Below are 50,860 nucleotides of genomic sequence, written 5' to 3'. Positions count from 1 at the left end.
GCCACGACCCAAGCCGTGACATCCAAGCTTGCACGTGTCCGAGCCCAAGCCTCGCATTCGCATGCATCACGCGCTGAACAGCCTGCTCCCGCCAAGCAGCATACTCTCGTGGCCCAGCCTGCTCCCGACGAGCAGCCCATTCCCGTGGTTCAGCCTACTCCCGCCGAGCAGCCCACTCCCGTGGTCCAGCCTGTTCCCGTCGAGCAGCCCACTCTCACGGCCCAGCCTGTTCCTGTGGCTTTCCAAGCAGCCCAAGTCGGCCCAAGACTATCTCAACCATCCGGACTTACCATCGAGCCGGGGGCATTCTCACCATTTTTTTTCACGGATTTGACATTTCCCAACTCAAATCTCTCGCACCGAGTCTACCACCCTTCCACTGCCCAATTAGGCGTATTCCTTCCAAGCTCTTCCAATCCAAATGGCTAACAACACTTGTCTCGACAAGTCAAAGAATTGACGAGCACCCTTGCACAACAGACAACCTTGGTGAATCAACTTTTGCAACGTATCGGGATCCAACATGCCCCAGACGAGGTATCCCGAAGTAGGACAAGGGCAAACGAACCTTTTCAGCAGCGTCCCGGTAAGCAGCCATTTGACCAGCCACGAGCCGAACGTTCAGGCAGTGTACATTCCCAATTGGGCCCCCAAGATAGCGTATACTCCCGTCTTAGAGCGCGGAGGAGCGTGCACTCTTGACTAGGCCCACAGATGAGCACACATTCACGGTTGGGGTCATATTCTGATAGTCAACATAAGCAATTTTTCTGGCAAAGTGTTCATTCGTGGCTAAGCCCGTAAGGAGCATCATCCACCTCACATCAGAATAGGCAGCACAACGGACGGAGAGAAGCAGTCACTCAATCCTGCTCAAGTTCAACCAGCAGCCTGTGAAGAACTCGTTTGCCTACTAGGAACGCACCACATACACTGCATCCGCGGCATAGACGAGCCAAACATATGGAAGAGCAGCCTAGACCAGCAAATCATGGCTGGGGGCAGCCGAGAGCTCAGCTACCCCAACAAAGGTAAATTCAGAAAGAAGTAGAGAGACTATTGACCAAGCAATTGCATGATTTCCAACACAACAAGGTCACCGACGATGCACTACGACGAAACATGACCAACATAAGCAGGTCACCCTTCACAGACGAGATCGAGCAGGCAGAGCCTCCACGCGAGTTCAGCATGCCACATTTCACATCTTTCAAAGGGGATGAAGACCCGAAGAGACACTTACCGAAGCGCAATGATCCTTTATCGAAACAACGATGATCTCATGTGCAAGATATTCGCCACCACTCTATAAGGCGAGGCGCAAGATTGGTTCTACACCCTGCCGCCACAATCCATCCGGAATTTCTACAAACTTTTTTAAGTTTTCACCCTAGAATATTCATCTTATTGCTCGATAAAAAATAAGTCTGACCATTTGTTCGACGTTAAGAAGAACCCAAAGGAGTCGCTTCACGACTATGTGAGGAGGTTCAAAGTAGAAAAGGCAAAAATAGTCGGATGCAACGACTCGATAGCTAGAGCAGCCTTCCAAAAAGGACTTCCAACAGACCACCCGCTATTTGGAAAATTGATCATGAAAGAAGATCTAACTCTGGCAGACTTTTTTACTTTGGCAGAGAAGCATGCACTTTAGGATGAGGCTCGCCAATGAACATTCAAGGACTTGAAGAAGTACCCAACATCACATCCCTAGAAGCAGCGGAGGACTTATTCACATGTTTGACAGTATCTAAAGTAGCAATAAGCTCTACTATCATGCGAGAAGAGATGGGGGCCCGACTACCTGTATTCTACAGTTCAAAAGCTCTCCTCGATGCGATTAAAAATTCAAAAGCTAACTTTGGCGATAGTTGTTGCAACCCAGAAGCACAAGTTTTACTTTTAAACGCATGTGGTCATCCTCATGACGTACTATTCTGCCCAATCCAGACGCGCGACGATAAAGGTGTAAACCCTGGCAGATGTAAAGTTTTTTTACGAACGCAACATTGGAAGGAAACACTCGGAATCAAGTTTTGTCCTCGTCACCCTAAAAGATTCTACATAGGAGCAACATGTACCGGCAGTTGAGTACCACTTCTTGCTGCGCACCACACGGCCCTAGTCGACCCTTGCTCAATGATTCAACTCTAGAGTGGCCCAATACCGGTAGTTGAGCATCTCCTGCTGCGTATAACATGGCCCCATCTCCATAGCTCCCTACTGCGCCTTCACACCGAGCCTAGGTGATGCAACAGAACGACCCAACGATGCCTCAGAAGTAGCCGAGCATACTCTAGCCGCGCCTACTCCACCCGATGGAGATTTCTGGCATTTGCATGCCGACGGCGCAGAAAAGCCTTCATCACTGCCCGCAGAGAATGCTCCAAAAAGATGAATCTCATCTGGGAAGGTCTGTACAAGAACAGCAGAGAAGGCGGCAAGAGTAATTACACCCTCGCCACCATGAAACGGCAAAAAGATTGAAAAGCAGTGGATGGCCTACAATCTGAAGAAGTACCATGTGTGACCTCCCACTACATCAAAGCTCGAAGACTCAAGAAGCTGGACGGGCACCACCTCACAAGCCAAGGACTATCCAGTTGTTATGCAGTTCCTACCTTACAGCTAAGTTCTCGTTTGTTTCACTCATTTTTTTTCAATGAAGAATTCAGAAGTAATCACAAATTGGCTCGGCTACATACTTACAACGACTGATCACTCCTGCACTTCAAAATAAGATTGCGCCCTACTTAGGGATTCATCGCAGGAATTACGCCCTCAAGGGACCAACCATGTTCTCCAGTGTGAGAGGGTAAACTAATTGCTCTCCAGTGCGGGAGGGTAAACCAATTCCCCGACACCCATATGGGTCAGCTTTCCAAGACGGGAGGATAAACTTTACACTCCGAATATCCAGACGTGGATAAGCCTGGCTGCCCTAGTATAACTAGATGCACGATGGCTTACGCCAAGATTCCTAGAAGTAGCCACAATGGTCTTTGTCAAGACTTAGCTAACTGAAGGATTTTTTGTCTCTTGGCCTAATCTGTAGGAAACCGGGCTCTAGAGACGGAGGGGGCACATTACGCAGTACGCCCTACAGACGGCTGCCCTGGAACCCTAAAGCTGCTACCGAGTGCACTAAGGTAGCCTACGGATTCTGGAAGACTACCTATGGCTTGCCCTTCGAGCAGTAAAGCCGCGCTAGACTTATACAACCACACATTCTTGTGAAAGGTTAAATAAGCTAGCGCGCATATACGAAGTTTTATCCACTACCGACATGCTACGTAGTCGATAAGCTTCACCTCTGCCAAGCGCAGAACAACCTACACCAAGTCCTAAAGTGTTGTGATACTTGCTATGTAACCTACGAAATTGGAGAAAGACAAGGTTAACAGCCTAATGGTTACGCAGACTTGTCTGCTTCTGTAAGTAAGGCATCCGGCTGCCAACCCTATGACTAACAACTTTGCAAAGTTCTACACCAACACCTACGGCTGCATAGGCTACGCGGGCTTGTCTACTTATAAAAAAATAGCATGCCTACCACTGGTCTATCAAGTCTAAAGGTTAGGGCATGAACAAAAGAAACGAAGGAAAACATGTTTATAAACAACTAGCAAAGGCCGAAGGAGTTTAAGCAAAACAAGAGCTACAAGGAAAAACAAATAAAATCCTAAAGGCTACCTAGAAGACTATAACAGCTTGGACATCCCACGACTACTCGGTCGCCACACCTTCAGCAGCCGCGACGCTCTTAGCAGCGGTATCATCCGGCGCTTCACCCCTGGCTGCCCCAGCCTGGGCACCAACTTCTCCAACTACTTCACTAATGCAAGCCTCAAGAGTAAAAGCAAGCAAGTCTTTCGGAGATATAGATAAGGTCTCGAAACCCCGAGCCCAGCCTTTTCACCTTTCAGCTGCTCATCCTCCTCGAGCAGACCAACATGGATGCTTTGCAGCTCATCCACTTCCTTCTTCAGACTTTCGTTGATCTTCAGTACACCTTGAAGTTCTAACACTTGGGGTTCAAGCCTATCGACGATTCTCTTGAAGTGGATCACTTGATTATAAGCAGCAATCAACTTTTCATCCTTTGCATAAGCAGTGAAACAAAGCTTAGAAACTGCAAACTCGAGATCTTGAATCTGAGGTATGTAACATCCAATCTCCTTCTCTGCATTTTCATGCTTAACTTAGATCGCGTCAAGCCTAGTCTTCAAGTCAACGATCTTTTGGCGAGCGGTCTCAAGCTGCAAAGAAGTGGGGGCAGAAATATTAGACCCATTCAAAGCAACGAGCTCAGAATCTGCCATACTATTTACCGTCTCCTTAGCAGCCTTGTTATATCTGCATCATAACAAGCAGAGCAGTCATTTTATATTGGGTCGTGTGCTTCGCAAACGAGCTTGGGCAAACACCTTTCTAACGCTATCAACAAACTTGGCACAAGCGTTCATGTTTTCAAAAGATCTGGTTTCAAAAGCACATAGATCTCAGCAGCCTCACCAGAAGCAGGCTTAGTGGATTTCTCACAGCTGCCTACGCGAGCAGTCTCCTCATTCCCAGCAGGCGAATTAGTATCAACAGCATAAGGAATGGGCCTTGGCGCCACTTTAGCAACAGAGTCTACCTTATCGCTCTTCATAATAGCAAGCATCTCCAAAGGTGAATCAGATTTAGCTCCCAACAGACGTCTTGGTACAAAATTCAACACTAGGGGCATGACAAGACCTTTATGCCGAACAATCCTATCAGCAATCGTACTAGCCATTCTTGACATGGCAGGCGCCACATGCTCAGATCTAGCAACCTCATTTTTCGTCCCTTTGGAAAAAGTCAAGTCAATCACAAGCCTGGAGGCAGTCGACGAACCCGCGCGAGCGAAAAAAGTCTTTGGTTTTTTCTCAGCTGGCATCTCTTGAGCAAGCAGGGAAGATCATTTTTCCCACCTTCACTTGCAGCAGGATCCACAACAGTGATTAGATGAGCCAATGCATCTGCCTTGATCCTATTCACCTCCTTTTTTGGGAGTAGCCCACGTTTCTCCTGACGAAGAGAGTTAAAGTAACCAACGCCATTCGTGTTACCTAGCAGGGGAGTTCAACCCAACATTCCAGCAGCTCATGAGGCCCGCAACCTCTTCATTTCTCTCAATCACACGACCTAGCTCGCGTCGTGTCCAAAAGCCTAAAAGGACATGAGCCATGTGACTTGCTTAGCACTGCACCCCAGCGCCACAATCTGTGGCCCCAGCCGCACAAAATGCCTATGGCTTTAGCCAAATTGAACAACCCAAGCAGTGGTCCTTGCCACAACACCTCATCGGCCCATGCCGAGCCGACTCCTGGCCCTTACTAGCCGACGTGTTGCACCACCCCAACGGCTGCCTCGCGACAGCACTATCCAAAAAGAAGACAAGAAAATTAAAATTTTCTTACATCGGTGCGGCACAGAGAAGATGAAGAAATCAACGAAAGACGATCCTTTGCACGGGCAAGATGTAGAAGATTGCTAGAGGAGGGGGAACAAATATCCTCTAAGCTCTCTCTCTCTTGTAGGGTAGAATAAATCGCTCTCCAAAGTTGATTTAATGACCCACTTAAGGTGGACTTAAATAGGCTTTGGGAGAAATTTATTTCCCTTTCCTAAAAGGATCTAATTTCCTATTAAAGCGAGAAAATCTCTACACCTGTTGCCCTTTCCTGCAAGCAGCCCAACATGTGTGGGGGCATTTGTGGAGCCAAAAATAATCACAAGGCGAAACGTGGATTCTTGGGTAAAAGAGGACAAAAATACCCTTGAGGCATACTGGGATTCCTACGCGCGAGCAGCAGGCAATCATCCCTAAACCAAGTCAAAAGTGCCCAAAGGAAGGTAACAAATTCATAGTTATCTCATCCATCCACATTTTAGGTAGTTACTTCATAACCTACCAATTATTCCACATAAATTGAGATAATTAACAAATTAATGGGATTATTACCTAATAAACTCATTAATTTGTCAATTAAATCAGCAATTAAACCAAAAAACCTACCCTAATAGCTGGTTATCCTCCTCCATAAAGGGGACCGGCCATTTCCTTTATTTTTTTCCACCTTTTCCTTACTCCTTTTTTCCCCTTTTAAGCCAATTATTTAATTATTCATTATAACCTTTTCATAACCACAAAAAACATTCCCTTTTGGTTTAATTAGTCAATTAACATCCAATCAATGGGCTAATTAAACCAAATTCAAGCAAAAAAACCCTAGCTATGGCTGGCCACCTTTGATCCCTATAAATGGGATCCCATTCTCACCAAAAAAACGGATTCAAATACTCTTGCAAAAATCCAAAAATTCTCTAAATACTATTTCTCTCTAAATTTTAACTTTGGCATTGGAGGCTCTTCGGCCAAATCACCCCCCCAATCATCGTGGGCGCGTGAGGCTTGTGGCCATAACCAAATGTGTTATTTATTTTGTAGGTGCAATTTTGTCCAAGATCAAGAATGAAGAAATTTACATCCACATTGGGATTCCAAAATCAGACTCTTGAAATTGGGGCACTCGTACTTCAATTCGTCTTCCGGTGCTCCAAAGCCATTTTTGGATTTTTTTTTGAGAGAGAGTTGAATGAGAGAAGGATTTCTAGAGAGAGAGAGAGAGAGAGAGAGAGAGAGAGAGAGAGAGAGAGAGATAGAGAGACAGTTGAATGAGAGATGCAGATTGTGCCTTTTGGAAGCAATTAGAGTTTATGCATCCTCTTCTCTTTCCACAATGACCGACACGTGCATAACCTTCTCCGTAGTTGGGTTCAAAAAAAGAAGAACAGAACAAAAGAAAGGCTGCACCAATCATGGACACCTGGATAGCAAGGGCAAATCTGACACATCATTGTGGACAAAACAAGCAGCAAAAAGGCAAAGCAAAGAAAAACCAAGGGCATTTATGTCCGGACACTGGAGATGAACAGTGCCGAGGGAAAACTAAATTTTAGTATATATGATTTATTTCATTGGATATTGGTTGTATGCATCACTTGTACATTAAATATGATACAAAAACATAGTCTCTTTAACATTACTCCAGATTTATCTCGTGATAACAACCAGAGAATGGCGTCCAAACTTATTATTAGATGATAATTTCTGACAATAAGACATCATTTGAGCAATATTAATTTTACAACATACACCTTTTAATTCTCTTCAGAAATTTACATAAACTTTTTATTCTCTTCAGAGATATGTCTCTACTGCTTAACATCATTACTTAATCCTCAATTCGTCAAGAAAAGACTTTCCATGAAGCTTACGATCAAAAAATGCTTTGAAATATTCTTCAACACTCATCCTTTTAAATGCTGCAGGTGTTTGCTCAGTGATCAAGCTAGAGGCCGGGCCGATTTCACCATCAACTCTGGGGTTGTAAAATGTGGCGATTGAGAGCCTTTCTTTTTCAGAGTTCACAGTTGCACGATGTTCAATGCTACGATACATCCCATTTGTTATAACCTGCCATGCATACATGCATATATTTAAACACTAAAAATAAAAGGTGATAGCTGCAATAGGTATAATTATTAAGGATCAAGCTTTTGTTTGAAATAATTGTTCAACAGATCTCTCACAAAATATAGGATGCACTCACGCGGTAAAAAGTTATTGAAGATTAAGCTATGTGTGAAAGATTTACATGCTTAAACAATATAGTCAGTAAACATGACATGGATAACACTACATTCTTTTTTTTTTTTTTTTTGGTAACAAAAAGTTTAGAGCAAGGGAAGACTACCCATTGCAGGTCCAAGGCATACCACATGCCTCTTTGAGAACTTACAGAGGGGGGCTTTAGCCTTTTTTTTTTAGTTTTTACATATTGCTCACCAAGAGGGATTGCCAGCAACGAGACTTGAACTTAAGCTTTGGTCTAGCAAAAAGAACGATCCTTACCAACTCAACTAACTTTTGTTCGCAACACTACACTCACCTGATGGTCAATGGTATGAAAATGACAGTTGGATAACATTTTCATATAAGTATCGAGCAAGATAATATTCAAAAGGTTAAAGTTATCAGTGAAAATCATTACCTCTAGAACGTCTCCAATATTCACAATAAAGGCATCTGGTAGTGGCTTCACAGGAACCCAAATCCCATCTTTCTTTACTTGGAGGCCATCCATTTCATTGACTTGTAGGAGGATGGTGAGAGCTCCACCATCAGAGTGAGGGGTCAGACCGAGGACTTTCCCCGGCTGAGGACACGGAGGGTAATAGTTCACCCTCACCGCTTGCAATGCACCTTCGAATATGTTGGTCGCTTCATTGGTTTCCATCTGCAAAGCTTTTTCCATTTGTGATAGGATAGTCATGGCTAGGTTTTTCAGTTCCAATGAGTAAGTTTCTAAAGTCTCTCTGCATTATAAAAATATAGGTGAATTATTTGTACATATATCTTACAATGATAAATTGTGCCTAAAATATGTTACAATATATGCAAAATAATTTACGTACAAAATAAAGCAATATTGTTTGATTCAAAATTAATTTACTTATTAATTGTACATATATCTTATACTAATAAAATGTGCCCTATATGCATGCAAAATAAACTACTACATAATAAAGGGTTGTTATTTTTTATTAAAAAACAATTTACCTATAGTTTAAATAAAAATATAAATTAATTATTTGACAATATGTTTTTTTTTTTTGTCAAAAAATAGATTTTGTTAAATTAGCAACTGACGAGATTTGAACTCATATCGTCATGTAAGGATCCAATTCCTTTCCACCATTGTGGTAAAGGGCTGATTGCATATTACTATTGCTCAATATATTTAATAATACATGTAAATAATTTACCTATAAAAATAGTTATTTGCTCATCATCAATTTGTAAATAGGTAAACTAATTGGTAGAATATTTTTGTACGTATTTGTAGCACTATTTATGTGCAAATAATTTAAACTACCTATTAATAAAATTTTCTTTGTCAACCAAAAGATGATGAAAAAACTATTTAGTCTTCTTTCACAAAAAAATGATGGGCAATAATGAAATAATTTGGATATTGTGGCAAGAGGTGCAATTATTTTGTAATAATAGTCAATTATTTTTCTACATTGCTGTCTTTATGAAATTTGTATTCTATTTGAATATTTAAACATAGGTGGGTTTTTGTCTATAAAATAGGAGTTGCAAGGGTGTATCCCCATGATTTTCCTATACTAAACTCAGGTGTCGAATTAGTTTTTTATATTGGTCCTTTTTATGAGGTAAATTGTTTCAAATCTTTTGAATCTATACACATAGGTACGTGACATAATTCCTAAAATAGAAAATTAGATTTTAATCCTTAAATAAGATGAAATTTAAAAAAAAAATGTCTTATACAAGATTAAAATTTGATTTTAGTCCCTAGACTCTATTTAATGCCAACATATGTATAAAATGTCCCTCTTTTTTCTTTATAATTTTATGGTGTTCATAAATTAAATTGTATGAAATTATTATAAATTTTAATTCTCATTATGGTAAGTATCTTTAATAAGAAAATATTTTGGTAGAGATTTTCTGGTACACTTATGTTTTTCAATATTTTTGTCTGCACCACTGATTCATTACAATATATTTAGGAATGAACATTTCGGTACACTAAGTTAGTATAATATGTTTAGGTACAGATATGGTACACTAGTTTATTATAATATATTTAGGTACCGATTTTTATGTACACTAGTTTAATATCATATATTTAGGTACTGAATTTTTTGGTACACTTATGTTTTTGCATATTTTCTTATGTGCCACTAATTTACTACAATATATTTAGGTACAGATAATGTCACATCCCAACCCGGGCCCCCACCACATCACGAGCTTAACTCCACCGTAACAGGATATTGTCCATTTTTAGCCCCGACCACGCCCTCACGGTTTTGTTTCTGGGAACTCACACGAGAACTTCCCAGTAGGTCACCACTCCTGGGATTGCTCTCGCGCGAACTCGCTTAACTTTGGAGTTCTGACGGAACTCGAAGCCAGTAAGCTCCCAAAAGGCATTGTGCTAGGTAGAGATGAGAATATACATATACGGCTTATAAGATCCACTCACCTGGACGATGTGGGATGTTACAATCCACCCCCTTAGGGCCCGACGTCCTCGTCGGCACACTTCCGGTCAGGGATTGACTTTGATACCAAATTGTCACATCCTGACCCGGGCCCCCACTACATCTCGGGCTTAACTCCACCGTAGCACGATATTGTCCGCTTTGGGCCCCTACCACGCCTTCACGGTTTTGTTTCTGGGAACTCACACAAGAACTTCCTAGTGGGTCACCCATCCTGGGATTGCTCTTGTGTGAATTCGCTTAACTTCGGAGTATCCCGAAGCCAATGAGTTCCCAAAAGGCCTCGTGCTAGGTAGAGATGAGAATATACATATAAGGCTTACAATATCCACTTCCCTAGGCGATGTGGTATGTTACAGATAATTCGGTACATTAATTTAGTAAAATATATTATGATACGGACGTTTAAGTATACTAATTAGAGGAAGTAAAATAAAAGTAATGAATTAAAATGTGTATAATAATATATCTTAATTTTATTGTAATATCTATTAAATAGTAAACAAAAATATAATATGATTTTGAATTTGAATTAATTACACATTAGGGGACTAAAATCAATATCCAATCTAACACTAAGTTTTTATTGAATTTTAGTCTTCTTCAAGGATTAAAGTTCAAAAACCCCAAAATCATGTTAGGATGAATATATACCTAAACGCCCTAATGCACTGATATCTATCAATAATATTATTAGACACATACAAATGATTTCATTAGAAACACGTATTAATAGAAGTCAGTATGTTACACTCACTTATATCAATACTCTAACTAGAGATTGTCAGTAATAAAATCAGTTTTTTTTTTCTTTTATTAAATAACATTACTCTTCCATATATTCGTGCATTCACATTCATATTGCACAAAATCATAGACAAACATATTTATTTGGAATGAGAGGACCTGAAAGGAGAAGGGAGTTTTGGGAGTAAGCGAGGCTTCCTCAGTTGGACAGGAAGGGTGGTCAAGAAGAAAGTGTCAGCCCAATCGAGTTTTTGCTCTTCAGAAACTACAAAGGATTGTCCAAAACCTTCAATGTCTCCTGGCTGTTGCGAAAAAATTTTCTTCTCTTCCATGGGTAGGTTGAAGAACTCTTGAGTTTCTGTCTTCATTTTCTCCAACAAGGAAGAGCTCACACCATGGTTCACCAACTGTAAAAATATATAGAGTGAATACTATGGCCAAAAAACCTACGAAATAGCAAATTCTAAATTTAGTACGCAGGCAAGGTGAAAAAAAACATAGGTTAGGCCTAGAAAGTAGCCAAGTTAACCAAGGAAAAGAAGAACAAAAAACTAAAATACATTTTGTAGCAACCTATTAACGAATTTTTTTGTAGCAACCTAATTTATAGCTTAATGTCTAGGCTTCCACATCATGGTATCTGTTTGCACCATACTTCACCGGAGCAGGGGTCTCACATGTAAAGTCCAAAGGCCCTATGTACTTCATGTTATCCAAGTTGTGTTGTCTATGTGTTAGCCTTGAAAACTCATCACACGTGAGTAAGTAAGGATGTTGACAGTATGAATCCCAAATCGGAGAGAAGAGACTTTACATATTTTTATACGAGCTACACTCCATATTGCCACTTGATTTTGTTATGAAACCTCAATATTTTTCAGATCAGCCCATTCGATTGATACCTAAAATGGTTTTATCCGTAAAAACGGTCCTTACATAACCAAAAGGTCGAAGCCATGAATTTCCAAATGGGTGGGCTGGCTATTTTTAAGTGTGAATCACTTGTTACTAACATGAATTTCAATCAACGACAAATCAAGGGAAAGTTTGATATAGAAGTGGACTACTAATTAAGCTTAACTTGAGGTGAAATATATATATAATTACATGATTACATAGTTATGTACTGCTTTTCATATCGCCAACGAAGACTAGATGATCATCGACATATTCCTGGAACTCGTGATGAAAGATTTAAGTGGAAAAGGCTAGGTAATTTAATTACCTGAAAGAAACCCCACTCTTGGCAAGCAAAATGGAGCCTGGCTAGTTCAGCTTCAGAAATGGTTGATTCTTGTGAAAGCAATTTCTGCATGTCAATGGATGGTATTTGATGCGCATGATGATCAGAACTGATGATCTCTTGATGATGAGGCTGTATGTATCTGGTTGGGATTGTGAGTATTGGCTTCTTTACTAATTCTTGAACACTAGGAACAAGAAGAGAACCACCGTACAAGCTCTTCCCGGCGAATGCCCTTTCTTCCATACTTAGCTTTTGTGTACGCTGTAAGTAATGGGTGTTTGAGATAGGCTCTGGTAATGGTATATGCACTAACTGTGTAGAATACTATATGTGGGTGTATACATATATATGCGTGTGTGTGTGTGTGTGTATTTTGTTCCTCTCTCTTGTTCTTGGTGCTACGATGACGACTGATGATCAAAAGGTTGGTTTGTCAGATTCTCCTTTGTGCCTGACTTTCTGTATGAGTTCAGTAGCGATATGGACCAGTCACCAACCTACCTTTGAATCTTGATCTGATTAGAATAGTCTCTCTCTCTTCAGAAAGGACACGTGGCTCCTTAATGGTCGAGTATTATTCTTATCTATAAGCAAGATATCAATTACTTTCAAATTACATAAATAATGAGTTAGAGCATCTACAGACTCCCTAAGTGAGCTCCTAGCTAAAGTTTAGAGAGGATTTGAAAATGTTCATTTCTAATCACACTTCCTATCCACTTCTTGAGATAAGATTTTACTATGAGCTACTAAATTTAAGGAGTGAGAATGGAGAACCTAGCATTAATCACTAATATTTAATAATATTTTAAATAAAAACTCTTTGCATATTAGTCCACAATTATAACTTCCTAACTTAGAATCACTTAGTACACGGTCTAGTAATATTTCTCTTTACTTGTAAGTGAGAGGTTTTAGGTTCGATTCTCGTCATAGATGAGTTTGAACCACATTATTGATAGCCCATTGTGAGGTTAAACCTACCATTTTCTCCTCAGTACAGATAATATCGCTTGTTCAAAAAAAAAATTCCTAACTTAGAGAATATAATTGGAGAAGAAATTTTTTAGGGACCCATTTTCTCCTCAGTACGGCTATAATTATTATAAATTTTAGAGAGACCACATATTTGTAGCAGTTGGATAAAAATTGAACGGCTCGATGGGCCTGATCAGAAGGATCATCTCCATCTGCTCATGAGAGGATCCTGATCCACAAAACATATCACTAGAGATGACACGTACCAATGTCTAGAAAAGGTTAAAAAAGGATGACTGCGTAGTTGCTTTATTCTTAATTTACAATACATGCCATTTAAGAGGAGATTTTCAATTTTTCTAAATATTGGAGTTTAGTTGTAGAACCCATTCTATATCGAATTTCAACGATCCGAATCGTCTATTTTATAAGTCTAGATTCATAGATCATTCTTACAAAAATTCAATTCAATTTGGAACCCTTTGCCTATTTAATTATCATAAAGGAGTTTCAATGTTTCTTAGAGAACAAAATGTTCATCAATTTCTTTGAAATTAATTAGATGCTTCAAATATTTCTAATTTGACTAATATTTTGCAACGATGATTTATGAGATGCACCTTGAAAAATGACGGTTCAAAACGTTAAAGTTCGATGTGATATGGTCCTCACAACTAATTTCTATTTTTTGGAGATTCAACCTCTATTTACAATATAACTAAGATCTTATAGAGGATAGAATAACATTAGTTTGCAATTTTTTTTTCCCAACTCACTGTAAAGATCTTGTAGAGGATAGAATCATTGAAGCATTATTAATCTTCTACGCATATAAAGGGAGTATGCAAGGATAAAGTTTTCATAATATTTAAATTACTCTTCTTCTATTTGGATATCAAAAAATAAAAATCACAAAAAAAAAAGAATCCACGTAGGAGGACCATAGATGGCTACGTTCATTATTTTTTTAAATATATTTTAATAAAAACAATAATATTTAAAATAAGTAAACTTAATGAATAACTAGCATATGGGCACACACAAAGTGTGTGAGAAATTTTTTTTTTTTTTTGTTTTTGAAATAAAATGAGAGAGGAAAAGAGTGATAAAGAATGTGGGAATGGGAAATTTTTTATTTTTTATTTTTTTATAAATTAAATATATGTTAGGATTACATGTAGGTAAGACTTTAGAAAAAAAAATAGTAAAATTTGGTTGTGTGAAATTATATTTATGTCCCATATTTCTTATTTCTGTTTTAATTAAAGGGTGAAACTAGTAATTTCATAAGATTTTGGTTCACAATGAGTGTTTTATTAATTAGTAGAGATAAAAAAGTAACACAATAAAAAGAGAATTTCTAAACTCATAATTATGATACAAGCAAGACGTCTGATATATAAGGAAAAGTCTTGTGCAAATCTAATATCGGAGGCCGATTAGGTCGCAGCATGGCGATTTCTATTGTCAATTAAGGGGACTTTTCTGAGTTCATTGTCATCTTCAAATTATAGTTGTGTGGATAAGAATTCTAGAGAGGTTGACTACGCAATATCACAGTGACGGTCTATATTTTTTGTTTAAATTCAAGAAATTTAGCTTGACTTCAGAAGCAATACTGCTCATGAACTGTGACAGGTTTGACCATCATGCATTGACATTGAAAAGGCTTGGATAAGTTGATCTTCTTCTACTAATCAGCATAGACTCATTTTCTTTTTGTTATGTTTCAGTATCAAAACGCCCAAGAGACATACACGGGGGGCTCTTTGCACTCGAGTTACACGAGCAATTTTGCTGGACCTGAATGGAAAAAGTTGAAGTTTCATCATAAAATCAATTGACAATAGAGGGTTAGGTAAACTTCTGATAGGAAAAATTTCATCACACTTTTCTCATATGTAATGAATTTTCAAGTCTAACACATGAGACAAGCTGCTCTGATACTCTAATTGAAATTCTAACATAAATCAATTAGCAGTATGACAAATTAACTAACTTCTTATCAACCTTTACAAGATTAGTGAACTTCCGATATGCGACATTTATTTACATCCTCGTACCGAATGCAATAAGTCCTCCTTTTGTATGTCTTAGCTAGGCAAACGAATAACATCCCACATACTACTAGGCTCCGCATCCTTTTTGACCTCCGTAGAAACCCTAACAACTGCCACAAATTGTGATGAAAAAGTTAAAGCATATGGTCAATAGTTTATTGCAGCAAGGCCATATGATTCAGCCTTAGAGAAGGAAGAGAACCAACTTGAATAGGCGTAAGCAGTTGCATGGAAAATATACAATACGCATAGAATATTTACAGCTCTTTCCTTTGACTGCTTAATGCTTACTACCATATGAAGGACCTGAAAGCTACAAATCAATTATACATATGCCAATGTGCGATACATGAAAACGAAAGAGATCCCTCGTTTTCTAGTTTTCGGGTCTTTCTTTTATCTAACCTATGTAGAAATTCATGTACAACTGTTTGGACCCAAAATTACATCATCGGCCCATATAATCAAGGCCGTTAGTTGGGCATAGCTCCTAACCGTCGGATGAAAAGTGAATTACAAATATTTTTAATATATTTCACGATAATTATTCTGATATCAAGATATTATCCATCAAAGTGATTATCTTGGAGTTTATGTTAAAGTATTTTTACGTCAACAAATAGATTTTTTCTCCAACATGATTATAGTTATATTTCATCTTACCATGTAGTCTACGGCAGTTAGAAGTCTAATTCACTAATGATATACTCGATGGGGTTCAACTTGAGGAGGCATCTGTAGTATTTTCACTTGGCCGGTCAAATAGAAATATGCCACGTGAGTTATATCATGCATGGGATGAGCAGGAGATAAGGATGGCATACCATGAATTATCGGAATTGTTTCCCAGAGTCATCACCATGTATGCACGTGGTCAAGTATTTGAAATTTTGAGTCTGGATATCACCGATTCAAGTTGTGATAATCGTTAGTAAAGGGATTGGCTTATCAAGAGTTAAAAAGTGGGGGTGATATCGTGTATTAGCACGGGGAGGAGGTGGTAGAGTTGCAATTAGAGTCCACAAAATTATCAATCGCATACTCGTCCCTATAAATACAAGACTCGGTGCAACGGGAGAGGACCTCCAATTCAACACACAAAATTGCCCTACGCAAACCCTCTCAACAACTTTGAGATTTTTTTATTTTCTTTTTCACCAACACATCTTCAGTTTGGATAAACAGCACTGTGAAGGCAACCGGTGATATCTTCAGTCGGCATAGATAGCACTGCGTCGAGGGTGACTGGTTATCTATCCAAGTCTCGGTTGAGAAGGATTTTTGAATCATTATTGGCAAAGGTTGAAATTTTGAGTCTGCACGTGGTCAAGTATTTGAAATTTTGAGTCTGGATATCACCGATTCAAGTTGTGATAATCGTTAGTAAAGGGATTGGCTTATCAAGAGTTAAAAAGTGGGGGTGATATCGTGTATTAGCACGGGGAGGAGGTGGTAGAGTTGCAATTAGAGTCCACAAAATTATCAACCGCATACTCGTCCCTATAAATACAAGACTCGGTGCAACGGGAGTGGACCTCCAATTCAACACACAAAATTGCCCTACGCAAACCCTCTCAACAACTTTGAGATTTTTTTATTTTCTTTTTCACCAACACATCTTCAGTTTGGATAAACAGCACTGTGAAGGCAACCGGTGATATCTTCAGTCGGCATAGATAGCACTGCGTCGAGGGTGACTGGTTATCTATCCAAGTCTCGGTTGAGAAGGATTTTTGAATCTTTATTGGCAAAGGTCATCTCATTAGCCTTTTGGGCAAAGTGGGGTGTTACAAATTATTACATTCGGCACATTGAAAGCCAAATTTGATATTGAACTTCGCAGAACTAATAGCCTTGTCTTCAGGCTCTAGAACCCAAAGGCCGAGAGTGTTCCTTTCTCGGCCGCAGTCACGAGATTCAGAAGTCAGCAGCACACCCAACGTAACATCAACAAATTTTATTCCTCGGCCGAGCTCGGCCGACGAGTTGGCAAGCCCCGCATACAACCGAATGACGTAGTTAGCTCATAGATTACTCGGCATGCACGCCACATAGGCTTGGTAGTTTTTAAGGTCAACATTTTGGCACGCCCAGTGGGACACAGTGCTAAAACTACGAAGTTCACATGATCTATCTTGATCAGGCTTCATGGGATGAGATTCGGCGCTTATTCAAGGAAATTGTCGAACAACAAAAACGCCTTGGCCAGATCATTGAAGAAAATGAAGAAAGGCGAAAATCTTTCTCTCAAATGATAAAGGTGAAGGTTCATCACAGCTTACAAGATCAATGGTTAAATGAAGATAAAGCTCGATATTATGAATGGATCGATAAGAAAACGCTTATTGGGTTTAAATAAATTCCATTTGAAGAATTGTTGAATCAAAAGGCCGGGGGGCAAATTTTCGCTCCGGCCACAATCAAAATTCGGCCTCAGAACATTGTCGAGGCGGCCGAAGAAAAACCTAGGCCACCTGTTGTCTCGGTCGAGATTGAAAAAGTGGTAAAAACCTAGGCCACCTGTTGTCTCGGTCGAGATTGAAAAAGTGGTAGGCCTAGAAGAAAACGTTCAAGTTTTTGAGCCAGAAATCGACTTAGAAAATGATTCGTCAGAGGAGTGCTCCAATGACGAACAAGGCCAAGACATAGACCTAGCCGGAAAAACCACGCCAATCGATATGATTATTGGTGATAAAGCCGATATAGAGAAATCCCATTTGGCTAAGTTGTTCGAGTTAAAAGCCGAAATCGGCGAAATTATTATGCCCTGGGGGCATATTAACTGTTCAACACATTCAGTGGCCGATGTTAAAAAATATTTTGTCAAGCCGAGCATATTTGGAGATGATTTTTTATTCGGCTCAATGCAAAATTTGATTGGCTGTGTTGATATACAAAGATCTCGGCTTGGAATAAAATATCATTGGCCTCCTGCTCTTTATTAGTTCGGCGACTTTTGTTTTCTTTTATTAAGAACAGGAATAAATTATTTTCTTAATCATCTGGCTAATTAAGCTGATACTTAAGAAAATAAAGGGGGCAACAAGATGGGGGGGAAATAAAAAAATAAATCGGATGTCTAGGCCGAAGCCGAGAGTTAGGAAAATGCTATGGTGGCCATATAGGTGTTGGCAGATTCAAAGTCTTGTATTGCCAAGCTCGGCGAGGTTGGTTAGAATTGCCGAAGAAATGGAGGCTTCTCATCTTGATGTATGCACGTCATGGAAATATATATATATATATATATATATATATATATATATATATATATATATATAAGTGTGGGGCTTTGAAAGGTCAAATCAGTTGAGGAAAGGCTTTAAGCCTAAACCCCAAACCTAATGGTTGCAGACATTTTCGGCAGAATTGGTTGAATATATATATATATATGGTAGTATCACATGGATGTTGTCACATTGGGATATATATGTATATATATATATATGTATAGCAACGTCACATCAGGCAGGTATATATATATGTATAGCAGCGTCACATCAGGCAGGTTTATATATATATATATATGCTGATTGCATGGCCGACAAATCACATCAAGCACTCTGGTTTACATGTATATATGGGCAGGCCTGGAAATTTTTATTGACCTCGGCCCCAATTACTCTCGGCCTCGGCCCTGCTCGACCCCAATTCTTCTCGGCCTTGGCCCTGCTTTATGATATTACCAGAACAGAGGTGACTTTAATGCCGAGGAACAAAATTTGTTTCGGCAATACGACGAGATGTTGTTGGCTATGAACCAGTTAATTTCCTTAGCCATTCGGCTTACGAGCCGAAGCTCAAGGAAACTAGGGGGCTGTGTTTGGACCCAAAATTACATCATCGGCCCGTACAATCAAGGCCGTTAGGTGGGCATAGCTCCTAACCGTCGGATGAAAAGTGAATTACAGATATTTTTAATATATTTCACGATAATTATTATGATATCAAGATATTATCCATCAAAGTGATTATCTTGGAGTTTATGTTAAAGTATTTTTACGTCAACAAAAAGATTTTTTCTCCAACATGATTATAGTTATATTTCATCTTATCATGTAGTCTACGGCAGTTAGAAGTCTAATTCACTAATGATATACTCGATGGGGTTCAACTTGATGAGGCATCTGTAGTATTTTCACTTGGCCGGTCAAATAGGGATATGCCACGTGAGTTATATCATGCATGGGATGAGCAGGAGATAAGGATGGCATACCATGAATTATCGGAATTGTTTCCCAGAGTCATCACCATGTATGCACGTGGTCAAGTATTTGAAATTTTGAGCCTGGCTATCACCGATTCAAGTTGTGATAATCGTTAGTAAAGGGATTAGCTTATCAAGAGTTAAAAAATGGTGGTGATATCGTGTATTAGCACGGGGAGGAGGTGGTAAAGTTGCAATTAGAGTCCACAAAATTATCAACCGCATACTCGTCCCTATAAATACAAGACTCGGTGCAACGGGAGAGGACCTCCAATTCAACACCACAAAATTGCCGTGCGCAAACCCTCTCAACAACTTTGAGATTTTTCTATTTTCTTTTTCGCCAACACATCTTCAATTTGGATAAACAGTACTGTGAAGGCAACCGGTGATATCTTCAGTCGGTATAGATAGCACTGTCACCGTAGAATCAGTCGGTCTCGCAGCATCTTCAGTCGGCATAGATAGCATTGCGTCGAGGGTGACTAGTTATCTATCCAAGTCTCGGTCGAGAAGATTTTTGAATCTTTATTGGCAGAGGTCATCTCATTAGCCTTTTGGGCGAAGTTGGGTGTTACAAATTATTACATTCGGCACATTGAAAGCCAAATTTGATATTGAACTTCGCAGAACTAGCAGCCTTGTCTTCAGGCTCTAGAACCCGAAAGTCGAGAGTGTTCCTTCCTTGGCCGCAGTCGCAAGATTCAGAAGTCAGCAGCGCACCCAACGCAACATCAACAAATTTTACTCCTCGCCCGAGCTCGGCCGACGAGTTGGCACGTCGCGCATACAACCGAATGACGTAGTTAGCTCATAGATTACTCGGCCTACGCGCCACGTAGGCTTGGTAGTTTTTAGGGTCAACAACAACATATATTACTGAATTTAATGGCTGAATATGTGATCAAGAATCCACAAATATCTAAGCAACTTACACTAGTAAAAAAAAAACTATTGCGTGACGAAACACACATCATCATCCAAAGTCACTTTGCGCGACGAAACTCTAAACTTCGTCGCTCAAAGTCTTGCGTGACAAAATTTTGTGCGACGAAACAACATTGTTGCGCAAAGTCTTGAACGACGAAATTTTGTTCAACAAAAAAACACATCGTCATGCAAAGTGTCACATCCCGGCCCGGGCCCCCACCACATCTCAGGCTCGACTCCGTCATAGCACGATATTATCCGCTTTGGGCCCCGACCACGCCCTCACGGTTTTGTTTATGGGAACTCACACGAGAACTTCCCAGTGAGTCACCCATCATGGGATTGCTCTCGCGCGAACTCACTTAACTTCAAAATTCCGATGAACCTGAATCCAGTGAGCTCCCAAAAGGTCTCATGCTAGGTAAAGATGGGAATATACATATAAGGTTTACATGATCCACCTCCTGGGCGATGTGAGATGTTACACAAAGTCTTTACAAAAATAAATAAAATAAAAAATTATTTTTTAAAATCTTTGCGCGACGTAATTCAAATATTTCGTCGCCTAAACCAATTTATTTTCATTTTTTACTTTGTACGTATAACACTTAAGAAATTGAACGGTATATATATTTGTTAAGTAGCTTTAAATTTATTATTGTAGTTCGGATCGGGTTTTTGTTAGAAAAATATATTATTGTAGTTCGGATCAGATTTTTGTTAGAAAAATATATTTTAAATTGACGATCGAATTAATTCATTGTATTCATATAGGGTCAAGGAGTGTAACTGTAAAAAAAACATCAAAATCGAAGTTGAAATAACCGTTAAATCGTGATTTTTAGTTTATAACCGTCAAAAAGTTTTGTCTCATTCCTTGATCTCTAAATGTTTGTTTTTTGCGATTTTTGGCGTACATGATCTCGAAGTATATACAAACAAGTTTGATCGTTGGATCGTTGAAGCTAGTTTCGTAAACTGTGTATCCCATTATTATTTTTATATTTTATATTGTTAAACTAAATTATTTTTTTATTTTTTATTATTTTCTTTGCGCGACGAATACACATTTGGTCGCCTAAACCTTATTTATTTTAATTTATTTGTATTTTAAATTGTAAAAAATTATTTTCTTTTTTATTATTTATAAAAATTATTTTTATAAATTTTGCTCTACGAACCAATATTTCGTCACGCATAATCCTTAAATTTGGACGGAAGCCAAAAACGGGACTTGGGGATTTTTTTTAAGACTTTGCGCAACCAATTTTTTGTCACTCAAAACTTTGTGCGACCAACACTTCTTCACGCAAAACTCTAAAAATTTGGGCAGGCACCAAAAATGGGACGCGGAATTTTTTTTTAAGACTTTGTGCAACCAATATTTCATTGCGCAAACTCATATCCTTCGTCGCGCAAAGTGTTACGGCTTTTAAAACCAAAATAACTCCTCCACCATTTTCTCAATGTTTTTCTCTACTCTTACCTCTCCTCTCCCTTTCCCTCTCCCCAGATCTGATCCTCTCTGTCACACTCACTTCTCTCACTTAATCTCTCTTCTCTTTTTTCACTATCTCTCACTTTCACTCACTCTTTCATCTCTCTCTCACTATCTCCTCTAATTCTTTCACACTCACTCCTCCCTCTCTCATTCTCACTCACTCTCAATCTTGCCAAAAGGTATATTCTCCCCAAAAAAAAATTTCATTAATGTGTATTTGGAGTTAGTTTTGAGTTTGGTGTGGGGTTTGGGGTCGAGTATAGGATGAGGAGTGAAGTTTGGGGTCGGATTTGGGGTATACCAATTTTAGGGGAGATTATGCCAATTTTTTATTATTATTTTTTGTTATTTTTCTGTTATTTGACTATATTTTTTGTAGGGAATCGTCGTGACTTTGACGGCTAAAGTTGAGGATTAAGACGCTATCAAAACATATCCCCTGCCACTACCACCACAATAGACTTGTATTAGGATTTTATTATTGTACTTTGTTAATTTATGTGTACATTTTGAATATATTATATATATTGGATAATTTGATCACTATTTTTCATATGTAATTTTATTTTGAATATGTCAATTTAAATTAAAGTAATTAAAAATATCATACAATTAAATTAAATTAAAAAAGTAAAAATTCGAAAAATCTTACGGTACCAAATATTTCATTGCATAAACAATTAATATAATTAAATTAATATAAGAGAAATAATAAAACAAAAAGTCAAAAAACTTGCGCGACAAAATATTTCGTCGCGCAAAATATTAAATTAATTTATTTTAATTTAAATTTTTAAAATATTTCGTCCCGCAAAGTTACTTTGCGCGACAAACTTCGTCATCGCGCAAAGTAGCTTTGCGCGACAAAGATTAATTTTCATCATGCAAACTCTATCGTCACGAACCATGCACGATCAAACTTTCATCTCACAAGGTTTTGCGCGACGAAATTGTACTTTGCGCAACAAACTTGTTTCGTCGCGCAAAGTGTTTTTTGTAGTAGTGTTAAAATGCATTGATGTATAGTAGGGACTCAAAGTGCATACCACATATCTAAATATTTGGAAGAAATATTTAGAGGACAGACATAAACATCTGCAAGGCCTGCCAATCCAAATGAAAATTCATAAATCAAACAGCTCTCGCATAAGTATACAATAAACGATCTTATTTGAATGAAATTTGGTGGAAATGATTTGGTGGGGTGATTGATTGAGAAGTTTGGGACACTTTTTGAGGTTTTGATTTGGGATTAGGGATTAGGGATTAGGGATTTGAATTGAAATATAAGACGAATGAATTGGATTTGTATATGTAAATTAGGCCAATTGATTAAAATAGTGTACCTGCTCTCTTGTTTCCTAGTTCAATCTTCCTTTTAGATTTGACTATTTGTAACTTTTCTTGTCCAAGATAGAGGGAATATATAGGGTAAAATAAAGAACCGAAATGGTGGATTGGACGTAGGATAAGAAATAAAAACAAAACCTACTAGAAATTTATTTTAGTTTTCAGTTTTCATTTTGTTTACTCTTTCCTAACCTCCCGCCGCCATTCCTCCATCTTTGCTCATCCCTCCTTTATCCTTTATATTCCCCCTCTATACATAACAAAAAAAAAAAAAATCCAGAGAGAAAATCAAAGGATTCACATTGAAAGGTAAAGTACATACATTGTTCAACTTATTCACAGACCAGCACCGGAAAGTGCAAATCCAACTGTTCCGCAGCTAAAACGTTCGAAAAGAAATTCCGACAGATACATTTCAATCTTGCTTCTGGGTTGGTACGGTCTGTCTCCAGAATCCTGCCAAGGCACTACCCAAGATTGAATGAGAAACGCTGGAAACAGCACATGGTACCGCAGTTAGAGGGTTTCCGAAGTGCTGACCGGCTAGAACAATTCCAAGCACCGAATTCTGAAACATAGAAGAGCCGATAACAACACTAGAAGACAACTGATAACGCATACAAATTGACATGGATTCTTTCAATCATATATACACACACATCACACGTGTGCGCACCCACACAATACAAGCAATCATATGGCTTTGGTTCAGAATGAAATTAACAATTGACTGTAATGTCGTTTCGATTGAATAAATGAATGCAAAGTCTTTTCACTAGAAAGTAAATAGCAGTGGAAAAGCTGTGAAACTCTCTTTTAAAAAATCCAGAAGAAAAAAAACAATCCAATGATGCTTACCTGCATGCCAACCTCGATGGAGATAGTCCTTGATGATGTGACATCGAGCCCAAGCATCCTTGAAAAGATGTATCCAAAGAAAAATCCACTTGCATGAAGAAGAGCGGAAGCAAGCACCACTTGTTTACCAGATGTAAGGATTGCAGATGAACTCTGGGCAATTGCATTCCCACAAAGAACACCTACAGTTGCTACAGCAATGGGTGGCATCACGGGGGAGACGAATTTAACCAGGCCTTGGAAATACTGATTCAGAAATGCACCCGCCAAAACAGGGAGAAGCACAACCTGTGTTCAAAGCATATGGTACCTTTATATAATTTAAAACAGCAACAGCTATAACAAGACAAAGGCAAAACGATTGAAAGCTTACCTGCAGTGTTGAGAATAAGAGCCCAGCTGCATCTACGGCAACATATTGGCCGGCAAGTTTAGCTGTGAGAAATGGGGTCATGATCTACAATATAAAAGGGTAAAAGAAGTAAGGTTCCTTGAAAAAAGCTTATAATTTAAGTCATTAGTAATAGTAACAACAACAACAACAACAACAAAGCCTTTTCCCACTAAGTGGGGTCGGCTATGAATCCTAGAACGCCATTGCGCTCGGTTTTGTGTCATGTCCTCCGTTAGATCCAAGTACTCTAAGTCTTTTCTTAGAGTCTCTTCCAAAGTTTTCATAGGTCTTCCTCTACCCCTTCGGCCCTGAACCTCTGTTCCGTAGTCACATCTTCGAACCGGAGCGTCAGTCGGCCTTCTTTGCACATGTCCAAATCACCGGAGCCGATTTTCTCTCATCTTTCCTACAATTTCGGCTACTCCTACTTTACCTCGGATATCCTCATTCCCAATCTTATCATTTCTCGTGTGCCCACACATCCCACGAAGCATCCTCATCTCCGCTACACCCATTTTGTGTACGTGTTGATGCTTCACCGCCCAACATTCTGTGCCATACAACATCGCTGGCCTTATTGCCGTCCTATAAAATTTTCCCTTGAGCTTCAGTGGCCTACGACGGTCACACAACACGCCGGATGCACTCTTACACTTCATCCATCCAGCTCGTATTCTATGGTTGAGATCTCCATCTAATTCTCCGTTCTCTTGCAAGATAGATCCTAGGTAGCGAAAACGGTCGCTTTTTGTGATCTTCGCTAGATTGCTCCAGTCATTAGTGTGGATAAGTATATAAATGGATAGAGATAGGAAAGCAAACACAAGATGTACGTGGTTCACCCAGATTGGCTACGTCCACGGAATAGAAGAGTTCTCATTAATTGTGAAGGGTTTACACAAGTACATAGGTTCAAGCTCTCCTTTAGTGAGTACAAGTGAATGATTTATTACAAATGACATTAGGAAATATTATGGGAGAATGATCTCTTAATCACGAAACTTCTAAGTATCGGAGTGTGGTGTCGTCTTGACTTGCCTTATCTGTCTCATAGGTAGATGTGGCATCTTCTCTGGAAGTACTCTTCCTCCATCCAGGGGTGGTATCTTTAACTGGTGGAGATGCACAAGGTAATGTATCAATTTCACTTGAAGCTTACTTGTAGTTTCAGGCTTGGTCAAGCGCGATACAAACCATGTAGTAGGAGTCCCCCAAGTCGCCGAGCTAGGGGGTCTGCTGAAAGAGGTGACAGATAAGGTAAGCAATCAGAGCTCCGACTGATTGTTCACCTTCTCCCCATCTTGCAGCAGCATGAAGGATAAAGAGAAGAAAAATGAGAAGAGATGATATGAGATACTTTTGCTTTTGAAGAAGTAACTTTCCACAGGCTTATTCTTGAACTGAGCTGAAGGGTTTTCTGGTTTCCTCCAGAGTATAAGGCCGACTGGAGAATTTGAGGGTCAAAACAAGTCCATCAAATCTAGAGTACGTTCCACCCTGCTGATATGGGATACTTTTGCTTTTGACAGAGTAATGGATGTATCGGCACGTGTGCTGTTACGCTTGTCTCCACATGCTTCCTTGTATCCTTCGCACTTGCCCTATCTGTTCCTCAAGCAGATGCGGAATCTTCCCTGGAAACATAAGATGTTGAAGATGAGTACTCGAGAGCAATGTCAGGTAAGTAATCAGGTAAGGGGTTCCAGGAAGTCAGTTCCTGGCTGGAAGCTTGATTCCAAGTGCTGACTGATTGCTCTCTTTCTCCTTGTCTTGCAGGTAAAAACAAGGCCAAAGGAAAAGACAGGGAAAAAGCATGATATGGGATACTCTTGCTTTTAACCCTGATGATATGAGATATTCTTGCTCTAGTATAGCTTGTTTGCAGAGGTATTATCGGGGGGAAAGAAAGCTGAATATTTCGAAAGGCTTCGTTGGGAGTGCCCTCTCAGATATGATGAAGGGTTGAGCATTTTTGCAGGTCTGCCTGTCCGTTGGGGATGGAGGTCGACATATATAGGAGTCTCCCTAACAACAAGTAGTAATGTTATTCCTTTACCCTGCTTGGTCATAGCACAATAGTGGGAGCTGCCAGTTTCACATGTTTTAACTCTGTCAGAGCACTTTGAAAAAAGTGGTCTGTGGTATCTGGCTCTCGAGATTCGGAGAACGATGCCTCTTCGATTTTTGAGAAAGCAATCATGCTGGGGGTCTGGCTCTCGAGATTCGGAGAGCAGTGTCTCTTCGATTTTTGAGGAAGTAATCATGTTGGGAGTCTGGCTCTCGAGATTCGGAGGGCGGTGCCTCTTCGATTTTGGAGCAAGCAATCTTGTTGGGAGTGTTGTCTCGAATGTGAGTAAAGGTTGGGCATGTTTGCTAGTCTACCTTGCCACGAAGCACAAAGGTTGACACACAGGGACTTTCCAATTATCCAGCAATGGTACTGTTCCTTTACCCTCTCTTCGATTTTGAGAAAGTAGTCATGTTGGGAGTCTGGCTCTCGAGAATCGGAGGACGGTGCCTCTTCGATTTTGGAGCAAGCAATCTTGTTGGGAGTGTTTTCTCGAATGTGAGTAAAGGTTGGGCATGTTTGCTAGTCTACCTTGCCACGAAGCACAGAGGTTGACACACAGGGACTTTCCAATTATCCAGCAGTGGTACTGTTCCTTTACCCTTGTGGGTAATAATATGGTAGCTAGACCTTCAAAATTTATGTGTCTAAACTTTGTTAGTGTTGTTTCTTTGCAATTCTTTTACCCTTCTTGGTCAGAGCGATGTAGTGGGAGCTGCAAGCTTCACGTGTCTCAACTTTGTCAGAGAACTTTGGCAAAGTTATCTGTGGTACCCATGAGCTATTGTTGCGTGTGGGAAGTGGGTGATTGAACAGTAAGATTCATGTGCTTTCTACTTCACCAGAAGTCTTCGACAGAATGCCCATAATTTCTGCAAAGCTGAGTGTGCGTGTGACAGGTGCTGACAAGGCTAGAAAAGTAGGTGCCTCTTCGATTTCTGAGATCGGCCCTCGTGGTCTCAAAGCAGCCCAGCTTTTGAGAAAGCGAGCGCCTCTTCGATTGATTCGGAGAACGATGCCTCATCGATTTTTGAGAAAGCAATCATGCTGGGGGTCTGGCTCTCGAAGATTCGGGGAGCAGTCTCTTCGATTTTTGAGAAAGTAATCATGTTGGGAGTCTGGCTCTCGAGATTCGGAGGGCGGTGCCTCTTCGATTTTGGAGCAAGCAATCTTGTTGGGAGTGTTTTCTCGAATGTGAGTAAAGGTTGGGCATGTTTGCTAGTCTACCTTGCCACGAAGCACAGAGGTTGACACACAGGGACTTTCCAATTATCCAGCAGTGGTACTGTTCCTTTACCCTTGTGGGTAATAATATGGTAGCTAGACCTTCAAAATTTATGGGTCTAAACTTTGTTAGTGCTGTTTCTTTGCTATTCTTTTACCCTTCTTGGTCAGAGCGATGTAGTGGGAGCTGCAAGCTTCACGTGCTCAACTTTGGCAAAGTTATCTGTGGTACCCATGAGCTATTGTTGCGTGTGGGAAGTGGGTGATTGAACAGTAAGATTCATGTGTTTTCTACTTCCCCAGAAGTCTTCGACAGAATGCCCATAATTTCCGCAAAGCTGAGTGTGCGTGTGACAGGTGCTGACAAGGCTGGAAAAGTAGGTGCCTCTTCGATTTCTAAGATCGGCCCTCGTGGTCTCTGGGTAGCCCAGCTTTTGAGAAAGCGAGCGCCTCTTCGATTTCTGAGATCGGCCTTCGTGGTCTTTGAGCAGCCCAACTTTTGAGAAAGCAAACGCCTCTTCGATTTCTGAGATCAACCCTCGTGATCTCTAAGCAGCCCAGCTTTTGAGAAAGCAAACGCCTCTTCGATTTCTGAGCAGGCGCCTCTTCGATTTCTGAAGCTCCGTCGAGTGCAGATTTTTATAGGGGCTGGCATTAAGTTCCAAAGCACACTTGAATCTCCACCAGTAGAAGCTTCATTCTTGCACTTCTAAGATCTTGATTTGTCCGACCTCTTCTCTCTTCAACAACTTTGAAAATGTCTGGCCCCTCCGACCGTCGTTTTGACTTGAACCTTGTTGAAGAGGCAGCCCCGCCTTCTCCAGACAACATATGGCGCCCATCCTTCGTCTCCCCTACTGGTCCTCTTACCGTTGGGGATTCCGTGATGAAGAATGATATGACCGCTGCGGTGGTGTCCAGGAACCTTCTCACTCCCAAAGATAACAGACTACTTTCCAAACGGTCTGATGAGTTAGCTGTTAAGGATTCGCTGGCTCTCAGTGTTCAGTGTGCAGGTTCTGTGTCTAATATGGCCCAACGCCTATTTGCTCGAACCCGCCAAGTTGAATCATTGGCGGCTGAAGTGATGAGTCTCAAACAGGAGATTAGAGGGCTCAAGCATGAGAATAAACAGTTGCACCGGCTCGCACATGACTATGCTACAAACATGAAGAGGAAGCTTGACCAGATGAAGGAAACTGATGGTCAAGTTTTACTTGATCATCAGAGATTTGTGGGTTTGTTCCAAAGGCATTTATTGCCTTCGTCTTCTGGGGCTGTACCGCGTAATAAAGCTCCAAATGATCAACCTCTGATGCCTCCTCCTTCTAGGGTTCTGTCCAGTACTGAGGCTCCAAATGATCCCCCTCCGGTGCCTTCTCTTTCTGGGGCTCTACCGACTGCTGAGACTTCTCCTAAGCAACCTTTATGAAGGCTCCCTCTTGTGTGTTTATTTTGACTCATGTATATGTACATATTTGTAGCTTATTGGGGATATCAATAAATAAGATTTCCTTCATTTCAACGTACTGTGTTAAAAACACCAAAGCCTTCTTCGCTAAGTTCTTTGAATTTTCTTTTGTTGAAGCTTGTATGTTGAAGCTTTCTGAGTGGAGCATGTAGGTTGGGGTAGTGTTCCCTTAATTTTCCGAGTGAGGAAAACTTCTCGGTTGGAGACTTGGAAAATCCAAGTCACTGAGTGGGATCGGCTATATGAATCTTAGAACGCCATTGTGCTCGATCCTGTGTCATGTCCTTCGTTAGATCCAAGTACTCTAAGTCTTTTCTTAGAGTCTCTTCCAAAGTTTTCCTAGGTCTTCCTCTACCCCTTCGGCCCTGAATCTCTGTCCCATAGTCGCATCTTCTAATCGGAGCGTCAGTAGGCCTTCTTTGCACATGTCCAAACCACCGTAACCGATTTTCTCTCATCTTTCCTTCAATTTCGGCTACTCCTACTTTACCCCGGATATCCTCATTCCTAATCTTATCCTTTCTCGTGTGCCCACACATCCAACGAAGCATCCTCATCTCCGCTACACCCATTTTGTGTACGTGTTGATGTTTCACCGCCCAACATTCTGTGCCATACAGCATCGCCGGTCTTATTGCCGTCCTATAAAATTTTCCCTTGAGCTTCAGTGGCATACGGCGATGATTATAAATCCAAACAAGAGAATTGGTCATTTCAATTTAAAAATTCTGATTTTTGTCCAAATTTCAAGTTTATTTCCCATGTCCAAACGGTGGGTTAAGGTCTAATCTTTCAGCAGATCACTTTAGGTTGAGAATCGAACAAAGGAAAATTTTACTCATAATTCATATTTACCAAATCATTTCCAAAGGGAGATAGTTTGATGCTCCCCGTAGCTTTTGACAGGCAAAAGAAATTGATATGACAGAATGTTAATTAAAATTTAATTTTTCCGCAAGTTTTAGCAGAAAATTTGATTCAAACTTATCTTTCTAACCAGTTTTCAATGTATGTGCAAAAATTTGGACCATACCAGTTCACCACTTAAAGAACAAAAAAATATCAAAAGAAATTTATGTCAGTTTACCAACCACAGCTGATAAAGTGCTTGCTGCTGTCATTAAAACCGAAAGTGCCACATTTCCACTGCAAAAACAACAAGGTCATCAGATCCTCTGGCCAGGAGAGGGGAAAAAAGTAAAGTAGACTTTTGTCACCCTAGTTTTTGAAAGTTTTAGTATCATCCCTTTCGGTCTTATTCATCTGAGAAGCAAGATGGTAAGCAAGGTGCAAGTGAAATGAAGGCGTGCCAATCCTGTAATATTTTTTTAATATAACATACCCATCCAACTCACCAACACTCTGTTGGGGCTGGCAACATAAAGGGGTGGGACAATTACGACAAGTTGATACTATTTCAGATGATTCATGTACCGTGCAATATAAGTTACAATGTTACTTGCTGTTCCTGCAAAGAATTAACCGGGGAAAAATTGTATTCAGAAAGAGCGGTGAAGATTGAGTAAACATAACAACGATATCTACGAAAAGACTGGCACAGATACATACCACCTGGGCAGCAACCAACCAATATCAAACCAGCTGCATAATACGATGGCAAATTCAAAAGCTTGCTCACAAAATATCCTGATAAAGGCATCACCTGCAAGTAGCACTCACCATTTAAATCGTAAATGTTACATATTTGCGCCTAAACAGATCAAAGGACACATAACCATAAGTTTTAACCCCAGTACAAAACAACATGGAGTTTGAAATGTTTGCAAGATCAAAGTTGTTGACACTGGAGCCTAAGATAACAGGAGGCTGAACACTGCAAGGGTAACTAAGAGTGCTAAACAAATTTATATATTCGGAGTCGCCAAAAACAAAGACATTTCCTTGAAGGCTTGAACTGGAAAATTAATACAAATATCAATGATTTTATGTGATATGAACACAAAGGCTAATGACTACAACAATGAGCTATATGCATCAAACAAAATGTATTGAACGGCATTCAGTATTCGATTCAATTATGTACTAATTAAATATAAGCATTAATATACATATGAAATGTGGAGCTACAGACCGAGTACTGAAGAACAAAGCCAGCAAGCAACTCCTTGGGCATAGCCAAGGCGCCACGAAGGTCGGCGAAAGTGAGGGTCATGCCCATGCCGAGCATGGTCAGTGTCAAACCTAAGATGTTGTAGTTGGGTGTGACCCAATTGAAGGAGCTCGGCTTGAGCAGCCCCAACAGGCACCCCAAAGCAACCCAAATCGGAAATGCAGTCGACACAGCCTCACCAACCAGTTCAACCCAATCTCTGAAACTCCTAGTCGCATTTGCGTTGGAGTTGTTCGACGAAATGCCGCAGTGAAGCGGAGCTAGTGGTAATCGTGCGTTCTTGGCTGTTGGTATCGGTGAAAAGGGATTCGAGGGTAGATGCCAAGTGGGTTTGCTGGGAAATTGTGGTTGCAATTGTGGTTGCGAGTTGCAGTGGGATCTTAGAGCGAGCTGAATGGAAGAAGAGGAAAGAGATGTGTTGGTGTAGTGAGAGAACGGGAATGATTTGGATGTCGGTGGCGATTGGTTTGAAATGGGGTTCGGTTGGAATTTGAAGAAGCCTGTGATTCCATGGGGATATGAGAGTGACGACTGCATTTTCCCTCTCCGGCTAGTGAGTACTTGATTTCGCTTTCAGGTGTTTACAGTGTTTTGCAACTGGCTCTTCGTCATCTAACATGCACATGGCAGTCAAGATCTAAAATTCTGTTATCCACACACCTATTTTTACTTTTCACACACCTTTGTTAATTTATATCCGTTGATATTCTTCAATTCATCCGATCCGACAGCCGAAAACCCAAAAGGTGTGGGAGAAGTAAAAAGGGGTGTGTGAATATCACACCCCTTCTCTTAACGAGGCACTTCCAACAAGAGAAATTTAAAAAAGTAACCATATTTTAGATCTCATAAAGAATTATAATCATTATTTTAGTTTTATGATAATTCTAACCAAAACTTGATGTAAAAGTACTAATATACCTTTAATAACAAAAAAATTCACCATTGCTCTTAACCATGAAAAAACAATAATTAATTAAAATCTTGAAGCATTAAAGAGATAGCCTCTTGAATACTACCCAGTACCCCTACTCTCGAACCCCTCCATTTCCTACACTCTTTTTTAATTAATATAAATAAATAAATATATATATATAGTAGATATTGATAATCAAATGTAATCAGAGAACATGAAAAATGAAGATAACCTAGTAAACTAAACATAAAACCATGAGAAATCGGTAAAGGGTGCTCTTTTGGTTTTTGGTTTAAGGTGAGAAACCAGATGGTTGCGAGAGAGTTTAAATGAGGTTTTGTTTTTGTTATGAGAAACTCTAATATTAAGGGTATATTAGTACTTTTACATCAAGTTTTGGTTAGAATTATCATACAACTAAAATGGTGGTTATAGTTCTATATAGAGTCTAAAATATAGTTACTTTTCCAAATTTTCCTTCCAACAACGGATGGCACTTGAAAATGATAACCATATCAAAGTTGATTTTCGGACATTTTCTCCTTCTCGACGCCTCTCTATTTGTATTTTTTTATTTTCTTTTGATTCCATGCAAAAGGGCTAAAGAAAAACGTATTGGAAGAGAAAAGGGGTCTGATACGATTTGAGATCATAAAAAGTAGAGGATAGCTTTAATGAACGTTTTCAGTTTTCTTAAAATCTTCATTAGTTTTCAAATATGACATTGTTTACCATTATTGTGTTTCTCATGCATTCTCCCTTCTGTAATAAAGCAACCACCACCACCTCATTTCCACTTCCACCGTCGCCACCATTTTCCAGAAGCCACCACCAATTATGCCACCAACACCCTCATAATCACCGCCGCCGCCACCATATACCACATTACCTATACGTTCGGTATCAACCCCCCGTCTACATTACCTACGGTATGTATCCAACTCCGTTTCATCTTGGGCTCGATTCCGAAATTTGTATTCATAAGTTTCCACCTACAATAATGCATGCAGGGAAAAGGGAACTTTGTAAATATATCAAAACAAACCCAGGAGATTTATAATACCAAGCAAAAGACTACCCTCAATTTACCCTGAAAAATAGAAAGTTACCCTTCCAATCCAATCCCAGAGACCGAAAAAGGCTTAAGATTAGGTTGTTTTTTTCCAATCATATAACAATTTCTTTCTGTTTTTTGGTATCATGTTCAATGTAATTCAATAGGGTAAAGAACATTAACAGGATCGTTTATTTTTCGCTCACCGTCGATTTGCTCATAACTGTGTTATCTCACTTTGGAGACTCCTCTTCAGGGAAAAGGGTTCTCCGTCATAAAACTAAAAACCATTATGGCGTTGGCGTGTTTGGATGAGGAATTTCCAAGTACCAAGAGATTTAGTCAAAATTATTTAGAGGTGCACTAGAAAACATTAGATAGATGGATTGAAAATACGCTACATGAGCATTACAAAGCGACTAAATAACGGCTTCTCAAATGGCTCCTTGTAAGCAGTCATTTCAAATGCATCAATCAAATGCTCTGCAGTGCACTTCTACAGTCCTTCCTAAGTCCCTTGGTACTACTACAATCCCTCGTCCAAACACAACATTAGTATCTTAGAAACGCCTGATTAAAGTAGTACGTAGTGCGCAGGAGGATACCATTTATGGTCGGCCAACATACGATCATAAGATCGAACCGCCTGGTTGTTTGTTCGTTGCATTAAGATAACAGGGAACCAAACCATTCTTGCCTTTAGCTTGTGCCGCAATAAGAAATCACCACCTGAGAATATAATTCAACTTACCAAATAAATTGCATACAACAAAACTCTTTGAATATATGCAAATGCTTGCAATAAATTCATAAAAACATTTGCATACAAACGTAACAATGCAAATAATGTCGAGCCAAACATGGTTAGCACTTGTGAATCATGTTTATTGACCCGCAAAATCGGACACGATTATTTGATTTTCAATGTGTTCCTATGGAGCAATCATACACTAAACTCCAACAACTGCGTCCACAAGACTTCTAGACTAGGTTGAAATACTACTAGAAGGATTTCAGTGGGTTATTACGAAGCAATCAATTGCTCAGCCCCAAATGGATCATCAACTGTGTCCACAGTAAAGCTTTCACAAGGCATTTCCATAAGAGGAACTAGGTTGACGACTCTAAAAGGAAGGTTTTTGGCCTCTACCACAAATTGAAGCTGACCAATTCAGATAGTAAGGAGTTGAGTCGTCAATGGTTCTTTAACGAAGGAGAGGAAGATTGGGAACTGGTTTGAACCACACATTAAGTACTTAATAAGGAAAATAAAATGAATCAGCTTACAAATTTTCGGTAGTTAAATATATCCTAGTACACATATATCCTGTCTGAAATGTCTCCTTTTTTATTTTTTCAATGGAGACTTGTAAGAGTAATTCATTCTTTTTGTGTATGTGAAGAGTAATTGATCATTGTGAGAACTTATGTTTGATTGTGGGCACACTATTTTAGACAAAATCAAACCAAGTTGGCGGAGCCCTATTTTTACCCGAGTCTCCTCTTTTTTCACCTCTCCCATCCAATCACTCCCTCTCTTCTTTTCTTTGTCTAATCTAACTGCTAACTTATATGGGGATTATTCAATTCAAGACGGTTCCAGCAACCCTTGAGCTTTCTTTGAGAACTGTGTCACGGAACTTAAAATTAAGCGGCATAGGAATTGAAATAATCCTCTGGGTTATATTTTTTTATTCCTTCTGAAAATGTAGACTTTAACTGACCCCTAAAACCTTAACCTGGGTTCTCTCCTTAAACCCGCACCAAAAGTAACTATGTCGCTATTCTCAAGAGCCACTTGAACCACCAGAGTCAAGCTGATTCTTTCTTGCCAACAACATTTACAATCTCCCCACAAATCCGTGTATGTCTAATCTGAAGCACAGGTATCCAAGAGGTTTAATCAGCAATCGTCACCTTTAGCCATTGCATATTAATTAAAGATTCTCTTATTACCTTTTAGGAAACCTTTATCCAGATTTTAAAACCCTAAATCCTTTGTTCTCTCTGCAAAGTTTCACTCTTCTCATAAGCTTATTTTGGAAATTCATTAGATTAACCTATGTGACAACTATTTCTAGAATCATGGCTCTAACTTTCCAAGTCACTTTAGTAAGAGTATCAATCTTGCATCACCACATATGAGCCCATTCAATATTTTCAAAATTTGCTTATTACATCATGTATCTGTCTTCTTTTTCAAAAAAAATTCTAAAATGGTACTATTACCTCATTTATAATGTATTCTGTGCTTAATTACAAAACAAAAATAGCAGTAGCATCGAAATGATAAACCAAAAAAGAAAGGTGCAAAGTTGAATGGCTAGACATACCTCATGAGCAGATTTGCAGTAATCGTGAGCGGAACTCGAGAGAACATTGGACATACATGGAAGGCAGCAGATTTGCAGGGTCAAAAGATTGTGAACCTGGAGATGAAGACATACATGAAGAATATCAGAGACCAGAAAAGCATATAAACATGTCATCATTTCCTCAATTCTAAAAGATGCAAGAGATCATGAACAAAACTCAAGAGAAAATAGGACATAAAGACAGACTTGATTAAACACAAATTCAATAGGAAACAGCATTAGTTACAGATTCATATCTCCATTCCACTCGAGAAAAGTCATGCAATAGGGTACCATATGCAGCTAAACCCTGCTCCATTATACAGCTTCTTAAAATGAGTATAACATACTTACACATAAACCAGCTAAACACTGCCTCTGTCACCCTCCCCAAAATACAGGAAAAAAATTTAGGTGGCAGTATAATCAGATGGATGAACTAGTGTATCGGGGCAGAGAGAAAACTAAGCGGCCCTGACGTAAGGCTTAAACCATCATATCAGATAAGCATAAGAACTTAAATATAAAGTTCTACATCTGAAAGTTAGTTATGCATTTATTTTAGTCCTACGTATAAAATAACACCCAAATAAAGTAGTTGAATCATATATAATCTTCCAAACAGTGCCGTGCTCTAGTAAAAGCCAAAAGAAAATTCATGTACAGTTTTAAGATCATAAAGTTGTGATTTCCATAATGGAACACACTACACAAACTAAATGTTGCGCATAAAGTTTCTGTGGTGAGAGCTGGTGGTAAATCTACCAAGGGGGGTTTCATGGTCCAAAACCCAGCCATGTTGCCAAGAAAAGAAAGAATGCTGTCAACTGAAAACGTCAGCTCCTCCTAGGCTAATTCTACTATGAATACTTTAAAAAATTTCATAGTCAGTAATTTCAAATTCTCATCAGACGACATTAAGCTCGATAGTGCACCACAACTCAGATGCTTCATTACAACCCTTGCATACCTAAACCAAAAGAGGTTATATTCCCTTATGCTTGTAACAAGAGTTCCTCATGCTTCAATGTAAAGCCTTTTCATTCTAAACTCGATATCCAAAGTATCCAAAATGACTTTTGTTCTACCAAAATACTATCCAATTTTATATCCAGCTTTACTTGCTTCTAGTAATTTATGATATAAAATACTGCAGTCAAGAAGGAAAGCAAGCTCTAATTAACTTTACATTAACTACACACATAGCAGACCTGAAATACGAATCAGTCAGAGCTTGCCCATCACAGTAACAATGCAAAACAAAATATCCTGAGAATAAAATCCTACGTGCTGCCAAGGTGCAACCATGGAAGTCTAAACATTATTCCATTGATTTGAAGTCTAAGACCCAACAGGCGTAAATAAGAGGATCAAGGATACCAAGCACCAAACTACCTCAACCACAGATCACAAGGAAATTCCTAAAAAATGCCACTGACAAGGGGTTTGGACACAAAACTAATGAGTCCAGTTCTAAAGAAAACCCAATTTTGCAGTAACAACTAAGAGGGGAATATTTAGAAAAGCATAGAAGAACAAACAAAGACTGGGAAAAGTCAGAAATTTAAATCACTTACTTGACTGGAAACTCATTCTGCAGCTCCATTGTTGAAAGTCTTCTCAATGAACAGCATACCTCATATTATGAATACACTCCCCTTACATTTATGCTGTTGTTGTTCTAAAAGAAGCGAGATACGGAAAGAAAGTTTCCTTAAGAGTATCTCTTGAACTCAACTCATTGAAAAAACTCATCAAAAAATTGAGCACTTTCTCACAAGTTCACAACTAAAAAATCTATGCCTTGAACAGTCGACTCCCGTTGTCCCACAAATTGTCTCACCATAGTTTTAGTAAATAAATGAATGACTATAGAACTTATAATCCATAAGTCAAAAGTGAAGGGGAAGAATGAAGACCTCTCTTTACATATGCCATGCACAATGAGAGAAGAGAACGAGGGGTGAGAGAAGAGAGAGAAAGAGGGAACACTTTACTAAGATTTTCCTAGCCGTGCCGACAAACTAACATGCACAATGAGCGAAGAGAACGAGGGGAGATAGAAGAGAGAGAAAGAGGGAACACTTTACTAAGATTTTCCTAGCCGTGCCAACAAACTAACTAAATTGTTCCACTAAGAAAACAGATACAAGGAATCTAACTCAAATTATAAGCAGTGAAAATTGACTTCAAACAGATTCAAGTTTCCTCGGTGCAAAGGTTTCCTGGACATAACAAATCAAGCAAGGGGTAACAGCTCATTCAAACTTCACAGCAAGCCTGCACCGGAGATTGTAAGTGATTTTGAGGAGCGCTTCCACTCATGAGCAGCATAACTCAATGGAAACCAACATACTCACTCGAGACCCCCAAAGTACGACATAAGCCACCCAACAACGTCTAACAAAACTAAAATAAAGCCCATGGCTAACAAGTTTGTTTATGTACTGCTGCAAAAATTTGGTTATTAGCACTAACAGTAAAACAATGGCGAACGAAATCTTAAACGGCAATTTTCTATTAAATCTATGAAATATAATAAGTTAATGGTCTGTCCTTGAGTATTCAGTCCAATATCCCAAGAAATTTTTACATGCAGTTCTAATATTAATTGATGTTGCTACACCTTTTACGGATTCAATATGAATTCTTCCTTATTCCTTGTTTTGGGACTAAAAATGATATTACCAATCCCACAAAGCTTACTCCTTTAAATAATTTTGCATGCATTAAAAAAATGTCTTAACTCATTGTTTGTAATTAGAGTCTGAGTCTCGCCAAATACAACCAAAACTCCACAACTGGTATCAATCCAGAAATCTCCAGAACATCAAAATCAAAATCATAACCAACTAACCAAATAAACATGAAGAGTTGATTCACACCCTGTTGATTTAATGTGGGCTGTACAAAATAATACAGTAGTTTTAGAGCGTTTATCTTCTCATGTGTGCGGTTGTGTGATATGTTCTTCCTTTATAGGATTCCATGAAAAGTTAACTTTCCTGAGTTTTAAGCTAGCTAAGCTAGCACGACCATTATGATGTGAAAATGAGGCAACGATAATATAATAGAATGGACAATATTACAAGATGTACAAAGTCAACAGACAGGAAAATAACAATATTGCTTAATACAAAAGAGGAACAAGAAACCCTCGGCATATAAAAATAAAAAATACATTGATCGTAGGTTAGCACATAACAAATTCACCAAGTGCTTACATAATAATAATGAAAGAAGAAATGACAAGCTACAATGATAAAGGACTTGAGTCCTCATATGAATTGAAAGAGTTGTACTACCAATTATCAAAGATCAACTTATAAACATTCTGGGCCTGTTTGGCACAGCATCTGGAAGAACGCTTTCAAATAACCAAAAGTGATTCTGAAAATGTTCGACAGAAAACTTAACAGTCCTTTAGGATTGTAAAAGCACTTGGGACTTTGATAAAAAAATTGTTGTGCTTCTAGTAAAAGTTCTTCTAGCAGGGCTCCCCTAACACTGCAGTAACCAAAGTGCACAGGCAAGAAAGCTTCTAGGGCAGAAACCTAATTAGCCTTAATATATATGGGCAAACAAGATGCAAAGAGAAACTAACCTTAAACAATAAATAGGAAGAGTATTAATAAACCATATTTGCTAAGATAACAGAGTTCACAAGTAAATGACACGAATTCATAATCAAGGGACTGTAAAACACTAGCAATGTTCTTGCTTCAAACCGGACGAAATTCAACAAACTGACCTAACAAACCAAGCATCTGATATATGAAGAGCACAAAAAAAGTACAAACAAAATTCAGAAAATATTATCAGCTATCCATATACAACAGTTGGCAATGTTTATATATTAAGGAAACGGAGCATTGATATCATAATGAAATTCATTTTAGAGAACATAGTACAATATGTGCATCAAAGAACACCAAATTATGAAAACTTTACTGCACCATCAAGGCAATTTGATTTGTGATGTGTTTAGGTACAGTTACTAAAGGCCAAATAAACAAGAAAATTTCCAAAATGTCTACTATCAGATAACACTTCAATCACAGACCTAAGCATCTAATATGCTGCGGCCAAGATACCAGTCAGGACAGGGCTCAGCATCATGGATGAACTAGCTTATCTGTGTCCCTGAGCTCGCTGCATGTCATAAGCACCTGACGAACCGGGCATAGGAGCATACTGAGGAAAATTTTCAGCACCATTATGTACCTGAAGAATGAGGGAGGAACTAATTAAAACATATCCTCACTTAAAAGAAAATAATGTATGCATAATAGCCCAGCAGTTTACACAGATATGCATTATTGCATGGGCACATACAAAACAAAAACATCAATGCTTTAATCAGGCATGCACACACACAACGCCTATTATGAATTCATGAAAGAGAACAAAACTTACAGGATTCATGCCATAGTTGGCAGGATAGGGATTTCCTGCATATCCTGCTTCAGGATTGCCATAATTTGCATTATAACCTACAGCTTTAGAGAAAATTAAAAGACAAAACCCACAGCAATTTCATGTGAAGTTCCAAGTAAAGAACATATAACATATAATTATCATCAATCTGTGCATATGGCTTCAATGTTACAGTGACAACCAATTTAAAAAAGCTCCAATGTATACCTGGATTTCCAACAGCAGCTGCAGCTCGTGCTCTCTTCTCAGTATTAGCAATTTCTGCACGAAGTTTCTCCAGCTCCCTAGCCATCGATGTCAAATTCTTCTCCATGATCTGACCATGCTCATAATTCTCTGCATATCCTTTCTTTTCATACTCAATGGCAGCTCTAAATGCAAACAAAAACTCATATGGTTAAAACAAATCCATAGATTATAGTCAAAACATAAAAATAAAATTCAAGCACAAAAATAAATCATGCAAAATCTACCTAGCACGTTGCAATTCCTGTTTCATTGCTTCAATTTCTGCTCTCAAAGCTGGTGCTTGTTGCAAATCAGCAGTCATTCTAGCCAGATCTTGTGTCATTGCTTGTGCCTGAACCGAGAGCTCCTGCCTCGCAGCAGTGAGCTCCTTGATATCAGCACGAACCTGAAGAAGTTCATTCTGCATGGCCTCAACTCCACGAAGGTCCACTTCTAAACGAACAGACTTGTCATACAAATCTCTCATTTGAACATCCTTGTCTGCCCGCAGTGAATCAACATGGTAAGCCATTCGCTGCAACTCAAATTGGGCAGCCTCCAATTCCTGCTTAAGTGCAACATGGGTTGCAGCCAGCCTTTGGTTATCACCTAGAAGTCCTTGTATATCTTGATGTTGAGCCGCAAGATGCTCCTCTATTATTGCAGGGTGGGGAGGACGTTGTCTGGGACCCATGCCAAGCTGAGATTCTCTCATTTCCTCGACTAATGCTGGATGGGGCATCGGCCCAAGTCCTCTTCCATATGGGGATTCATGAACCGGAGGGGGCAATCCAGTATGAGGTGGTCCACGATTTCTTCCAGACATGATTTTCTTTTACTCAAAGACTCAACTATAAAAATATGCTCTTCTCAAAAATATCAACCAAGCCCGTTCAGAATCAAACCTGAATGACATCAAAATTAATCTCAATTATCTACCAACGACGAACTTATTTCTCACAGCCACCATCAACCTTAAAAGTTCAGCCAAACAATCAAAACCCAGCTAGAAACCTCAAATTTTAAACATTCGAAGGCATAATTCTAACCAAGTCTCTTTCTTCTAACTCACTCAACTATATTAAAACAAAATCGGAATTATAATCCATCAATTTAATCCACATCCATCTACCTAACCCTACGTTTGGTTGCCAAGAAAACACAAGAAATTAAAAAAAAAATCAGAATTCCCAAAATTATTACAACCCAGCAGAACTGAAACCAACTGGGATAATTACATTCAAAAAATTCGAATCATATTTTCGTTTTTCGCGCCAACCAAACAGAAAAGGAATTATATCCTGCGGAAAGTAAAGTGATACTCGACGAATGTAGTTGAAACAGTAGGAAAAAAGCGCAAATTGTAGAAATTAATAACCTTCGGGAAGGTAGAGGGCTAAGAGAATCGTACGGAGTGGCTTCTGGGCATGGATTCCGTCTCCGAACGAGCTCGGAGTGGTTCAGAAACCCTAGCACGGCAGATTTTCCTCGCGGGGCTGTCTTGTGAATGAGAAGCAAGGAGGAATTGGAAATAGAATTTCATTTTTCTTTTTCTTTATTTTAAAAAAAAAATTTAATAAACCATAATATTCGGTAAACTTTAACAAAAAGTTTCCCGTATTCTTCATTCCAACGAAAAACCATATTTTTACACTAAATAGTCAATTCTGATACTATTTACTTTACACATTATTTTGTTCTTATCGTTAAAACTCAAAATTTTTAAGTTTTTTTCATTAGTTTTCCTTAATATCTATCTGTGAGCCTTTGCAAGGGTTTGCCATAAGAATGTAGTTCAACTTCGTATTTGATGAAATCGAACTTAAGAGTTCTCACTTACAAATTACAAAAATTATCACTACATTGTAGGACCAAATGATGTGGTGCGAGTTTGTGTGATGGGCCATTGGGCCCCAAATCATATCCGGATGACATGTTTAGTTAGAAGTCGCCCATAAACACGATCAACCCGACACAATGAGTCAACCATAATTTAATGTCAAACTTGTCATTCAGGCGAGTTGAATCTAAATACCTCTTACTTACAAATGGAATAACATAACTCTTCAACTTTTTCGGACTCGTTTGGAAGTGTTTTTAAAATGACTGAATGTGTGTTTAGTTAAAATATTTTTGAAACCAATCCGTAATAAAAATCCAAGTGGATCCTAGAAAAACATCTTCGGGCTGTTTGAAAGTGTTCATGTAAGCAGTATATATATATGGTGCTTCTTTCAAAAGACACTTCAAGTGTTTTTGAAATCCAAAATTAATTTCCCCAAAAACGTTTACAGTCATTTTAAAAACACTTTCAAACGAGATGTTAGCCCATCTTTCATAATTCATGAGTAGCGTCATGCTCTGTATACTAGTTTGTTTTTTTCTATTTTTTTTTTTTACTTTTGCTTGTGAAGAAATTGAAGTTCTACTATAAAACTAGCTGGTAATATAAGGCGTAGCTAACTTATTTATAAACTCATGTTAGGTCCCTTAATCTCAACATCTTGCCTAATTTCGCAAGATTTCTAAGTTGTGTGCTATTGACTTCTCTTCAATAAATAAATCACCAATCGAGAAAAGAAAATAACCTAGACCGCCACATGTTTATTAAAAATTGGAAAGACTTTTATAGCACAAATATACTAACACAATAATATTCCGTATTATATAAGTTACTCTTGTTACACTTGCAACTCCAATACTTTTTTTTCTATCTAAATGCATGCATGTGCAATTGTTGATGGAACCACATCCCTTGCTTCGTATTTATCCTCCATTGTCCTCAACATAACATTGTCTGTGATCATCGTGTCACATTCAACCCAAGAAATGTCAAATCTCTTTATGACACAAGGAGATTATAACGGCAATTAGTCCTGCATTTGCGTTTGGACGAGGACTTTTAAAATTTTATATAATTAAAGATAAATTTACTAAGTAAGTTAGTGATGTAAAACAAATGGCAAAATAGATTTAAGAGGAAATGAACCGTCGAAAGATAAAATGACGCAATGAAAATTTACAGATTTGGTGTACAAACTTCGATTTGGGCCCGTTATACATTTTCAGGAAAGAACAACAACACGAGTCAAACACATTGCTTTGTTGTAACATACGATGGATTTTGACCATCTAGGATCATTTCAGCATCCAAAACAGCATTTTAATTTTCATAATAAAATTTGAACATTTAAGTTGTCATCTGATTAATGTTGAAATAATGTAATTTTAAATGTTGGGAGTCCTTTAAGTTGTTCAATGAGTCGTAATATGTCTACTTAAAGCCTTTGACTGTTTCAATGTACTTATTCAATCATCAATTAAACGGAGGAGGATTGTTTGCCCTCCAAGTTTCGGTGCCCTTCCATGCCCGTTTTGTGTGGTCACGGTTAAGCCACGTTAATATTTTATATTATTTTTTTATAGAGATAATAAGACAAAAATAAATAATAATATAAAATATTAACGTGGTTTAACCTAGCCCACACAATCAGGAGGGCATGGGAGGGCACGGGAACTTGGAGGGCAGACAATCCTCCTCCCAATTAAACAAACAACTTTTTGGGATTTCTCTCTATTTTCTGGTGGATTCCAAATTAACAATTCTTCAAGAATTTATGTTTATAATCCTTATACACTTGTGCTACGTCAATTAGTCTCAAGTTCGACTAAAATTATCACTAAAATTATCAACGAATCCAACCGTATCAAACACATACACAACGAAAACTTGAAAGGGTATCACTTTTGCCTCTGTTCTCTCAAGGCAATATTATCCGCACTCCCGGTTTGTCATCTTGCACTCATGTAAGTAGTAGTGGTAGTAGAATAGAGAGAGAGAGAGAGAGAGAGAGAGAGAGAGAGAGAGAGAGAGAGAGGTTTAATTAGGGTTTAAAACAACCATGAAGACCCCATGACTGCCTTTACTCCCCAACGGTCGTAAAAACTCAACCAAATAGAGCAACTAAGCCCTGCAGCCAGGCGGTGGACCTTCACGTGTAGACCGTACACTATCAATGCAGAATTACTGCATGCACCTTTCTACGTATAAGAAATCATCATTCTTTTTCTACCTTTCCAAATATTCCCCATACAAAACCATCAAGAATCTAACTTTGTTTGTTGCTGCACACCATATAAGGAGACGAGGGAATTCCATGGAAGCCTTGTGGAATTTAGAAGACAAGTGGAAGCTCTCAACCCAACAAGCACTTCTCCTCTTAGTTTCCGCTGCCTTCGCAGTCATCGGTCTTTGCATGGCAGCGACGGTTTTGCTAAAGAAGGCTCAGAGGAAGCAGGAGCAGCAGCTTGTGATGAGCAGCCAGCGAGAAGCTGTAGTAGGACAACCGAAATGGTCTGAGCCGAATTGTGGTTGGGGGTCGATAAAGAGAGCGTTGGTGAGCTCGGTGCGGTGGAGCAGAAGGAGCAAGTGGGAGGAGAGGCGGGGCGGGAGCTGGAGAGAGATGCCGCTGCCGCTGCTGGACAAAAGGGTTGAGGTTGAAGTGGGGTGGCGGAGCCATAACTCGGACTCTCCTGTGTGGCAGAGACCTATACTTATGGGTGAGAAATGTGAGCTTCCTAGATTCAGTGGGCTTATTCTCTATGATGAAAGAGGTCGGCCTCTGTGCGACTCCCACAAGGAAAGTAGAAACCAGGTAAAATTATCAATGCACTACTTTTTTCTTTTGAATTTTAACTGATTAAATTTATCTAATTATTTCCTGAGATCATAAATTTGCTAGTTGATAACCAATTTCACAATCTTTAGCATGCAGAGACTAAGACATATTTTTCTGTGCATATATATAGTAGTGTAGTGATCACATGACACATTAAATATCTGACGATCTTGACTTCATCAAGTTAGCTAAAGCAGAATGCTCTCCTTGTGCACTCAAGTTTGAATTTTCTTCTTTGCTGTGTAGCCTATCGCCATGACTTTTCTTTTACATTCTCCTTTTCTAGAAACCATTTTATCAATCCCAATCCGCCCAAAAATGGTAGGATTAGAAGGGAGGACTAAAAACCATTATTCTCTACCTTCAATACTTGAATTTAGAGGATTATTCATTCAAATTCAAACACCAATGTCAGTAAATTACGTAAATCCGGGCAAAACACGGACATTTATCGATTGCTCATTGTGTACATTGAGGCCGAAGAGAAACCTTATTTTTTGATCAATTGTTGCTTCTTTCTAAATCAACATATTGTTTTTGGTTTGATGTGCAGGAAAAGACTGGTGGTGTTGGCAGAACAACTTTGAGGGACTTGCTGTAGTTTTTCTAACAGAAATGTTCTAAAAAGATTTACCAACACAGTGTGGTAGGGATTTCAGTAGCCATGTGGTCCAGTTTTCTTCAATATATATAATAACCCTTTGTGAGAAAGGAAAAAATGAAGAGAAGATATGTGATCTAGCTACCAATGATGTGCATTATGAAGGTTTTGTGTTCAATGACAGAGAAACATAGTGTGCACCTAACAGAATGCATGATCGCTTCTCGCTTCATCCGACGATGATTAGAGAAATGTTATTGGCATTCCAAAAGAGTCATTCTGAACTCGTCTGTAAAGAAAAAGACGAGGGAGGATCCAGTGCAGAATGACTACTTTCGAGTGCTAACTTGATGATCCATAGAGGTTCCCATGTTCAAAATTAATCTCCCTTTCCCATCCACGTTCAAGAAAATATATAAACGGAGTTTCGAAACTCCGCAAGTTAACCAACAAATATCTTAGAAAGCTTGGCAGTAAAGATATCGAAAAACTTGTTTCTGCAGAATTATTGCTATCAGCTAATCATCAGTCGATCTTATAGTTCCTTTCAGTCTAAATTAAAACTTTCTGCTCACAGCCTACTCTCATGCCTCAAGTACCTAAGCTTGCTACCCACGTTTCTTTTAAACCCTCCCGTGTTTTTTCGGAACAGAGGTTTCTAGTGAAGATAATATTTCTGCTATGTTCTGATGGTTTGCTAGAATGTTTCTTCTAAAACTTGAGGTGTATGAGTCAACAATTTAACTTGTTAAACGTTTTATGCTATACCACAAAAAAAGTTTATAATTCAGAAGACGATTGAATTTTCCTAAACTCCCTAAAAGAATACGAAACAAAATAGAAACACAAGCAAAGAGTAAAGTATTTCATGATTGATTCTGAAACAGGCAGGCACAATCACAAATCACATATACAAAAAGAAGCTGAGAAAGGAAAGTGGAATTGAAACCGCGGCACTGCATTGAGGCAGGATGTGTTTCACATCCGGACCTTGACTTCTTCCGTTCTTTTCCTTAAGATATATCAAAAGTGAAGCTGCTAAAGCCATATAAAAAAGGGCTTTACAGGTTTCAAGTTGATGCAGGAATGATGGGAAGGAAGTTGATTTCACGATCTTAAACAATTCCATCGTAGAAGTCATACCAAGTCATGAATGCTACAGATTAAAAAATGGGGAAAGTGGTGTGACAAACTCTTCAAAATATCTATGATACTCATAGATGCACTTTCATACATAAACAACAGAAGACGAGGAGAGAGGGAGTGGGAGGGGGATGACCCAAGACGCAGAGGAGATTGAAAGGCCGAAGAACATACTTTTTGCTTTCAAGTTGGTAACAAGCACCACTCTTCACTTCAATCGTTTTGCCTACTTGATAAGATTCGTTCTCACCTATTAACAGTCAAAGATGAATTCATTAGATTGGCATGACATTAACTTTACATTTACACAACTATTCAGGGAAGGGAAACCCATTACCCTGGCCACCAAACTATTTTGTGTCGGGAAAATGGAGCATATATAGCATTTATTTGCGATATATTTGACGCTCAGAAGGATCAGACTTGTACATGCTAGAAATGAGAAGAATAAGGTTTCCTTTTGCAATGAATAAAATAGATAAAAGATAACACTTACGTCAAAGTCAAAACACATGCACTCTTCTTGTTGCCGGAACTAATTTATTCATATGAAACTAACAACGGTTCTCTGGAGTCCTCTTTAGATGAATCCTTATAATAAAAGTACAACGCTAATTGTACAATCCCCAAAATAGTTCCTACTCCATTTGGGACCTGAAATGCATCAATAATGATACTGTTAGACCTGAGAAACCAGGAACATTAAACTGAATTGACGGCTCCAAATATCCTTTATAAAAACTAAGAAAAAAAATAGAGAAAATGTGCTGCAAGGAAATCTTACATAAACGAAGGGATCAAAATTAAAAATTCCATAAAGCAAGAAAGAGGTGCTCATTAGGAAGGTGGAAAGGGAGAGATAGAATGGCATAAATTCAACACTCCGTGTCTGGATCACCAAGTTCTGCAAAAACACAACAAAGTAAATAAGGTCAACGCAACAAAATACATAATTGATACCGACTTATACCAAAATAAAGCAAATACCGCAAATGCCTTGGATTAACTTACAATTATAAACAAAGGAGACGCAAACATTGATATTAAAGAAGCACAACTAAGCAGTCCAACAACTAGCCGGCGCGTAGCAGCATCAGTAATTTGCAAGCTCCCAAAGACTATGATTGCAATTAGACCACAAACTGCTGCCAGCAATCCCAGCATCCTCACCTGCAAAGATAGAGGGAACTAACGGCACTTAGAACATAATAAGGCTTTCAGAAACTTCACTAGGGTAACAACTGTGAGTAGTATAAGTAACCTTTTTTGATTTCTCAGCATATAGTATGAAGAGGGTTATGTACACTAATTGAAACACCGCACCAACTGAATTGACCGTCATAACCAATATGTTATCAGAAGATACAAAAGGCGATCCATACCACGTGCAGATCAAGCAGTTCAAAAGGGCATATATGTATGGGAGCCCTGAGAACTCTTCAGTGGCATAGTTTCTTATTATTCTTCTAAATGTGTGTCTGAAAGTAAGAAAACAAAGCCAGTTATAAACACAAACTGGGGAGTAAATTAAATAAAAATCATTCTCTTTCTCATGTTTTCTGACAATGACATTTAAGTATTACCAAACTGATCAAAACTTACGCTGGTGAAACAAACAGCCCAAAAGCAAAGATGTTCCCTGCAACAGATATTAAAAATAAGTGGAACCCCAATATGTGTATATACTATATACATATATCATAATTATCATGGATTCAATTGCGATAATCAGAAAGCACCACAGGCTGTTGATCACACTGACCACATGGTCAATTTAACACAATTAACAGCCCTTGGAAGCATTGCATGGCCAAAAGGCCCAAAACACCTTGTAATAGCATTCACAAACACTACACTTGTAATATACTATATATATAGATATATATATATATACACACACATGCATGTGACAATACGATTCAGCACTCAGAATTTGAAATAGTGGGAAAGAATTTTTTTTAATATTTTTATACTTAAATTGCCTGTGTAACTGGGTGTTTCTCCTTTTAAAGTTCTAAGACATGATTTGCACACATGTCCAGGCATTAATATTTAAAAATTGTAGTGTAACACAAGCATGCCGTTATAGTTCAACGCAAATTAGTGATGTCTGATATTCTGAATTTGTTATTGAGCACAGTAAGTCTCAGAAACTACTAAAACATGGAAGTTAAAGCATCTGAAATCGAGTAGCTACTTAGATGGGCAGATCCCACATTTATGAGTCAACAGCTTCGTTTAGAGTAAGCGGCAAAAGCTTCGAGTCAACCTAACATGTGAATGTGCGTTTTTGCTCAGAGTTGAATGCATTGTTGTAGCTCAGTAAAAGTACAGCATTTTTGGAAGCCAAAATCCTTTAGAGACAATAGAACGATCGGGACATTGCTTTCAGTAAATGCCATATTCCTGGCATCGAAATTTCTACTAAACAGGGCGAGAGGAAGATGTTTAAACCCGAGAACAGTCATAAAAATAAACACACGACAATACAATCAAATTACTTCCTTATTGCTGCAAAAGCTTCGAAATTTGACTTTTCGCGTGATACTTTGGGAGCCCCGCAAAAAGAGAATTCTTTGGTGATGCACAAACAATTGGTTTCATATATTTACAGTTCTCTCTAATCACTATAAAATAACATCAGTATCTTTTCGGATTTCAAAACTCTCGTTGATATCGACTTTGAACTAACAATCCTGAAACCAAACTATAACCTGGGCTGCTGAACTAACATGAAGACTTTTGCCCAGTTGACTAGAAATCAACAATCTCCTCCTCCATCACAATCCAACACAACAGAGCCAACAGTATCCCACAAAAATTAACCTGCTGGAATATCACACATACACCAAAAAAGGGCTTTCCTTTCCTTTTGCAATAAATGCAATACCAAAAACCAACAAGTTCTTCAATGGTAAAGGTTTAATCTTTAATGGTTAATTTCCAGTTCTTAATTAAGGAAAAATTAAATCCAAAATACAATAACAATTCAGACAATGCTCACAGAAAAACCCACAACTTAAAAAGGGGTTGAAGAGAATAATAATACCTGCAATTCCAGCTGCATCTTTGCAGATTATAAGCACGGAATTTGAAGCTGAAAAAACCATCAGTCCCTTCAACTCCAACTCCAACTCCACGGTAAACCAGCCAGAAAAATAACCCAAATCACCTTTTCAAATAAAACACAAGAGGGTTATAGTTAAACCACCTCTCTCTCTCTCTCTGAAAGATTGGAACTTTAGCAGAGCCCAGGTCTCTGAGAAAGGGAGAGGAGCAGTCCAAGGCTTTCAAGACTTCAACTTGGGAAGTTTGGCAGAGGCCCTTATGATTGATTCTGCCTCATTAATTATTTATATTGAGACAATTTACAAATGTAGAACTGTCCAAAGGCTTTCAAGGCTTCAACTTGGAGAACGAAGATTTCTCCGGATCCTTGTGACTTGTGAAGATTCCGGATTCTTTAATTGTGTGCGATGCAGAAATTATTTAAAATTGAACATAAATAATACTTGACGAAAATTAATGGCATAATTTACGATGAACGAAAGAAGATCCGAAGAGGTTCTTCATTCCAACTTGGGAAATACAAGATAGAGACTATTAAAAGTTGGAAAATGTAATGGAGATTATTTTTAGTATATTTTGTAGATTATATAATGGCGTTCATTGATGGTTAAATTCTTTCTTTAATGATTTAAAAAAAAAAAATCAACCATCGTCGCATTATATAATTTACAAAATATAAATATAGGGACTTAAAGCCTCTCTGAATCAATTCCGTGGGGATCCTCCTGACGAATTGATCTCATCCGTTTGTACAAATCCAACCGTCGACTTAGTTCCAAGTCTTTCTCTTCCTTTCCGCAACTATCTCTTCCCCTTCCTCTCTTCTTTCAACTCCTCTTTCTCGCTCACTTCAAAGCACCCACCGCCACAATGTCACAAACTGAATTCAATCATCAATCATCAATCATCATATTATATAGTACGCTTATTGTGTACATTTTGCGTTTCAGGTTAATTTAAATGAATGTGATGCCTGCTTGAGTTTGATACATTTAACATTATTGTTACACTAGTGTAAATTCAAATATTGGTATTAATTAAATGTTTCGGTCCACTATAAAATTGTAATTTCTATGAGTTTAATAT

The 50,860-nt window shown here is 38.7% G+C and overlaps 4 protein-coding genes, 1 long non-coding RNA gene and 1 pseudogene across 9 annotated transcripts; 1 reads left to right on the top strand and 5 right to left on the bottom strand.

Moving 5' to 3' along the window:
* Nucleotides 1-7,083: 7,083 nt before the first annotated feature.
* Nucleotides 7,084-12,613, bottom strand: LOC126590037 (protein SRG1-like). Its single transcript, XM_050255515.1, has 4 exons — nucleotides 12,104-12,613; nucleotides 11,038-11,285; nucleotides 8,085-8,409; nucleotides 7,084-7,507 (listed from the first exon to the last, which is right to left on the bottom strand). Exons 1-4 carry the CDS (start codon nucleotides 12,365-12,367, stop codon nucleotides 7,262-7,264), a joined length of 1,083 nt encoding a protein of 360 aa, XP_050111472.1. The 5' UTR covers nucleotides 12,368-12,613; the 3' UTR covers nucleotides 7,084-7,261.
* A 2,361-nt stretch (nucleotides 12,614-14,974) lies between these two features.
* Nucleotides 14,975-22,901, bottom strand: LOC126590049 (uncharacterized). The gene is made up of 2 exons (XR_007612038.1): nucleotides 22,844-22,901; nucleotides 14,975-15,272 (listed from the first exon to the last, which is right to left on the bottom strand). It is a non-coding gene; the product is annotated as an uncharacterized LOC126590049 (long non-coding RNA).
* Nucleotides 22,902-23,430: 529 nt separating this feature from the next.
* Nucleotides 23,431-31,959, bottom strand: LOC126590032 (probable sodium/metabolite cotransporter BASS1, chloroplastic; annotated as a pseudogene).
* Nucleotides 31,960-33,262: 1,303 nt separating this feature from the next.
* Nucleotides 33,263-41,841, bottom strand: LOC126590039 (protein FLX-like 1). 5 transcript variants are annotated; one of them, XR_007612031.1, is made up of 7 exons: nucleotides 41,661-41,827; nucleotides 40,528-41,187; nucleotides 40,262-40,425; nucleotides 40,034-40,116; nucleotides 39,681-39,841; nucleotides 35,597-35,692; nucleotides 33,263-33,992 (listed from the first exon to the last, which is right to left on the bottom strand). XR_007612031.1 is itself a non-coding variant. In XM_050255518.1 (5 exons), exons 2-5 carry the CDS (start codon nucleotides 41,106-41,108, stop codon nucleotides 39,749-39,751), a joined length of 921 nt encoding a protein of 306 aa, XP_050111475.1. In that variant the 5' UTR covers nucleotides 41,109-41,187; nucleotides 41,694-41,841; the 3' UTR covers nucleotides 39,466-39,748. The 5 variants fall into 5 exon arrangements, 4 of the variants coding, with proteins under 4 accessions (XP_050111475.1, XP_050111474.1, XP_050111476.1 ...); XM_050255518.1 differs by lacking the exons at nucleotides 33,263-33,992; nucleotides 35,597-35,692 and having other exon boundaries at nucleotides 39,466-39,841; nucleotides 41,694-41,841; XM_050255517.1 differs by lacking the exons at nucleotides 33,263-33,992; nucleotides 35,597-35,692 and having other exon boundaries at nucleotides 39,466-39,841.
* Nucleotides 41,842-44,298: 2,457 nt separating this feature from the next.
* LOC126590030 (uncharacterized) lies at nucleotides 44,299-45,772 on the top strand. Its single transcript, XM_050255507.1, has 2 exons — nucleotides 44,299-44,937; nucleotides 45,515-45,772. The coding sequence occupies exons 1-2, from the start codon at nucleotides 44,299-44,301 to the stop codon at nucleotides 45,560-45,562; spliced, it is 687 nt and encodes a 228-aa protein (XP_050111464.1). The 3' UTR covers nucleotides 45,563-45,772.
* Nucleotides 45,773-46,414: 642 nt separating this feature from the next.
* Nucleotides 46,415-50,059, bottom strand: LOC126590029 (bidirectional sugar transporter SWEET2-like). The gene is made up of 7 exons (XM_050255506.1): nucleotides 49,755-50,059; nucleotides 48,308-48,344; nucleotides 47,967-48,183; nucleotides 47,717-47,875; nucleotides 47,490-47,609; nucleotides 47,202-47,359; nucleotides 46,415-46,955 (listed from the first exon to the last, which is right to left on the bottom strand). The coding sequence occupies exons 1-6, from the start codon at nucleotides 49,813-49,815 to the stop codon at nucleotides 47,246-47,248; spliced, it is 708 nt and encodes a 235-aa protein (XP_050111463.1). The 5' UTR covers nucleotides 49,816-50,059; the 3' UTR covers nucleotides 46,415-46,955; nucleotides 47,202-47,245.
* Nucleotides 50,060-50,860: the final 801 nt, after the last annotated feature.

The sequence above is a fragment of the Malus sylvestris genome, chromosome 11 (genome assembly GCF_916048215.2).
Source record: "Malus sylvestris chromosome 11, drMalSylv7.2, whole genome shotgun sequence".
Lineage (NCBI taxonomy): Eukaryota > Viridiplantae > Streptophyta > Magnoliopsida > Rosales > Rosaceae > Malus > Malus sylvestris.
This window is presented reverse-complemented; position numbering and strand designations above follow the sequence as displayed.

Bases quoted from the DNA above. Each gene is read 5' to 3' on its own strand.
- LOC126590037 (XM_050255515.1), bottom strand. From the start codon at position 12,367: ATGGAAGAAAGGGCATTCGCCGGGAAGAGCTTGTACGGTGGTTCTCTT. The intron at 11,286-12,103 runs GTAATTAAATTA...ATATTTTTACAG, and splicing joins AAGAGTGGGGTTTCTTTCAG to TTGGTGAACCATGGTGTGAG. The intron at 8,410-11,037 runs GTCCTCTCATTC...TTTATAATGCAG, and splicing joins AAACTCCCTTCTCCTTTCAG to AGAGACTTTAGAAACTTACT.
- LOC126590039 (XM_050255518.1), bottom strand. From the start codon at position 41,108: ATGTCTGGAAGAAATCGTGGACCACCTCATACTGGATTGCCCCCTCCG. The intron at 40,117-40,261 runs GTATACATTGGA...TTTTCTCTAAAG, and splicing joins AGCTGCTGTTGGAAATCCAG to CTGTAGGTTATAATGCAAAT. The intron at 39,842-40,033 runs GTAAGTTTTGTT...CTCATTCTTCAG, and splicing joins CCAACTATGGCATGAATCCT to GTACATAATGGTGCTGAAAA.
- LOC126590030 (XM_050255507.1), top strand. From the start codon at position 44,299: ATGCAGAATTACTGCATGCACCTTTCTACGTATAAGAAATCATCATTC. The intron at 44,938-45,514 runs GTAAAATTATCA...TTTGATGTGCAG, and splicing joins ACAAGGAAAGTAGAAACCAG to GAAAAGACTGGTGGTGTTGG.
- LOC126590029 (XM_050255506.1), bottom strand. From the start codon at position 49,815: ATGGTTTTTTCAGCTTCAAATTCCGTGCTTATAATCTGCAAAGATGCA. The intron at 47,876-47,966 runs GTTACTTATACT...CTATCTTTGCAG, and splicing joins ATGCTGAGAAATCAAAAAAG to GTGAGGATGCTGGGATTGCT. The intron at 47,610-47,716 runs GTAAGTTAATCC...GTGTTTTTGCAG, and splicing joins CGTCTCCTTTGTTTATAATT to AACTTGGTGATCCAGACACG.